Raw genomic sequence first — 72,089 nt, 5'->3', positions numbered from 1 at the left:
TCTCCAGTCCTCTGTAGGGAACAGGCTGCATGGGGTTTGCCTGTTGGCTTGATCACCTCCAGGACACCAATCACACAAGCCTGGAGTTTGTTAGGATGCCCACTGCCAGGTAAGGAAGCTCAATGTCTCTGCCAGTCTACTGGCTCTGGCCCCCACTTATTTTGCCCGTCACAAACAGGACATGGCTCTGTACTGAGCAGCAGCCTCATGCCAAGCTCATTTCTGCAAAAGCTTTGCAGAGTTGTCAGTTTTTTGACTTGTATCTAATCTCAGCCAGCTTCCCCAATGCTAGAATGGTGTTGCCTAGTGTAAGATGTAGTCAGGATTCACATGAAGTCACCAAAACCAGGGTCAGGTTAAAATTCACCATACCATTTGCATTCCAATACCACAAGGACAGCAGACTGACAGCAGCAAACGAAGAGCCAAGTTAAACATTGCAAGCAGTGAAACAGGACGACACTGTTTCAGGGCTGCTCTGCAGTGATTTCAGTATCCAAGAGTCCACCACTTCACAGCAGAGAGCTGCTCCTGCAGCCACTGCTCCAAAAAGCCTTTGTCAAACGGAGCACTGTGCAAAGGTGCCTGCTTGAAATTCGACAAAACCATTACCCTTCCTCCTAGAAAATCAACTACTAAGGAGAAGACATTTAAAAGGCTCTTAACAGCAACTCTAAAGAACAAGGAGCAAGAACAGAGAACAATAGCTCAGTTGCTTCTCCTTGATTGGGTTGTTTGAAATAATGTTGGCTTGTTACCTAGCAACATAGAGCTTATTGCCGGGCTAGTTACAACCTAATTCATATTTGTCATAATTTGTGTAATCAGAACTGATCATAAATAAAGACTGAATACAATCAACTGACTTACGCTTGCAATTAGAATCAATCTAAATCAGAGAAGGACATTAACAGCTCAGTCATTGGTTCTGGCCGACTTCTTCCCATTCTGATACTTCCATTTGGATATTTACCATATTGTCTCTTACTATACTCTCCAATTAGGGCTCTGGGCATATCCTTTAGCAAGACACAGGTCTCTAAACACAAGTGAAGGGCAGCGTTATACCCAACCTTGGCTAGACTTTCTTGGTCACCTCCATTCTCTTCCCCATTTCAGGTGTTTTTAATCACCAACTCTCCTAGGTAATTCATACCATCTAAAATGAACATTCAGTATCTTCCCCCTTCCTAGCTTGCATTTGTCAGCCCTGAGCATTAGAGCAATAGCTCTGCAACTGGTGCTAAGTGCAGAGCTCACAGAAGGGACAACACTGAATCACCTCAATACCTGCCCCAGTGTCTCTGCTATGTAGCACCTTCACTGTCACAAAAGTCATTGGTAGCATATTGGTACAACGCTTACACAGCAGCTCTTTACAGCTGAGCTCTTACATACAGGACTCATCTGGCAGCTGACAGTATCATATAGCCTGGGAAATGCAGATGAGCAGGAAACCTCAATGATCTGAAGGTGCTTAATTAAGGGATAAGATTAGGAGGAAAACAGTCTTCCAGGGTGTAAAAGGGAGCTGCGGAGAACTGGTCTGTGCTACCTGTACATGAAGTAAGAAATCTGAGATATGCAAGAAAAGATACTCAGAGCCTTGCTCAGGGGTCAGGACCACAGTACACAGGAATAGCACTTGGGGAGGCTGTGAAATGGGACAGGAATTGCCTTGGAGTCACACTTGGCTGCCTGACTCCCCATTTGCTAAGTGGGAGAAGGCCTTTGATACTTGCACACTATCCCCAGTGCACACCACCGCCTTTGAGAGTCAGCTTAATTACACTGGTAGACACATGCAGAGTGGTCGGGTATGGCACAGCCAACCAGCACAGCAAGGCATACCCACCTGCCCCACAGACTTTAGTTCCCTGACTTGCTACAGCAGCAGCCGCCTGTTCCAGGGACCAGTCTCTTTGTACCTTCCCTACTTCCCCTACATGGATCTACACAGGAGATGAGCCTGGCCCTGTTACTCTCCACCTCTAAATTTTGTCCTTGGTGGATCTTTTCATGACACAAAGGAAATTCACTTGTATAAAAATAAATCTTCAGAGCAGCCTCTCTGCAGTACAAGAGTGCTTTACAGAACAGTAGATTAATCTATGTACCCCTTCTGGTCTAAACTTCTTGCCTCGTTCTCCCAGCACAACTGTAGAAGTGCTTACCTTTGAAAGTCTCCTGCTCTTATGTCACATTCACAAGCCTACAGGCTTATTACATGCAGTGCAGGGTAACCCCTCCACTCCTTCCCCCTAGAAGAGAAACTTTTTTCTAAACAAATGCAGTGGGGGGACGATGCCATTAAATACTGCTCTGTGCAGGTACACAAGGAGGGGCCCAAACACTATACTAGTTGAGAAAATCTGCTTCCTACCAGGAGCAGGAAACCCACTTCAGGCTGTTCTATTGGGCTTGGGAGCTACAAGCAAAGCTCTCAGGCCCTGAGCGTTTTTGAAACACTGGAGACACGTGCAGCTCTCCCAAATGAGAGCAGACAGTGCTCTCCACACTGTTAGGTGTGGGATCCCTGCAAAGCCCAGTGAGACAGTAGGCTCCAGCAGCGCAGCATAAGTCATCACTGGCCTGGCTCTGGAGCAGGACAATGCCCAAGCCACTGCTTGTGCAGTTGTCCTCATTTTTCCCTTGCCATGGGGAAGACATTATCTAAACAGCCCTGTTTTTCTGGCACTGCTTGTTCCACAGTGGGGGTGTGAGGGGGAAAGAGCAAGTCTTCTCCACTCTGATCTCCTGCCCTCCCATGAGAATGGGTGGACAACTTGTTCCTGTTTCCTCTGTCAGCTTCAAGCCACACTTCCCTTCTTTAAATGCCCTGCCTGGCCAAACAGAAACCATGCCACCACAGCCCCCAAGAGCTTCCCCTATGGCATCTCACAACAGAAATGAGCTATCTGCTCTCTTTCTCCTCTTCCTTCGAAGTGGAATAACCTCAGCAGACCCTGCCAGTGGTTTTTCCATCTGTGCCTATCCAAAGTAGTATAAACAGGAGATGTCAAAATAACTTGCCTATGTAATACTCACTCCCCTTTTTGTTAACCTGGAATAATTTATCACAGGCTGAATCCATCACAAACTGCAGACATCTTAACATTGTACATCTCTCCTTCCAGCTTGTGGAAACCAGTACTAACACTGTTAAAGACAAAGAGCTCAAACATATCTCCCCCTCCTGAAAATTAACTCCACTTAACATAACTAATGACAATATTTTTTTTCTTGTGACTTCAGACATGACCCAGGAGCTAAATTCGCATGTATCACCGAGGCACAGAGGAGAGAACAGACCACACGCTGAAAGTGATAGGCATTTGTGGTATCAGCAGCACAAACAGCACTCAAGCCAGGTGTAGTGTGGAGGGAGGCTGCCCAGAATATCTTTTTCTCCTTTTGGATCCTCTCATTCAGCCCTTTGAAAGCCAGCAGCAAATAGAGCAGCATGGGTTTCTGTAAATGACTGCACATGCTGTCTCCTGCTGGGAAAAATATGAGATGCTGGGGAATGCAAGCAAAAGCTATCCTTCACTGGAGCACTTTCCAGGACCTATTCCAAAGGACACAAGGCTCCCCCCAAGGCCATGACCATCATCCTTGAGGCAGGGGAACATCAACAATCTCCAACAACATAACCTGTTTGGGGAGTGGACAGGCTTTCTTCCAGGACAGGGTGGGTTTCTGAAGTAGCCCTTTCACGGCAGGATCTTGGAGAAAGAAGCAGGAGAGGCTGTCCTGCATTATCTTACAGGCGATGCTTTCCTCAGCTACATCCTTGTGCCTTTCTGGAATAGTTTCTTTTTAACCTGCAATTCTCTTGGGAGGAGCAGGACTCTAATGGATAGTTGTACTTTTTTTAAAACAAAAATATAAGCTGTTCCTCTCTAGTTCAGCAAATATCTTGGCAAAATTAGTGTCCTGGCATCATCTCAGCAACTGCTCAACTTTCCAATTTGAGTAAGCAAAGAGAACAGAAACCTGAAGACTCGGATATGACCTGGACTAGGCTGAGAGTTGGACAGCCAACTCTTATCCTATTTCTGTCTGTGTAATCCTGAATGTGAGGTATGGGTGTTGCAAGTATTGGAGTCTTAAGCCCATTTCCCACATAGTACTTATCACAGGCTCTAATTTACCAAAGTCTGGACACTCATCTCCCCTGTCCTGTTACATTTTGGCTTTCTGTAGATGCCAAATTAAATCACATCACCAGCTTCACGATAGCTGAGCTTTTCCTTCAATACTCCACCTTACAAGTTCATACAGAATCTCAAATGCAGTCTCAGCATCTGCTCATAAAAAAGAGAACTATGCATTTCTTAGTCCTGAAGTTCAGGAGGGGCATCAAAAAGACATGGCCCTATTGAACTTTTACTGAGAAGACCAAAGATTAAGTATTATGAACGTGTTTAAAGCAATCTTCATCTCTTGGATTCTGACTCAAGAGCTCTGAACATCTGGTACAGGCAGCACTTCTGCTATGAAGGAAGTTGGCAGGTAGGTTTGTGTGTCTCTGGGGCGAGTTTGGGAGAGTTTGTAGCTACAATGATTCTTATTAACCAATAAAAGTAATCCCATAGTATTCCCCTCATTCCTGGGAATTCCAGTTATTAAATAAAAATAGAAGCTTTAAAGAACACTTAAGAAGCCTCCAGCTGATCCATATGTAGGAAGTTTGAGAAGGTGAAGATAACTGAAGACATTAACTAAGGAGAAAGTTTCTTGTCAGTCCCTGTGAAGCAGTTAGCACAGGCTACAAAGGCATTTTAATAGCTAGACAAGATGATGCATCTGACTGACAGCCACCAAAATGAATCCAGCAGACTGTCTGCAGAAGCCCTCAGCTCCACACTGGGTCTACACAGGGATCAGCTGGATCCTCAAGGTCTGACTGATTTTGGGTTTTTTTTTTTATTGCCTTTTAACAGCGAGACAATTAAAAGGTAAATCTCCTGTTAGGAGAGGACACTGTAGACATCTGTTCATAACTCATTCTCCCATCACCAATGCTGCAAAGAAAGCATCTGGGGAACTGGATAAAATGTAAATGCTTTGATAAACACTTAGTTCAATTGTTTTTGAATGGTAACAGCTGACTGAAAGCATTTGTTAAAGGCTTCTCTTGTGTCACTTCTGACAGTAGGATGGATGCACTAAAGCTGGTTAGGTAACTTCAAGAATTCACCCTGTCAGTTCACTTTGTGCCATCTAGCTGCTCTAGCTAATTTTCTTTTGGTGTGCTAATTATCATACTGTCTGTTAAAATGACATGTTCACTACCTTTCAATCCCATGAAACACCAGCAAATTGCTGCAGCAGGAGCAGTGAAAAGACGACTGTTCCCCCTTTAAAAAATTCATAGTGATCTAAAAGGACAAGGAAAAAAGTCTATCTATTATTCACTAGAGAACATATTTTGTTATCCTGAATAAATACAGCATCAGTACTCAAAGCCTGCCTGGAACAGCAGGGAAAGGGAGCTCACAGAATAACAGGTATTTATGCACTGCTTTTAAAAGTGAAGCAGATAGTGATGTGTTATGAATCTGAATAAGAAGTTTTTGTGGATTTTCTTTAGAACAATCTTAAAATTTTGGTTTGTGTTTGAATTCGGAAGTTTCATAGAATACTTGCTTGCAATTCTGCAGTCAGAATTAACATCATCACTTTGTGATGTACGAGATTAAAACAGAAGTCAGTTTTACTTTAATATACCAGCCTGTGAACTGCAGTGGTTCAGGAGTTGATTCATGAGATGCTCATGCATCACTGGGGGCAGTGGCATCTGGTGGGAAAACAAGGCAGATGGAGAAGGGTGGTAACCATTTCAAACACCTAATTTTAATCTGCTGCCACAAGCCTGCTAAGGCCTTAAATGACTTACGCCTTGCCTAACCATACAGAGATAGACAGAGGAGTCCAACCTGCTTTGTGTTAAAGCAATAAGTAACAAAATATGAGTTTATATTAGCATAGACTGGATGGGAGCAGGGGCAATCAAATACTCCAGGAAAGATGCTAAAGCAGCATATCCAAGCTCACCTGGCACAACTATATTATTGAAGAACAGTTATAAAAAGCAAAACAGAGTCACTTATGTTTGCAAAAAAATGTTTTTTCTGTGATGTTTAGTAAAGGTCTTTTTCAGACAGAGCGGAAAAAATCATGGACCTTACTTTTTTACCAGGGCGCTGACTAAGCCTTTACACATTTGAGAAGCACCATAAGCACTTTGATCCTATTGACATTTTTACCGAAGCTGATCCAAACAATGCCTGTGACTTTGGTTTGTTGCATTTTTGTTCCCCCCGCCCCACCCCACTCTTACTTAAAGTCTTCAGGGGTTTTTTTTGTTTTAAAAGGTAAGCTTTTTAATATACTTGCAGTGGTTATAATAGAAGTGTGAAATCTCAATGCAAAGCCTGTTTCTACAGTTCTGTTGTACAAGTACAACACATGTATGTCTACTGCTGCACTGACTACTGCAGGTATAGAAGAGTAGTAAGAAGTCTCAGACAGCCTTGATTATAATACATTGTCATTGCATTTGATATCTGAATATTGTCCCTAGCAGATTTGCTTCAAGTAATATGTGCACCTTGTAGTAAGCCCCATGATTTTCATCACAAGCCAGAAAATTGCTTTTTTCAAATTACTGAATTCTTATTAAATAGTCTTCTACAAGTATGAAGGAAACCTCTTTACCTTTAGGTACAGAAAATACTGTTCTATATCCAAAGAATAGAAGCAGTATATGCAAGTGCATATATACATATGCTGCTGTAGAAATTGCTACTACCACTGGAACACAAACGAAAAACAAGTGAAATTAGGCAGCTGCTTACTTACAAAAATAGCTGAAATCAGTGCATTCTTCCCGCTAAACCCATTGCATACCAAGTAAAACCAATTCCTTGCCTTCTTCACTTAGCTGTGTTGTCACTTAGATAGACAGCATTTCATTGCCCAAGTAGGAAACTTTATTCATAGACACATTTCAATCCTATCAACATATTAAATTCAGCTACTACAAGTGTCATTTTTGCAGTGTGGAGGAGAAAATTCTTTTATTCACTGAAACAGATACTGGTTTTCTCTTGCCTTTGTAAATAGTTAACAGCAATAGCACTTCACTAAACAGAAATGGGCCAAGAGTGAGCATGTCAGGCAGATGCCATTATTAGAAGCAAAACTCCAGAACTCAGTGAAACTGCTCACAGCTCTAGATTTTGTCCCACTGTTACAGCAGATAGGAAAGCCTGTAGTAGTCTCATGTAAATTTAAAACAGGGAGATTTAATAAGTGAAACATACTTAAAAATCCATCAGTATCCCAGTCTTATTTCTGATAGTCAATTCAATTTCTTCAGCAATATCTTATTTTTTGTTCCCTGCATACTGAATGCTTTTTAGTAATAGAAATGTTGAAAAATTATGCTATCATTATAGCCTAAGGATAAGGGAGATAAAACTTCTAGGGAGAAATCATACCTTTTAATAAACCAAGCAATACAGGTGAAAAAATAGACTGGTTTTCAAACATGTAAGACCTTTATCAATGATACTCCAGAGGTGCTGGCTACCCTTCCCACTGAATGTTTCCAATTGATCAGTATAATTGGGTCAATACCTACAACCATTTTTCTCAACTCAATTTAGCTTGATATTTATCTTTACCAGAAGAAATGAAGTACTTCTGCAGCCAAAGCTTTGTGCACTTTTTAGGGCTATAATCACTGGTCTAAAGACACATTCTTTTCTTAGACAATGACTCTCTGCAAAACCAATGCCACACAGTAGTACATATTTACTTGCAATTGTTGTCTGGGAGAAGCTGATTTTGACAATAGGAGAACAAGTCTCCTAGTATCCAGAGCAGCAAGAGTCTATAAGATATGCAGTGAAATGTATACTTATGATCAGTCAAACAGTAGCCTTAATGTTTAGATGCAGCTACCAACCTTGCTTTGTATTGAATAGAAAGTCTTCTCCTGGTGCTATTTCTTCTGACTGTCTCAAAAGACATCAATAGATGATACTGTGTTAATCTCTGCACTTTATTTACATTTTCACATTCCCTTTTTGGTTAAGGAAATACTTTGGTGCTTTTCCTTAAAAGAAAGCCTCAATTCAGAAACAGTTCAGCAGCAGATGAATTCTTGCCTGGTGCTATGGCTGTTAATCTCAGCCCTGTTAGATGCCCTAAATCTCCTACATAACAACCCCCAAGTCCAGCTGCTCTTGAGACGTCCTGCTGGACTGAGCAGGAAAGTCTCAGGAACCAAAACTGGACCACAAAGCAGGCCATAAAACATTGTAAGCCAAGAAACATCACCATCAGGTTCGGGCTTACTGCACATAGCTGTGCACAAGGACAGGGGGACTCAAACATATGCTTATGACCTCAAGAAATAGAGTAGGGGCAAGAGAATACTACCAACAATCAGTATTGAATAAGACTGTTCCCATCACTGTTAAATCTAAACTTGATCCAAAACTCAATTCCAAATGGAAGTCTCTCTAGGTGCAAAATTATCTGCTCCCAATCACTCCAGAAAAGGAGGCAATTATTTACATGAGGATGCTTGCAGCTAAATATGACTCCTACTTGAATGACTAATTTCATACTGGAACATCTCCTTAAGGGCTGAGGGAAAGTGATGTTAGACCTCTGGACAGGAGGAGTTATTTGGTCTTCACTCTATTTGCCTCAGTTCTTCATCTGCAAAATGAAGTTGATAGCACACTTCCAAGAAACATTGTAAAAATACAGTAAAGGTGCTGGGGAAATCCAATAGCCCTGGAGCTGCTAGGGACTTCCTAATGTGTCTAAAATAGTACAATCTCATTACACTATTACCTGCAATACAAAAGCCTTGTCTAGAGGAGTCAGTTTTTCCATGTTGATCACGTAGTAAAGGAAGTTCTTACTATTTATACAAGCCTTTGATCATTTTTATTTGTTATTGACAGTATGTGGACTGCAGTCACTGGAGTGTATACAACAAGTAAAGGAGTGGGAATAAGCCTGTATTAAGTACGTCTGCATTTTCTGAAAACTCTTAGCCCTGCTTGCTGAGTTGGTAGGAACTGGGGATGCTGCAGCAGCAGCCTGCATAGCCATGAGTGGGAATGGTCAAGCAGGGAGTTCCCCATACAGCTCTCCCCATCTGTGCTGTCCCCATGGGAGCAATGGTGCTTTCCCCAGCAGCAAGTGACAACCAGCCATCACCAGGCAAGACATGGGTCACCACAACACATTGCCCGTGTTCCAGATATGGGCACAGGGGACAAACACAAGACCTGCAGGAGACTGTCCTGTCACACCCTGTTTTTAAACCTTTAATAGCAATTTTATTATTTCATCCTTGACCACAAGCGTGAAATTAACTTAGATTCTAACACCCTAACCAGCTAGCTCTAGGATTTCAGGCAGATGTCAAAACTCTGCGACATGCACTGGCAAGGGGCTGTACTTGTACAAACATGCCTACAGACAACTGCCCATGTGAAGACAGGAGCAGGTTAGGCACAGGCAAGATTCAGCCCAGAACATGGCAAAACTGTACCAGATCCTCTGAGCCAGCTCATCTCCAGTTTACAGCCACAGGTTTAACCTTTGCATCTGTTACAAAAATGAATATTCAAATGTGTGTTTAGAATCATTTGCTACAATTTGTATCTACATACACTCTTATCACCCCATCTTAGCAAGTCTCAATTAAAAGCTGATTTGCTTTCATTAAAGGTCCTTACTTCATTCCTAGGATAATCAGTATTATCATTTGTGACCATTATTAATCACAGCCATATGGAACAGCCAGTGGAGGAAGAAAAAGCCACAGTAGCCTGGAAGTGGCTTTACAGCAAACTTTTTTCTCATATGGAGCTCCCCAGGATGCTTTTGTGATGGTCTGACAAACAGACCAAAAGCCCACCAAGTGAATTTAATTTCCTCCAGGACAAAGTTTCCTTCAACCTCCCACCTCTCCCCTCTCTCACTGTCCTCATTCCTTTTATAAAGTCCTGATTCTGCTTTCAGTTGTTTCTACTTGTTGTCTGGTCCTGCAGCATCTCAACACTAAGGCAGCTACGAACACATTCCAGCCTGGAGATCATAGCATCATAGCAAGTTTTGGGTTGGAAGGGACTCTTAGAGGTCATCTAGTCCAACACCCCCCGCAGCGAGCAGAGACACCGCTAACTAGATCAGGTTGTTCAGAGCCCTGTCCAACCTGGTCTTGAATGTTTCCAGGGATGGGGCCTCAACTACCTCTCTGGGCAACCCATTCCAGTGTTTCACAACCCTCATTGTAAAGAATTTCTTCCTTATATCTAGCCTAAACCTACCCTGTTGTAGTTTAAAACCATTACCCCTCGCCCTGTCACTGCTGTCTGGTATGTTGGTATGTTTAGTAGAAAGCTCAGCTAGTCTGGCATAGCATTTGCTACCCTCTTGGAAAGCTGATTTTGTTTGCAGTGTTTCTTTATATGCTCCACAGATGTTGCCACTTTTCTCTCAGCCCCTTTACAGGCTGTTGATAAGTAGGTTAGAGATCTCACCACTAAAATCCCCCACTGATCCTAGTATTGATCCCAGTTTCTAATCCATGGCATAACTTTGCCTCTCACCTCGTGTTTGATTCCCGAGCAGCTACAGAAGTGCTTACTGATGTAGTGCCACACCAGCCTTTATGTACCATAAACAGTTTGGCATACACAGAGATATAGCTGCCTCCACCCGAAGAGGTCTGGGATGATTTTACTCTACCAATACACTGCACTTGCCTGTAATATCCTAACTGTTTCTACACCAAAAAAGTCTGCTGCATTAAGCCTAGCCAAGAGGGCTAGGGAACTACCCTGCTCAGCTGGAGTGTTATGCCTGTGCTCAGTCATGACCTCACATACTGGTATCTGCCTGGCATTCATGCCTTATTCATGTTTCCCAAGGCCTAGCACAGACATTTTGACTTTCAACTCAAGCCCAGCTGGATAAGTGGGAAGTGTTTTCCTTGTTGTAGTCTAGGTCAAATGTAGAACAGAAGCTTCATATCCTAAAGCTGTTGAGTCACCAGAGAACGCATGAGACCTTGGCCCGGTTTTCACCAGGTTGCATGGGTCTGAAAGATGTAACACCACTGTTATATCATGAGATATTTTGAATCTGTTTCTGCAGAGCTCACAGCCATGTTTCTGAATATAGTTTTTTACTTTCCAAGTTTAGAGACATAGTCACTGTAGATAGTACAGCTATTACATGTCCAAAAGAAATGGGTAATGAAGTCTTCAGTGCAGGTCTGAAGAAAACTTACACCCTATACTGAATTCTACTCCATGAAGTAATTATTGCAGAAGGTCAGATCTGAGATGGGAGCCCTTTTCACAATATCTTGTCCTTCCCAGTATTACTTCGCACCTGCCAAATCCAGCAGAAATCCTTCCACTGATGTTAATGGGCTTTGGATAAAGTCCTCAGTTACCATACTGGATGTATTTGCTGAAGATTAATTTCCATTGTGTTTGAAAAAAATCAGCAAATATTTAATTAACAATAATCATTTGGAGTAAGAGGCAAATAGCAATGCTCCTCACAGAAACTCAAAGCATGTATGTATTATATTCATGATTTAGAACAGACACAAGGCTGGGTTCTGAATCAGCAATGCTAGCTTCACAGCTCTGCAGCATTTAATGCTAAAACATGTTTTCGTAAAACAGTTTGTCCAGGGCTGTGTTCAAACCCTGTGAAGTCAGACACAAGCTCTATTTACTATGAGGTGGGATAGCCTGCTCCTCCTTTGTCAGCTGGCACAGGGACTCCCAAGGCAACTAGCACTGACTGAAAAACAGAATAGAGAGAGAGCATTTGAAAGATGCAAAAATTGTGGGTGAAGGAAAAAAGTTTGGCTGGAAAGATGTATTACCAGTGCATGTAATCTTCAGAAACAGAGGGATACTGCATATGTCATGATCCTGCCCTGTCACTAAAGTTCCATGATCTTTTTCCCCAAGTCAGGCAAGGTGAGCTGCTCTGACATCTGTAAGGCAAAGGTTTCTGATTCAGGCTGTTTTAGCAACAGCCACTGACAAGGACAAAGTGACATTTAAGGGAATTCTTGCCTACCCCCCTCCAGGAAGTTTTAAACTGAATTTGTACTCTGAGCATTTCACAGTTAAAGGGACAGAATCTGTTCTACAGAGCCTATTAATAACCCCTCCCCCCCCTTTTTTTTCCATACAGCAATAGGGATATTTTAATAGTTCAGAGAAAGTTAAGAAGAAAGGAATAAAGGCTCTGTTCAGTGTTGTAGAGGAGGTCAGACTTCTGGTTCTGAAGTCTTTGCAAAAACAAAAGGGGAAACAAATAGTTTATCTTTTTCTCCTTCCCCAAGGTGAAAGTGCTCTGTTAGGTTATCTTTAGTCATTTTGATGAACTTTTTTCATTTTTGGATGTAATTGGAACTTAAAGAGAAAGGAAGAAATATGGAGCTGGAAGAGGCAACATTGCCAGAGGGATAAGTAATCAATCAGAAGAGAAAGAAGTTCTCCTTGCAAGCTTGCCAGAAGCAAAGTCTATTCCAGAGCTTGGTTGCACACCACTTGCTAATACAGAGGGTTAATGTGCTTTACAGTAAGCTGAACATATCTGTCTACTCAAACAGCAACAGACCCTGTTAGCTGCATATACAGCAGCCTCAGCTTTTGACACTAGAGCACTGTAAGGAAACCTTTTCTGTATATTTGTCTTTAAGCAACTCCTAAGAAAGTAGTTGTTCCTACACTTTGTTATACACAATGCTGCTCCTAGAGAAAATTGTGAATTTTTTTGATGACCAGCTGAAAAAGTTACCTGTGTTTTAGTGACTGGGAAGTGGCTTTAAGTCCTGGAAATATTTAATGCATAAACAATACTGTCCAAACAAGTTTAACTAGAGCACCCTAGGCAGTGTCTTAAGCAGCTTTCTTCTATGGCTTTGAGATTTAGAAATCTTCAGCTATAACAAAAAGCCTTTGCAGTAATGACTTTTAGAAGCAGGGTTTTCTGCCCTTCAAGAAGTTTCATTCAGAGAATGTTTTTCTTCTTACTTTCTAACTGCTAAAGGTTATTTGACTGTCTACTGCATCCTATTAATCAGAAGACTAAGACGACCCATCATCTATGTTGATCCAAGTGCCTTTTCAAAGTCTATTACTTTCAATTTGTCTGCTCAAAGAGGGAGAGAATTCCCTTTGCCCTGCACAGAGCAAACAGATCACTGAGACAACAAAATATGAAGCTCCAGAGCTCAGCTTCTCTTCCATCCTCATTAGTTTTTGAAGGGTTAGAAGGTCATCTGAGGTGAAGTCTCAGTATGGATTTTAGACCTTGATTAGAAAATATTCTAGTGTTAAAGTTAAGCAGAAGCTGAGAAATCAGAGCTGACTGCAAAACACCTTTGAATATAAATTCCTTGGAGCAGAAACCATCTTTTACTATATAATGGCACACTGCTAGCCCAATGGGACTGAACTTTGTCAACCTCTGGATATTATGGTAATATATGCACTTTTTTAAAAGAGTCTGGAAATAGTGTTGACTAAACTCTGCAGAGCAAGAAGTCTGTTGCTGTGTGTTTGAACAGCATCAGTACGTTGGGGTCCCCAGTGTCCTATCCACACAAATGATACAAGACAAAAAGGCTTCCCTAGAAACACCAAAGCAGTGTCAGGAGTCTGCCACACACCTCAGGCCATCAGAATTAAGTCAGATCAGGTTCTGCTGCCAGTGGCATAGGAGAGTCATGCATTGCATCGTTTTTAGCCTCCTTTAATTCCACAGCATGAGTAAACAGTTATTATCTGCTGCAGGGCTAAAGAGGGCTTTTGAGTACAGGCTCAAACACACTCAAGATTTGCAAGTAGAGGCTTTGACTCGTGTCACCCCACTATGCTGCTGCAAGTGATAGGATAACAGCAACTGACCTTTCATGGGAAAAAGTGCTGGAGGGCCTCTCAGATCTGTCCCAGCCCTATTATTTAAGAATCTATTAGCTAGAGAGCAAAGACTTTCATTTTCATCTAACATTGCTCTCAAGTGTTAATAACTTTAAAGATGGATGAAGATGAATAAATCCAAGTCCTAGTTTAATAATTTGGGAGTCTGCTGATGGAGTGAGGGGTACACCTTCTCAGCAGTGACAACATATTGCCAAAAGACAATACAGGTACCTTCTTTCTTCTCGTTTAATCCATTTTCAGACACTCAGAGTTCAGTTTCCCCAGCTGCTGATACTGTAAAAATGTTGCTTGGCAACATGGTAACAGGGGAAGAAAATCTTCAAAAACATTAGGAGTTTTTGTCCTTAGAAATGTACTAGTTCAGCACATCCAACCTCCTACAGATCCATTTAGAGGAAAGAGGCACAATGATTTCCCTTCTCTGAACTAGTTCAGCAGCCTTCAAAGCAAGGTATTCAAAATAGGACAGGAGAAGGGGTGCCCTTGGATGCTGAAGGGGTGGGACCGACCCCTACATGGGAATTGTAGGCAGCATGTGCCCAGCTCTGCTCCCCTGTATAACACTCAGCATTCTTCTGACATGTCAGACACCTGTAGACAAGGCATTGTCTTAATTGCCCAGTAAGAGGTTGCATCTCCAAAGAGTTTTGCCATAATGTCCTAGGGTGCAGCGATTAGGCCAAGCTCTTCTTCACTCCCAGTAATCAGACACTCACTAGTAGTCACTAGTGGGGACATGATCAATCTGCGTGCAAAGGTGGTAATAGCAAGGCAAGGAAACACGGGCAGGCTGCTGAAGGCCTGGCAAGCCCAGAAACTCTACTTTCCAAAGGAAGTCTAAGTCACACTACCTTGATGCTGGCCTACTGTGAACTGTCAGACAAGGAACCACCAGTTAATTACTGCAATGAATACCCACTGAAGTCAACATTCACAGAAAATCTTACATTGTAATGCCCATAGAGAATATTTTTAAAGTTCACTGCTTTTCTTCCCCTTTCCTCTTGCACTGGAATTTCTTTGTTATTGCACTTTGACCTCCACAGAGCCATTTCTGATTTATACTGCTGAATCATGGTTACATGTCTTTATCATCTGTAAGCCAGAACACAGCCTTACATTCAGAAAAGATGTTCTGGTTTGTTCAAGGCAAAAGTGATGCAAGTTCCTGCAATCACACAACACAAGTACCAATATTTTTAAAGCAAGATCTCAAAGGGCATCTGACCTCATTCAGGAGGTAAAAAATAGAGTTAAATATCTAGAGTTGTGATGGCAACACAGAAACTCTTCAGCATTGTATGGCACCATTTCTGTTGATATAATTGCAGATATAAGAAACCTAGATGGTGGGTCTCAGATAAGATCAGTGTCAAAAGGTCTGCCAGGTTTGAGTTGTACTTATTGAATCCCATAGTTACCAAAACAGGGGAAAATATATTAGAAAGAACAGATTTTAGAAGTGGTACATTATAGAGAAAATCCCATACAGTACCACAGGATATAAACAGGAAAAAAATACAAAGTAATGCACGCCTGTTTCTGCTTAGAAAGTTGTGAAGAACAGGTCCTCTGAAATGAAGAGCCATTGGAAGGCAGCAAAGAATCTGGCCAAATCAGTATAGACCTGGGAAGTCTTCGAGCACCATGTAGGGAAAGAAACACTTCTCCAAAAGATTGCTAGCAGCCTGCTAACTCAAACTCCTGCTGCAATGCCAATTTAATTAACATGCTTAACTGCTCAGAGATCTCCAAGATTATTCACTGGATTGGCAGCCTTTTCTCACTGCTAATTGTGTTACTTTGCAGTGAACAAGGAGATGAATGAGTACAGTAGCCCCATCTTTCCTTGCTGAAAGAGGAAAGTCACACCAAGTAATTTGACTTTGACATATTGTCCTGTTTTCAGAGGTTTATTTTATATAAATAAACATGTGTAAGCTACTGAAAGCTAATGAGCTGGATGGCAGCAAAGTGAAGTCCTCCAGTGGCTGCTCACGACACAGCAACTTGGCAGCACTTGGTGCAGCCATCCGACACAAAGCTCGGTTTACCCTCCAAAGCACCACATAGTCAGTGCCATACACGCTCCATGCCAGACAAGTTCCTTCCATATAAACTACTCCCCAGAGGCTCCAGTTAAACAGAAAATCTCCCCAACTGAACTGCTGCCACGCAAACTCATTTCTTGTTTGACCAGCACTTCGACAACAGAAGGGACAGAAATACAATGGGAATATTGCTGGTATGGGCAGAGCCTAAGGGTAAAGCAAACACATGATACTTAAGGGATGACATTCTTCCTCAAGAGCATGATACTTCCAGATTAGCTCATCTGTTTATACTGAGGCTGGAGCAGCCGAAGGGAGACTGTCAGCAGTATAAAAAGGCACTGAATGTTTTGGGTCCTTGGGGTCCTGCATGCTTTGAGAGGCCTCTAGCTATGCCGAGGGACATCGTTGCAGTTTCTTTGACTGTGGAGATGGTGAGTTTGGACTTGAGGGCAGCCTTAGGGCTTCTCTGTAAGTGCAGTCTAAATATAAACTTGCACCTATGAATTCACTGGAAGCTTCAATGCCAATATCAACCTTAAATGTCAATGCAAAATTAAATGTTAAAGTCTGTAATGAAAGCTTGTATCTCCTGAAGATACACACAGATCTAGAGGCATCCGATTCCTTCAGTTTAATTGCAGTGGAAATTAGCTTTGTACCTATGCATAAGGGGGCAAAGGAGAGCAAAAGGCAGCCACAAAGCTACCCACTTCTACAGCTCATCAGCACCCATGATGGGTACCACCACTTTTCAAGGGAAGTAGGTATGCCCTGCCTGCCTGGTGAACATGTACCTGCAACACTCCTACCGCAATATTGCCTTAGTCCCAGGGAAGTCCAATTGTTTTATTTCACTAATAAATTGAAGTACACAACTATAAAACATTTTAAGCAGAACCATCCCCAACATGCTCAGTATCTGAGCATAGTGGTATAGAAAAGTTTGGGTTTTTAACCTAGTACAAAAGACAAATTATCATTTCAGTACAAAGTCAACCAAAGTTCTAACTCAAGTGGTATCTTCAGGACTTTTCCTGCAAGCCCCAAAACACCCTTGCACAAGTGTAGTGGTGCTTTTAATTGACATTTCTAGAGGATCCTTTTCAGGTTCCTCTCCCATTCAGAAGGGAAAAATGTATCACTCTGAGGGATTTTAGGAGGTGCCCAAACCAGGATAATCCACCAGAGCCTCCCCACCATCCTCTGCGCCCAAAGGAGAAGTTGTCTTCTCCCAGGCTGAAGACTGACTCAAAGCAACCTCTGCAGCAAAGCAATGCTCCAAAAGGGAGATGGGATAGAATTCTAGAAAGTTTAAGTATTATATAGCATCCATATATTTGTAGTCTAATTCCTTTTGATCAAACCCAATGAAGCCTATGGATTCAGAGGCATTATTTGGAAACAATAGTAACATACATAGAACTGAGGTCTGACTTGATCTTTACAACATATGTTACTATTACAATATTGCATTGTGACAAACTGAGAAAGCCAAAACAGTTGAGCAGCAGTCTGTACTTGAGCTCTACCTCTCAGTAGAGAAATCACTTTCAGAAACAAAATTCAGTTCCAAAAAGCTCAAGTTTCCGGCTCTTTATTCCCTGTAGGAATTAGCTTATCAAATTGCTCAGTATTTTAAATAAGTATGTGAATAACAAATCATTCTCTTCAGTTATTAGTCCTATTGAATGACAAATAATTCCTAATGTTTCTTATTCTTTTCAGAATGTAAAGCTTGGCAGAATTAGCAGAGGAACATCATCACAAAAAGGAACAAGACACTTTGATGTTCCAGATGAGGGAAACAGCCATGCAGAGGCACAGGCTCAACATTATTCTACACATGAAGTTTGCAATTTGCATAGAGAAGAGGCAAGTCTCCCCCTCTCACCCAGCTACACCCATGCAACACCACAGATGTTGTATCATGGCTACCTGTAACAGAGCAGATTTTTCCATTAACTAGCTAACAAGAACCCAGAAAGCAGCTTGTTTGCAACAAGTTCACATTAACCCTGCAGTGATACATTCTGCCAAAGTAACATCCATATTTCACAGGCAACTATTTTTAGAGGCCAAATTTGTAGGTTCCTCCATTAAAAAGTAAAGCCTCAGTCTGGGACAAACAGTGATTTAAATCACTCTCCCTTATTACCCATTGCTCACTCCTGACAACGGATTTCCAGCATGCCAACCGCTCCAGTTGTGTCACTACTACTGAATTATCATGCTGTTGCCCAGATTAGGAATGAATCCAGAATAAGACAAACCCCCTTCTTTTTTCTTAAATGAGATTTTCCTTTTTCTCATTCACAGCACTGTTCAAGCATTTGTCACACCTGAGCTCACAGTAGGGATTCCCAGCTAAGCACTGATGTGCTAGTAGAGAACCATGCAAGTTGATACCATGCCTCGAGTGTTTTGACCAGCAAAAAAAAATAGCTCCGTATTGCCTTTAGTCCTTGTAGGTGACCAGCTCCTGCCATGGTTAAATTTCATGCTTGTTTCATATAGGGCTTAACTAGCCCAAACAGAGCAGAAGGGCTGATCAAAATAGTGAAACCCCTACCTAAAAAAATCCTGCTCTTAAGTTTCTTTCTATTTCAGTTTCATCCACAAAATCCATTCCTACAGGAGGACTAACATTCATATGTTTGGTACAAAAATCACATCCAAGAACTCTGAAATTACTTGGAGTAAGTCACTCACCCAGTGTTAGAGATGAACTTACAAACACCTTGTGTACATAGTAACATCCACCTGCTATTTTTGCTCAAAATCCTTCACTTCAGAACACTTTTTCCATTATTAGCTGCAGAATTTTCTTTATTTTGATAATATTCACATTTCAGAACCTTGCCATTCAGAAAATGCACAGGTGACAGACAAATTTAGGCCTGTATTTTGAAGTTGCAAAAGATGCTACTAGTCTGGTGTCATGGTCTGGCCCCAGAGGGCCACACAATCACTCTATCACCCATCCTCCTGCTGGGGTGGGCAGGAGAATGAGAAGAAAAAGGCAAAAGTCACAGGTCAGGAGAAGGGCAGTTTGACAGAACAGCAAAGAAAATGAACAGTAACACAATCAATACTGACAAGAAGAATATACAAAAAACCAATGCAAGACACAGAGCAACTCTCTCACTGCCTGCCACCCAGCACACTCCTGAGCTTCTATTCACCTCCCCCCCCCAGCAGCCCCCCGGCGCAGAACCGAGCATGGTATCGCATGGCACCCAGTACCCCCTTTGTCTGGCCAGTTGGGGTCAGCCAGCCCCGCTGTGTCCCCTCCTGGCTTCTAGTGAATATTTACCCTATTCTGGCAGAACCCAGGACATCTGGGCATAACACACAAATGGATCTAAAGATTTCTCTCTGGGAGGGAAAAATTACTGAGAAAGAACCAGGAATTTCTTTGAGGCTACTTTAAGTGCAGTTTCTTTTAAATCAGTCATCAACAGAATATGCCATCAATTTCAGTCCTACTAATGGATGCTACTAAACCATTTATAACAGGATACTTCCAATACAAGTAACTGCAACAACAGCAGTCTACGTTTAGAGGTTTGCATACACTGCGTAGACACAATTTGCAGAGTGGTGACTAACCTATATGCTTAATAGCACATACCATCCAATCATCAGGATACTCGTTCTTCTGGGCTCATCTGAATAAACCAAGGATATTTCTGTACTGCTATCTGCTTTGCTTATTTTGTTGTTGCTGTTCAGTCATTGCACTAAGATAGAAGACATACTCTAGGTGTAGCATAGAAGTCCTGATGCAGTTTCAGACACACCTTTCAGAATAAGGTACACAAGAAAAGTATTCCATGTTGTCTAACTACATCCAGTGAACCTTATGCTGTTCCTGCCTTCTGCCCAGAGGTAGCTGTGTTACAGAACTGATTGCAGGAGTATTTCAGCTCCTTTTCCTACTAAAATCAGCAGTTTTGCTCTTTTATTTTTGTATGCAGTTAAAGTACTAAAGTTTCAAAGTACATATTATGGTAACTTAAGGTAACTTAAAGCATAACACTGGTGATCTCCAGTGTCTTTTATTACAGTTTGAGGGGCTTGGAAATACTCTTCAGCAATCCTCTTTTTGCTGGGGCAGCATTCCAGAGCAAGCAAGATGGAAGTAGTATGGAAACAAAAGAAATCTTGGTAGAGATCAAAACTGCAAAGTCATTGTAAATAGTTCTCAGCTGATAAGTTTTGAACAGATTTCCTGCTATTTACTATCCATCATGCAACACAAGAAGTTTCCTTTGGGAAGCTCTCAGCCTTTTATTACACCTACCTACCACCACACCCTGAGTGAGACCTAGCAGAGATGAAAGCTCTCATTTCCAGAGGGGTATGCAAAGACATTTTGCCTAAATAACGTTGAGAGGTGGAAAAATGCTTCCAGGAGTTCTCAGAAAGCATTTATGCAAAGCAGGAGCTGAGAAACCCTCTGTCTGCTAATGCTCTAGTGACAGGAAACAAATTATAGCTGTAGATAAAACTCCTTTGCCAATTGCTGTTGACAGCAATCAGGGCCAAGTTCAGATAGCCAGAGGGACTCTTAAAATGAACAGTACCGTATAACTGAACCCTGGCTGAGGATCCCAGAGAATGTTAGATTATTTTCTGAGTACCCTGGATAAAGTGACATGCCCCATCTTTCAAAGTAGGGAATCAAGGTCCAAAATGAGGAATGCTCAGGAAGAAAAATCAATAAAGCATCAACTTGTGACAACACATTGAACATGCAGATATGACAAGATGCCCCAGCAATCATTCCAACTATTCGTTCCTTAAGTAAGGCATATGACTTCCTCCAGTCTCACCTACTAAAACCCCACATTTCAGGCACAGCGTGTAGCCCAGAACAGTCCTCAGGCAGTTTCTCTATACAAACTTAAAGTAACAGGTTCATCTGGAGAATCCACTACTGAATCCAGTGACATCAATTCTATCTTCATTAGTCACAGAATATTTCTACATGTCTCTTTTCTGCAAAAAGCTCTTAAGCTGTCAATTCATTGCCACCTGTCAAGGAAGCCACTCTGTGGCATCACCTGGAAAAAACTCTGCATCATAGGAGCCTCAGTGGCAAGATCCCACCCACCCAGAGCTCTGGGAGGCAATCTCTGCTCCAAGTTGGATACTCTTCTCCAGCTTCTCATTTCTGAGCTTGTCTCCACTAATGAAACAACTTTTCATCTGAGTCTTTCTGCTGATTTTTTGCCAGCTTAGTTGACATCATCTTGATGAGAGTTTTGCAGTGAGTAGAGCCATAACAGAGTGGTCAAAACTTTTGTGACAGAACTGCAAATTGAGAATGTGATTTCTTATTTTAATCAACTATAATAAAGAGCAGTGAGAGTCCTAAACTTCTTCCATAAGACACAGGTAGATTACAGCCAGGCCTAGGTTCTCTACCAGCTCAGGAGTGGGCATAGCACAAATCAAAATCATATAGCAACATCACCATGGCACCCAGATGGTACTCAGAGAGCCCTACTAACAAGAATCAGCATCACCCTAACACAACATTGTTTTGAGCTTGTTCAGCCTGTGCTCTGAGACAGCATGCACTCCCAGACTACACCAGGAGAATTTACCTATACATTACTGCAGTATGACAACACTGAAGCCTTAAGTGAAAGCATGACCCAGGCATGATGTCCCTGGAGGAACTGCAGCTAGGGCACTTCAACCCTTCTTGGCCACTCTCCTCCCCTGTTCACCAACAGCAGAGAACAATGGACTCATTTTCCAGGGCTGCAAGTTAATGTGAAAAATGTGCTTTTTAAGACGCACAAATAGCTTTAAAAACTTAGTTTCAGTTTTGAAAATTCTTCCCCAGAATGACAAAAAACAGGCTTTGAGCCAAATAACAAAGCTCGTACCATAAAACTTTAATAAAGAACAAAGAATATCTATTTCATCTCTCCAAGGTATCTACAGCATTACACAGAAAGGGATTTCAGGGGCTATTAGCTGACTAGTTACATTGTAGTTTGAGAGACTCATTACAGTGCTCTACAATTATTGCCAACTCATACTAAATTATTGGCTTCTCTAAAACTGAAAGATGTAAACAGCAGTTAGGAGACAAAGACCTGCCAGTGTCAACTAATAGAAGAGGGGTAACTTCCCAGTCTATGAAACAGCACACTCAAATGCGTGTCCACTCCCCAGCATCAGCCTTTCCAGATCACTTCACCTTTCATTCAAGCAGTAGGAGGAACCAGAGGTCTTGCATGGGTGTGGCTGAAGGCTGCGGTCTGATGATACATCATCCAAAGCAGCAATACTAAGGTAACAATTTTCTGCAGTCCTGATGCCAATGCCTGTTCACGTCCCAAAGCCTCCCCCTGCCCCTCCAGCACCAGTTGCAGTACCACAGCTCAGCCGAGGAACAAAAACCATTACAGGGAAGGGAATGGGGGAATGGGCAGCTGACCAGTGGAGCTGGTGAAGCAGAGGATGGGGGATCGCTCTTATAAGCTGACACTACTGCCATCATTGCATGAAATCACAGCTGCTTTCTGAGAAAAACTCTAACAGAGTACGTCACAGGGTTATTTCACCTCTTTGGCTGTGAGCTGCAGGCTACCTCGAGGGGAAGCCCTGTCTAGGGAGAACTAGCCTTGTCACCTGCCTTTCTTCAGGGACCTGCAGAAACCAGGTTAAAACAAGTCTCCTGCAGCTTCCCTGGTAGCTACTGAAGGAGCTTCAGTTCAGATTTTGGACAACAGGGATTCAAGGTTGGTTTGATGTAAGAGACAATTAAGCCATTTTTTTCCAGCAGTATTGGGAAAAAAACAGGATGGCTCATGCCATGCCACTGCTAGAGCTCAAGCCATATGGAATAAAACAACCAGTGCAGATGACCAAAACTGAACAGTAGAAACAAAACATTGAGAACACCCTGTGCCACCCTGGGGCAACATAATGCTTTGGTTTTGTCAAAAGCAGTATTTATAAGGTAAAAACCACTCCTTGAAAACATCTCCAGTCAGCTCCTCTGCCACATCACCCACCCTCTCCAAGAGGTCAGGTACCTTTGAGAAGTCATTTCTTACAGTAAAAGGGGAGAGAAACTCACTGCTACCAGAGCAGGAGGTCCCTGCAAACCCACCTGCCTCCCAGCACTGCTAATTACCAACACCAGGTGCAAATCACTGACACCACTCCAGCCATACAGCAGCTCAGCACCAGGTTTAAACTCTCTATCTCCTCAGATGGCCTTTACCACCCCCAGTTAACCCACCAGACACCAAAGCAGCATTGTTGCTACCTCCACATCTCAGCAGCTCCCAGGAGTCAGCCCAGCTGCCCAGTCCTTTCCACACAACCACAGAGGTGTTTCACAAACACTCCTAATTATCCCTTTACAGAGAGCTGATGAGTGGAGGGCTTGTTTAAGCTTGTACCACCTCAGGATAACACACACCATCAGTCTGACTCTCAGTAATAACCCCCTTGTGTCCTACCTTGCAGTTTTAAGCAGGGTTGACCTCATCCCTCTTGAGGTGGGGTTCAGCTTGCTGTAGGGGCTTGCAGCAGGTCAAACACTCACAGCCAAGAGGTTCAGAAGAGCTGGGGCAGACACTGCTCTACTCTCTCCTCTCCCAGAGCCTTATAAACCTTCCCCAGCATCCCCCTTACCTCCCACATTCCTTTCACCACCTGTGTTAGGTTGAAGGATAACAAGCACTTCACTTAACATTTGGTGTCCAGGCTCACTTCCTCCCCATGGCAGTGCTTTGCAGATGCTATCTGCCCACCTGGGAAATAGCCTGCCCTGCCAGGTGGGATGCAGTATCTTCTCAGCTTGCTGTCCTGCCCTGTCACATTAGGACAGGTCTCTTAATCTCTTTAATGACCCAGTGGGCAAAGTTATCTTGGGCCCAGCAAGCTGGGCAGGCCAGCAGTGCAGACAGAAAATACGACACACCTGGAAAACACAATACCCATTTTTTTAATGTGGTTACAAAGGACACCAAAGCCACGATAACTTCTGATATCTCAGCTCTGCGGACATCTTTCAGGCCAGAGCTCAGTACCCAGCACACAGCAATGCAGTGGCTCTTAATCACATTTTCCTTCTTCTGCAGCCCAGGAGGGAAGGTTAAACACCAGCAAGACCTTATCTTTCACCAAGCAGCCATTTTGGGTCTCTGTGCAGGCTGTTAGCAACATGGTGATGAATAAAGAAGTGTTTCTCCTTGGCAAGCCTCTCCATCATGTTAAATGAAGGGTTGACAGGCTTTGTGGCACGTAGCCTGCCCTGCGCGTTGACTGCAGCAAGGAGAGAGCAGCAGCTCCACTTCCAGGGTCATAGTTTCATGCTGGCAACAGCAAACACAACAACACAAGGACTTAAAGTAAAGAAAGCCGGAAGGTGCAAAGTAGGTAGGATCCTTACTGGAGAGATACACAAGTCCAACGGATGGGAAAAGTGGGTTTTTTGCATTATTAAAGAAAAAAATCAGGGTCTGATTCTCAATTTAACCGAGCTTTTCTGCTGCTAATCTGCTCCTTTCTTCTCACCATCTCACACCTTACAGGAAGAAAATCTTCTGGTGTATTTATTGTCTGAGTGTATTTGGTGCAGATAACCACCCCCATTGCCTCACTGTGTCTACTGCCCTCCAGGTTAGGGAGTAGTAACCAGGTTAGGGGATACTAACCAAGTCAGAGAGATATTTGTGCCCCTTGGAAGATACAGAGCATGCAAGAGCAGGATGGCTTCTTGAGAAAGGAATAAAGAACAAAATATGTGCCTCCAGAAAGCGCTGAGTTGCTGGACTGCGAGCCAGCTGCAGAGACCTGAGACAGCATGCTGCAGAGACCTGACCTGCTTTGTGGGAGCGTGGTGGGAGGGCGACATGGGTTAATGAACCCATTTGTTTCATTTTTGTCTTCTTTTGATTATTTTTCTATATAAATGTAAGCTAATGGTTCCAGTTTGCAGTTTAATAAATGCTTGCTCTTACTTTTAAAAGCCTGTTTAGGTTTCTTCAGCAGCTCTCAAAAAACCCCTAAAGCTATATCTGAAACTCACATTGTAACTTGTCTCTTCTCAGGCCCCTGTCGCATCTCCCCACCTTGGCTAGCACTGTTCCCCTCTCTCTTTGTTCCTCTTCCCCCTTTCACTCTTTACTGCTAGCAGCGTTAGTCAACCAGCAAATGCACACCACGTATAGCTTGCTTCAGCTTTGAGAAATAGTATTCCGGATGCTATTGTCTCATCTCTTCAATCCAAGTGTCACAGGAGTTCATATCAAACCTTGTCACCCTTGTTCCCCTGTTGCTGTTCACTTGACACCCTCTAAATACCATTTAGGAAGCCCTGACTCCCGGAAGCTAAGCTGACAGCTAAACTGGTGGTGTAATACAGTGCAACTTACCCATGAAGAATTTTGGATCATAGTTTGCTTTGCACAGAATGGTTAACAGAAGGCATCTCTAGGCCATATGCGACACAAGATTTCTGCAGCCCTTTGTAGATGTAGCTGAGGCTACCCCGTGCTGCCCTGGCTCACAGGTGATCTACTGTCAGTCAGGACAACTACTTCTCCTTCCAGTAACGTACCTTTTGTGGTCCCCGGTATGTGAAGGGTTCTGCACAAAACTGAACACACAATTTGTCCTGAATGTAGAAGTCACACCTACAGGGGAATAAACGGCTTTCTGTCAGGTAGACAGAAGCTAATTTAAGACTTCACTAATATTGTACAGAATGAAAAGGTAAAAGGTTCTTGTTAAAGCAGCTAAGCAAAGAAGAATAAGTGATGTAACTCATACTGCTCTAAGTTTGTTGTATACACTACGTTGGTCCCAGGAAAAGTTAAGAGATTAATCCGTGTCCCAGAGAAGAACACTAACATTTGTAAATTAGTATTCCCATTACTAATATGTTTGTGTGTCATCAAATTCTGTCATCATTTCTCCCTTTTAAAAATATTTTTTTATGATGTCTTAACTTTTCTATATTCTTTCACGAGGTTGGAATGGATAACCTATGAGCTATGTTATTCAGATATTCTTTTCAATATTCATGACATAAAGTGGTTGAACTAGGTAGTTGATTATTATTCTGTGGGAACAGAGACAGTTTGGACAGCTAGATTGGTACCATTAGAAACAAAACAAAAACAAAGCAAAACAAAAAGTCTGTAGCAGCAAAATAAAGACAAGCTTTTGCTAGGTCAGCTCTCGTGCATCGCCTTGGGGAGCATAGATGCCTCTGTTGACTTTGCAATTTTTATTCCTTGGTTCAGGAGGAGGCATTTGGGAGGAAATTATGGATGTTTTTACTTGGAGGAAGTCTCATTTTCAAACTGTTCTACCCACATGAGCTTTGCATAAAAGGTCTCACAGGGCTCTCTGCTGGTTCTCATGTGCTGGGGGGATATAGTTCAGCAATCAGCTCTTCAGGATGATGTGGAGGAAGATGATCAGACAAACAAAATTACTCCTCAAGTCTTAGGTTAGGAGGAGATTCCAACCCTGGATGCACTATTTCAGTTCATTGCTTGGCACTTTAATCATAAGCATGAACTGAGACTGGTGACTTTACATCCAAGATCTGCTCAGACTTAGTCAAATTCATTCATTTTTGGACTTTACATTTGTGTTATTTCTTTTTTCCAGTCATGGAATTAAAAAAAAAAAAGGGCATTCATATTTCTCGTTCCTGCTTGGTGGTCAATATGGAAGTGTCAGAAAGGTGTCTAGCGAGACATGCCTTTGAATTCTCCAGAGTATTTGACATGTTGTACCTAGGCTGACACAACAGTGCCATGTCCTATACATGAGAACTTTCCCATTGTCTCAGGAATGGAGAAATACTGACAAGGAACCTCAAAGGGTGAAGAGCACATGGGCATGTGCATGAATAGCCCACAGACCCTCAGCAACGAAAGTCTGCTCCTCCCTGGCAGTTTGCTGATCTTTGAAGCCTTCTCACCAGGTTGCCCACTGGTACACTCCACTATGTCCTGGCTGAGTTTTGCCAGGCATGGTTTTTCAAGAAGGATGCTCTATTTGCCCGAGGAATGGGGCTACAATGTCCTTACCAGCTTCTTGCACAGCATAACTCAATGCAGTCATTGTCGCTTGTATCTGATCTAGTGCTGTTAGACCAAAACTCTCAACATATTATCAATGGAGCATTTTAAAATGCTCAGCACTTCTGAGAAACCCTTTCAAAGGGGTCTTTGCTTTTACATGCTCCACAGGCTTATGGGAAAGGAGAGAGGACAGTACCTGCCAGCACCTGCTGAACCTGAGAGCAATAGAATACTGCCGTAGGAGTGGAAAACTGTTTGCATATATTCCTCCTTTTGCTCATTTGTCTTCTTTATTTACTGCTTAAATATGAATTGATGGGTTGGTTGTGTGCAGTGTTTCTTTGGGGAGGCTACCAATGCAGTAATGTAACGGCTGTCCAGCCTACCCAGCCAACAGTTAATGTTCCCTGTGTCTTCTGTCTTCATAGCCTGAGTCACAGCCTGTGAGTGTCATGGGACTTGCCTGTCCAGCATATCTGATGGTTTGTTCCTCTCTTTATGACCTGTAACACAGCTGTACCATCACTGGAGAGTCAGGTTTGCCCAGCACTGTTCTGGATAGCAGATTTCCTGCCAAGAAAAAAAGCAAACCACACAAACAACAAAAAAACCCTCCTCAAAGACCAGGTGGCTGGAAAAGGCAGAAGGGCAGGTAGACTCGAAATTTGCAGCAGAGCAGTTTGAGAGGATTTGCCAGCTGCTGTGTGTGGACCCGGCAGGACCGGCAGCACCTGCACACCACGCTGGCTTCACCAGCAAGTGCAGCGGACTTGGGGGAGGCAGAAAACACAAGCCACAGCGAAGAGCGGAAATGCCAACCAGAGAAAGGGAAAGGAGTGTGAGCAGACGGGAGAGCTGTGGCACTCCAGTGTCCCCAGCAAAGCCATCACAGTTTGCAGCCTGCCAGAGGTTCACAGTGTGCGTGCTCCAGGCTGGCCACGTGCTTACAATTAGCATGGAACTGAGCCTCAGTTATGAGCCCTCGTCACACGCAATTGGGACTAAGGATGTAGGCTAATGAGGATAATGTGGGTATCCAGCTCCTAGGTGTCTCAGAGGGTCCAGCACAACCTCTGATTAAGATTGTGAAAGACCATTTAGACCAAACTTTTATATCATGGCAGAATGATATGTTTTAGAGAAAAGCATGCAAAAAGCTATGCTTGGGTTAGATCAGCCAGTAAAGTCTCTGACTGTACCTCAGGGGACACTGGCTGTGAGGACAGATCAGCTCTTGCAACTGGCCAGGCTTTGGTAGCCCTCTTCTCTAAAGCAAAAGGCAGCAATGCCTTGTTCCTGCTTGGTTTCCTTTCTTTACACGTTTCTGCCTTTCAAATGTAACTTGGACATCACAGAAGCTGAATAGATGTTCAGTTTTACTCTCAACCACAGCCTGAAGAAAAATTGATGTTACGTCAGCATAAATCTGCAGAGTGCTACAATGAAAGGAGGGATGCAATTTTCAGGTCTAATCAAAATAAATTTTTTTGAGGAACTTTGGGTGCCATTTTTCAGTTTTTTCAGAAACGTCCAGGCAATGATTGCCTATTCTCAGTGTCGAGAGGGTTAAAAGTATTCCAGTAAAATGAGAAATCTCCTAAACATTTTACCATGCCTTGAAATGATATAAACTGTGATAAATGCTGAAGAAGTTTGATTCCTTTCCCACTGCTTTTCATTTTTATGCACTTCCCGTTTCAAGTGGCCCATGGAAGAAAGTTGTGAAGTTATCCCTCAAGGTGCTTTCAGCAAGCCTGAAATGGAAATCCTGTGGCAAAGGCTGTGCCTGAAGTGTGTCCAACTAGGAATATTTTAGCTGAACAGTGAGCTTCTTTTAAAGGACTTATACAAAATGAATTTGAAAACTTTTATGTAGTTTTAGCACATCTTTGAACCCTCCCATTACAATAACAACCATGACACAGTGCATCCCGTTGCCATTCTCCTGCTTGATTGATGATTAAAAAAAAACCTCAAAGATCTCTGACAGGTTTTGAATGCTGATTTCTGTAGGAACTTCTGGAGAAAATTCAAAGTTTGTGGGGAAAAAAACTCTTGGAAAAGGCTATTTATTAAGATGTTCCCTAAGATAAAATAGCAGTCCTTTATTCCCCAACAACGGCTGCAGTGAATACAGCATGTGCGGACTAGTGCTGTGAAGGTGGAGAATTGCTATTTCAGGTGTTCACAAAGTTACTAATCCCTGTCCTGCTGCAATCAGCAGCTCTGTTGAAGCTGATTGCCTCAAAAATTAAATTTAAGCCAAGGAACTCGAGAACGTGTGTTCCATGCCTTAGCTGGGAGAAAACGGCAAAGGGTGGGTGGACAAGGAGCAGATGTTTTGCTTTGTAATAAACAGCTAAAGGAGAGCATTTGTGGGCAATGCAGGCTGAGGGACAATGTGGTGACACAGGGCGAGTGGCTGCTAGACGTCACTGGGACCCTGGAGGGCTTCTGGGCCAGGTCTGAGCAAGCGGATGATGAAGGGGAGGAGAAGTCAGCACAGCTTAGTCCTCATCACTTTCTTATTCCCTATCTCATTTTTTGTTATTCACTTATATCATTTCTGTGTTCTTTTGTCCTCCATGCTAATTTGTTATTCTATTATCTGTGGAGGTGGCTTCACAACACAATTAAGGAAGAGAAATCAACATTCCCAACCTGCTGGGTTGTACTTGCTCTGTTAACTGTCTTTTGAAAATCTGTATTTAATTAATATGGAACATTAGGATGCCATTTTGAAAGGCTGCAAGACTGCTCTGTCTCAGATCCACTGAACTGTTTATTGATCTTTTAGGATGCCTGCATTCACAGTAATTTTTGATGTATTATGTTTTTTATTTATGTCAAAACCAAAATAATGATGAAAGGACAAAATGACAAAAAAATCCCAGATTTTCTTTTTTGTCTGAAAAGTAACAGATATTTACAAACTGCATGCTTTTTGTTTTTATCCGAATAAGAGAGAAAATTTCCTAGGCACAAATAACAGTCGATCGACCTTTGAATATTTCTTTGTCCTAGGGATTTATTTGTTTGGTTTAATTATGGGATTAGTATTCTTTACTGGGACATTGCTATCGTTTTTTTCTTTTCAGACATGTTCTACCTCCATGTTATGGAAATGACTGATTGAACTGATTCACTCTGTACCAGATAAATGCAACTCCCACGGCCCTGGCATTATTTGTACTAGAAATACTTGTCGGAAATGAGTGAAAAGCTGCACTGAAACCAGGAGCCATACTAAACTGTTTGAGACTATAAAACCAAGATCTTGAACTAATCCATGAGAATGCACTGACACAAGGGGTTTTTTTCCTTTTTTTCACAGCCAGTGAGCAGATAATCTTGCAGTAAATATAAAAATATCTACTTTTGTGTCAGGGAAGGACTTTATAGTAGTGCCTCCATTTACCAGTGTCTCTAGGATTGGTGCCAAATTGCTGCTTCTCTTGCCCCTGGGATGACTCAGGCTTCCCCATACAGACCCACAGCTGTGTCTCACAGAGGGACCCAGAAGGAAATCTTTAACGGAGACCTGACTGCAGCAGCCGGCACTGCCAGCCAGGTGATGAGCTTTGATCACTGCCACGCCAGGGTGAGGGCAAACCTGAGACCTACAAAAGTCTTCACGCTTTTGTCGATCAGTCTTGCCTTTTTCATAGCCACCCTCAAAGCACATTTCATTGGAACTCAGGGCATCAAGCCAACACTATTAAGAATGTAAATACAGTAGTGTTTCTTTTCCACTGATTTCTAATTGCCTTTGCCCTCTGAGCAGACAGCTGACGTGAAGAGGGACCCATTACTATGAAACCAGATGGGTCTAAATCTAGGCTAATAAACCTTTTCAGAGGCCCCATTTCATAACAGAGTGATGCAAGAAGAAGAGTTCATCCAAGAGTTAGGAACTTAGCTAATACTTACCCTTCCTGGAAATGATCATACTGGGTTACATTCTGCTCCCATATAGGTTTTAATTAAGAGTAACAACATCAGAGGGAAAAATCTACATATTTACTGGTATAAATCTATAGTGGGGAAAGATTCTGACCGAAAGTGCAGCTATTCAGTGATTAAATATGCAGCCGTGGAAACCAGGAGAGGTCTTCGTGGCTCTACAGCAGCGGGTTTCTTCCTTTTGCCTAGTGAGTTCTGCTGGGGTGGGACATAGGTGTCTGGACAGATGTCCTCAGGAAATCCTGCTCCCATGAACAAAGATCTGTCTAAATTGCTTGCTGAATAACAAAGCCAAGTGAGAAGATTTGTGCCTTGAACCCCAAGAAACAAACAAAGACCCTGAATCTGCAAATCATTCAGTGCAGGAACAGTAGCTACCAAAAGAAGAAGCCTCTCCAAGCTCAGGTGTTCCTCACACGCCTCTCTCTGCTCCACCAAGGGCACAGTATCAGTAGTGAAATATCCAACTTGAAGAGGAGGGAGGTTTCCAACAAACAACTTCAGGGTCGTTTATTTCTCTGTAAATTTAAGCTTTAAAAAAAATAAATCATTGTTGCAAAATACAGTTACCAGCTATAAAAATAAATAAACAACCAGGGGCATGGAGGAGCCCTGCTCTCTGACATTCTGTCACTCCTCAGTGGTACTTGCTCCTTCACCTTCAGACCTTCTTTTCCTCTTTGGCTCCTGCTTGATTTTCTCTGCAAATTGGATTTGACATTTTGCATGATGGATGTATTTTGAAAATAATATTTCATTGTCCTAAAATATTCTAGAAATCCTGTTCCAGTTCTTTTTTAATTCATATGTACATGCAGTTGTGCGGTGAGCAAAGGTTTCCCCTAGGTAGGTCTGAAGACCTTTAAAATTCATGAGCCTTTTTCTGAGGCAAGACTGAGGTTCACATCCATCTCTATGTCAATATTTTATGGTTTGCCCCCCCTATGCTATTTTGCTTCTGAGTTGCTGTTTGCTCTTGAAATCATTGAATCGTCAGCCCGATACTGCTAAATGAGCTGTTCACCTGAATCAAAATTGTTGGCCATCTGGAATCCGGTTTGAAAAAAGAACCCAGGTTGGGTGTACAAATAAATATCCCGATTCCCCACCCTGGCCTCCAATGAGGCAGAAAAAGATACACTGTCAGGGAGATGACTGAGAAGGGTTGTTATCTGCTTTAGTGATGGGCTGTGATTATCACGTCCTCTGAGCTGCCTTCCCTGTTCCGATTAGCAGATGCCTTTCTGTGTGAAAGCACCAGCCACTGTCTTCATCTCCTTGAAGACAGCTGCAGATCCCTGGGGCAGAAGGACGAGGAGAGCTGCAGCTGCTTTACCCCTCACCAGTGACTCTAGTGCTTACCGAGCAGAAGTATCATTAACAGTGTCTATATGTTTGCATTGGCTATACATTACGCTGACTGGCATGAGAATTTCATAAAACAGTTCTCACCCAAGCAAGTCCTTTCCTGAATCTTTTCTTTGCTCATGAAGCTTTTCATAACAAACACTCTGCCAAGGCCGCTCTGAATTTGCTAAAGTAAAACCTTTTCATTAGAGAGCCGGGCTGAAGATCGGAGATAATAATAATTGGAGGCTATTTACAGCAAGAGGATGAGAAGGAGTGGTGTAGTCTTGTCATCTCCGGTATGTACTTCATTGCTTCTCACCAGAACACAGCTGACGGGCAAAAAAATTTGGCATTTTCATGCAAGTTTATATTTTATGTTACAATGCAACCAGTATGTGTATTTTCCCACAGTGAAAACAATTCTCAATTTTCCCTTTAATACCGAGAAATGAAGTGGAAGGAGAACTGCTTAGGAAACTCAGCCTGAGATTTCCATTCACAAGATACTACAACAACCTTAGTCTCTTCCAGTTTGAAATTAAGGAGACCCATCCTCTGGTTTATTTTTGGCCATGTAAAAATCCATCAGAAGTGCAGACAGACAAAAAAAAAAAAAAGATAAAGGTCAAAGAATTCCCGTACTTGGTAAAGACACATTCCCAAACGATGATTTTTTCTCAGCATAAATCAATATAATATTCACACACATACTTAAACGCTTGTTACATTAAGACCTGTCGTGGCTATTTCCTCCAGCATTACCTGTTGGATATAATGAATTAAGAAAGCATTTGTGTGAATACTAGAAATGGCCATCAATCACAGTGATTATATTGTTTTGAATAAGAACTTTCAATCCAGCTCGGGAGAGCTACAGACAACAGCAAGGACAGCCCAACGCACAAAGCAAGTGCAGAAACGGCCTCTCATTTTTTCCGGCCTCTCGTTTTTTCCCCCTCTGGCTGATGCGAAATGCATCTCTCTGTGTACGACCCGATGGGGCTGCACTTAAACACACAGAGCTCTGAAGATCTGTGTGTCCAGAAAGTCCCTGGAGCCACTCCTAAAACATGTCAGAAGCATCTACTTGTTAATCTGAAATTCTGTATCCATAAAAAAGTCACTGTCTCATTCAGCTAAACTGGTCTGAGCACTTTGCTGCCTGCTCCCTTATTTATTTTTCAGGTGCCAAGGCACAGCACAAAAGCTGTTGCTTTAACAGAGTCTTCTGAGATAGGTGCTGAAACTGAGCTGAAATATTTGGATTGTATCTCTGGAGGTCTCTTTTCCTTGTTGCTGTAATTTTCTGCGCATCTCCCCCTGCCCCCCCAGTTCTCTTATTGTCTGTGCAATACACTCCAACCGAGTGCTCTCTTGGCTGAGGCTGCTGCCATAGGTTACTTGTCTGGAACAAAACTCAGTCTACAGCAGAAAAGTAATAGAAAAAGAGAGAGGCGGGAGTGAGAGACAAAGACTGTGAATGCTGCTATGAATTTTCTTCTTGTGTCTACAAAAATTCAGGGTGTAACACATCCTCCTGACTGGTCTGGTAATGAAATAAAAGAGCATAAAGCAGTCTCCCTCCCTTTGCTGGGTAAATTGTGGGGTCCGTTGTTTCACTTGTTCATGGGAAAGGACATTTGTCTGCAGAACTGCTACTTCCTCTGCCTCCAAGCTGGATGGGCAAGGAGAAAGCAAGGTATGGAGTGGATAAGGAGCAGAGTCCCCACCTATGCATGCATCACTGCAGCTAAGGCAAAGCTTAGGGAGAAGGGCAGCGCTGCAGGAAGAAGCTGACAGCTGCTCACTGCCAGCAGGGGTAGAGCAAGAACTGACTCAGGGTTATGCCTTGTCTTGTGCTTGGAGGGGTGGTCCAAGACTGGAGGGAGCAGCACCACCCAGGTCTGCTACAGCATTCCAGGTTCACTGTTCTGACGGAAATGGACCTGTTTATTTTACCTTGCAAAATTTCACAGATTAAATTCAGTTTTCTGTTGTCCCTTAGATACTACCATAAATGAGGAGGAGAACCTTGCCCTCTGTCCAAATCCTTGGAGTGACAACACCCATCCTGTTGCACGAAATACAGGGGAATTTGCAATGTTGAGGTCACCTTCTGTCTCCCTCTTCCAATTATTTCTCTGAAGGAGACAAATTTTGTTCCAAAGAAGTAACTTACAGCAGCAGTCAGTGCAAAGGACACTTGACTAAGTGTCCAGCATACTGCTCAAAAAGGCTTCAAAACGCATTAATAAAAAAAGAACTGCAGTGAGATATATTTTCCTTGGTGAAAAGAAATAATGTATGCAGTGACCTCTGGGTGGGTTTATGGCTTTGTCTGATAGGGGCACTGCTGCTGATAATGCCCTCCTGATGCTACTTAGCTGTAAGAAACCAGCATAAGACTGATCCGGACAAAAAGAAGATACAACTATACAGAAAACTGCAGCATCTCCCTTCCCTTTAGTTATCAAATAGCCCATAATGGTGAGTGGATGTCAAGGCCAAGAAGAGAAAATATTGTCAATAGGTTATGCTATTTTATCCAGGGACAGCTGGCAGTTTCCTTTAAATTTTTTGAGTGAGTAGGAAATCGTGGCTTAATTGAGAAAGGAAGAGGATCTGTTTCCACATACTGTCTCTTATCAAGCTATACACTGGAGATATGGAGAGTTTCCCTAAGTTAATTCACTTGCGCATTGCTTGTGACTATTCTGATTGGCTGATGACAATGTCATCCCAACTTTCCTTCATTAAATGTCCAAATGGATATCCTCCTAGCATGGAAATGAGCAGTGTGCATCCCTCCGGTCTTCGATCCTTGGTCCCCCTGGGGCTCTCAGGAGAGGGGGTGCTGCAGAGGTCTGCTTGCAGTTACGAATGCCAGGCGCATGCCTTTAGGCAAGCAGCCTCAGCCTCAGCTGAGGTCATGTTAGGTGTTTAGCCCTTACCTCAATGTAGTGGGCAAGATCAGTTACAGCGGTAGGTATAGTATTTGTTCACACAGCTGTACTAACAGCTTAAGTATAGGTACAGGTTGTGACTGTAACTTTGCTGTGTCAGAAAACTCTGGTCAGAAAAATGCAGCCATTACACGCTAGCAATGTGGTAACTTCATTTTTGGAAATGGTAGACAGCAACAGCAGTAGGAACCCATCAGGCTTTAAAGCTAGAATGCCACTGAGCTTGTCTCAGATACTATGAGAGCACTGGCAGCTGGAGGGCACATGGGGTCTCTCTGCTCTGGAAGGGGAAATCAAAAATTGGAGGCAGTATTCATAATTTCTTGGCCTGCATATGTCTGCCCTTTAGTGCTGTCCCCTCTGTGGCAGGGATCTGGGGAACTCTGCTGCATTGCTGTAGCGCATGCATTTTCTTTTCCCAATACCATCTGCTGTACCGATTTGTTAAAAAGGAAAATCAAATCTCTAATCCACTGCTACTGTGTGAATAGAATCCCGCTCAGGGCATTAACTCTGTCTTGTCAAGGAATACAATGTGCCATTAAATCAAAAAGATGCCTCCAGCTCTGGGACAAAGGAGCAACGAAAACTGAACGCCACCCACTTGTGTCATCTGTGCTCCAAGGGGACAGGCCCAGGGGAGTCAATGTAGCTGATGTGTCACCCTCCGGTGTGTGCCAGTCTGGGAGAGGATATAGTCATAAGGAAGTAATACTTCAAAACGTTCTTTGTTTAATTCCAAATCTTCTTTTTTTTTTTTTTTTTTAAGCAGAAGCAGTTTGGCAGTAGCTCAGTAGAATGAAATACTAACTACTTGCCCCTTACCGCAAATCTCCCATGCACCTCTTTGCAATAGGGCTGTGTGTGTTTGTGAGGACATATACGTGTCATATTTTCACAACTAATCACCCCGCAAGCTCTTCCGGTGCCTACAGCTAGGGAAAATAAAGTAAAATTGCATAAAATCAGAATTCCGAGCTGGTGTGGTATTTAAAGGTCTTCCCAAAGCCTCATCTCTTAGAGTCCAGTGAAACAATAAGGTTCCCATTGTGTTTGTTTCATGAATTTGCAGAACCAGTGACCTGAGATGTACCCATGGAAAAAATCATTTTGGGAACATTTGGGTGGGAAGACATGGGATATTTGCACTAGGAAGAAGATGAATAATAACACAGTTTCCTGCCGTGGCTTAAGGGTTTTCTCCTGTTTTCTTCTGAAGGAGCTTTGTTGGTCTTGCAGCTGCTGGATGGCAGATGTGGATTTACTGGGGCAAGGCCCCCCCTTCCACTCCTGAGTCTGTGCTAGCTGTGGTGGCTGTACAGATTTTCCTTTAAATACATGGCTGTGTATGCGTCATGGATGATGTCCACTTTCTTGCTGGCAGCCCTGGCTGCAGATGCAGTAATTAATCATCGAGTGACAGGGTGGCAGTGCCCCTCATTGACTCCAGGGTGATTAAGAAGGGTTCGCTTTCTCCCTGCCTGACAAAGAAAAGTAGTGAGCTGAGAAGGGCTGCTCGCTTTGGAAATGCTGCTTCAGAACTGCTGCAAAATCCTGCATTTCCAGTAACTCAGATTTCCTTTTCCAGGCAGAAGTATCACCAAGTAGTTTGCAAATCAGCAAGCTGGGACTCGGGGGAGTGCAAACTCCAGTCTTCTACAACTTTCCCATTTGCCACCCCCTAGAAGCCCTGCCCTGGGCAGTGGATCCAGCAAAGAGCAAGCTCAGTGTGTTGTATGGCTACCAGGCACCAAGCCATCGGAGGAGCTGTGTGGTACAGCAGAAGATTTTACTGGAGGAATAGCTTTTATTGTTCTGGGCCACATTATTTGCAGCTCCCCGAGGTATTAAAAATACAGTTGCTACTGTTGATTTTTGGTATTTCGAAGTGCTAATCTAGCGCTGGAGGCGAAGAGGAACAGGAAACCATTTTCTGTGGCATGCACTTAAAATCAGTGCCTGAATGCCTGAGTTTGGGCAGATCTCGCACCCAGCTAAATGAGAGATTTTTCTGGATAAGAATGTTGACATTTGGCTATAAGCTGCTATTAAGAAGCAGAGCGGTTTTCGCTCATGAATATGCATGTGGCTATATTGAAATGTGTATACTATCAGCATAAGACTTTGCAAATCCTTTATTGCCGTTTATGCTGGAAAAACGATGCAGCTGGTCACTATTTCACCTACCATCACCCACGCTTACCAATGATGTACAGAAGGCAGTAGCCGTGTCAGTCTACCTGTGCCAGCTGCTATTATTCCTCTTCTGTTTCATATAGGAAAGCATTCTTTCTCATCCTACTAGTCACTTTCTTTCACCTGCTTGCATGGGAAATAGCTTTTTCATTTTCCGTTCTTTTAAATATCTTGGTATAATTATATTAATATGATTATTATTACTCATATGGGTAAAAAGAAAAGCAATTAGACAGATTCCACTGAGAACAATTAAACACCGTAATAGTGAATCAGCTAAACTGCAGATTAAGTGTAACATGAAAAGCATCATTCTCTGTCTGCCCTCCCCTTAAGTATCTGTTGTGGAGGTAGGCTTTTAGAGGTCATCTACTGGGTTGAGAGCTGCGTAACAGTCCTTGTGTGTGGAGGAGGGAGAGGCTGGAATCAGGTTGTCAGGAGTCACGGAGCACTTCTGTATGTTCAGCTCTTTGTCAGGCTCACCTGTTGTTTGTTGCTAAATCAAAACTAAGTACTGCCTGAAATGAGTTTTGTACCATACGGACCAGTGGAGAGGAGAGAAATTAAAAGGCAAGTAAACTCCCATGGTGTGGCAGATGGGGCTGTACAACGGCATAAATCCTCAGCTGCCCACATCAGAAGTAGGTGTCAGCCATGTGGTCATAGCCGTGGCAATCACACATCTATTCTGTTTCAGGTAACCACATATAAAAATACAGATTCAAAGGTCTTCACCTAGTCAGTGACCATGGGAAGGATACACATTAGGATTTGTGAGTTTTAGAGGACGTGCAAACAGTTGTATTTCTTTAGTTCCTTAAGATTTATTCCCTAAGCTTGATTTTATTTGGTGTCCTTAACTCTTGACCTAGGTTGTGGGGATTTTTAAAGGTGTATTTCTTTCTTATTTTTAGCTGTGTCAATGGATTGCTCACAGCCTAAGCTCAGCCTTGACGAAGACAAAAGGCTAACTACTGATCACGCCCCAGGGTTCACCAGACATTTACAAAAGCTTCACTTTGTTGGTTTTCAGTCCTCTTCGTGTTTGAGAAGATTTCAGGATGTCCTTTATGAAAAAAAAAAGAAAGAAAAAAAGACATCAGGATGTCCACCTTGAACAGAAAACCCATTCTGTCAGCTAATCAGTACTCCCTGCTAGTTGTTATAATTATGCTTTTCCCAAACCTCGCTCAAAGTGTGTGTTACACAGACAGGTCCTTACTCTCAAAGATCAGAGAGGCCCTTTGAGGGAGAGAAGCAGTGTTTTGCAGATGGACATTTGACACAAAGCATAGGGTCCAAGCATCCACAGTTCTCACTGAAATCTGTGGAAGCTGCAATATCAACAATGAGCTCTTGAAGTCCTCTGAGACTGGTTCTAAAATACCCTCAGACTGTCCTCTGAAGTGAGGATATCAGAGAATCAAAGCAAATATTAAGTTGGGAACGATCTCTAGAGTCACTCTGGCCCAACCCCTGTTTCAAAGCTGATGTTGGAAGTACAATCTATTGGGGATGTTTTAGTCTGCCTTTAGATATTAAACCAATACCATGCACTTAGGCCATGCTCTCAGTCCTTCCAAAAGACTGTGAGAGCTTGAAAAAGACTTTTGAAGGAACAAGCTCAGATTCTTGCCTGACTGCATGTTTCAAGAAGGTGAAGTTTTATAGTATTTAGTAAACTGGGTAGGAATCACCATAAAACCCTGAGACTGGCAACTGCGGATTTGAGAACACTCGTCTGAAGAGCTCAACAGATATTTAGTTTTTATGCATTGTTGGATGAGAAAGTCGAAATTCAAAACGAAGAAAAAAATATTGGAGAAAATTTGTGATTTTTTTTTAAAAAACTTTTTCTCTTTGATAAATAAATAAACTGGGGACAAACCATGGGGTTGTTTTCCTTGATCTGAAGCAAAATGAAACATGTCATTTTCAGGTGTTGATAACTCTCCTTTCAGATGCCATGACATTACTTTTCAGTCTGAAACGTTGCTTAGGAATGAAACTTCTGCATGTTCTGCTTGAAGACAAGCAACATGCAGCACTTTGTATTTCTATGTTTTTCAAGTGAAGTTATTTGAAAATTTTGATCCAGTGCTGCTAAGACAGTCTGAAGACTGCAGATGGATTTAGAGAATATGAAATGTATCTGAAGTGGGAAGGGAACTGCTTCAGCTTTGCTCGGGACTATTGAGTCCTGCTGAGCACTGAAGCTTCAAGGTCCTTTCTCCAGATCGCACAGTCAAGCAGTGCAAGAAGGCAGGAGCTTTTCACCGAGGCTGTGAATGAGAAACAGGAGCCAGATTTCCATTTCTAGGACTATCACCCTTGGGGATGCCAGACTGCTTTATAGCAAGAAGCATCCATCTTTGAAGAGAAAGAATTGTAACAAGGTGAAAGGCCAGAAATGAACTTGAACATAGTGGAGTGAAAGGAAAAAAATAGAGCAATATTCTGTGGGAAGTTGTCATGATTATTATTAGATGAGGAAGAAGTGTGTCTAATTTATTAATAGCCTAATTATCTAAAAAATTGACAAGCTGTCTGTGCCCTCAGAATATAGAGATTTCTGTATCCAGACGTTTTATCAGGATGAGGAAGAAGTTCAAGTTGTTTTATTTAGTCAGCTCAAGAAGTCAGCTGGTTGCCAGAAAGGGAAGGCTTAGTCCGTTAAACTGATGGAATTTACAAAAATATCTTCAAGTTCAAAGAAAATCATTTGAGCAGTGGTATATATAGGTGTGTGTAGATAGATAGATCGATAGATAAATAGATGGATATATTGGTAGTTAGATGGATAGATATAGAAATATTTCTGTCAAACCTGTCACATTTCACAAATCTATTGTGTGCACACCACTTCTCGGTGCAGCTTATCCTCTCCCTCTCGCCTGCCTGGCCACTTCTTATCTTCAGGTTATGTGATGGCTTTGAGGCTACAGACAGTTTCATGAAGAAAGGCCTACCTCGTTCAGTGATGTGCTCCAGTTGTGGCCTTTAGGCACAGCTACACGGCAAGATAAAGATTAACAAATGCATTGCTTGAAAGGGAGTTTCTAGCCATGCCTATAGTGTTTCTTCAAACTGATAGCTTTTCTCCAACAGTGAATTTCAGCGTGTAGAGGGAAGGGGGTACAGAGGGGCAGAAACTGCCCGGCTGACTGCTGGGTGAAGTAGCACTTCTAGCAGACAGACAGCCTGCCCCTTGGACGGCTGAGAGGTTGGGCTGATGAAGGTGGAAGTAGACTGCCTCTCAAGAGAGTACTTGAGAATAATTGATTTTAAACCTGCTGCTTGATCATTTTATTGGGTCCCCTTAGCTCTTGTGCAATTAAAAAATAATTATTAATATCCCTTATCCACTTTGCACAGGTGTCTCTTTGTCAAGTTCAGAATTCTCAACCTGTCCTCTCCCAGAACCTGTCTCCTATTCTCATTTTCTTCATCATATCTCAGGTTTTTTTCATCACCTTGGAAATACTGTGATACAACCTGTATTTTGTATTCAAGATGTAGAATGCCATACATTTGTACAGCTGCACAGCAGTGTTTTGGTTTGCTTTCTGTTCTTAATATTCTTACCATTCAGCTTGCTATTTGATCACAGCAAGGTCCTTAGCTGTCATCATTGATGTTGGGCATCAGATGTTCCCCATCCTCATGCACTCATTGTGCTTGTTACACTGAGGTTCGCTCAAGCATGGGAGACAGCAGGGTAAGGGAAGGAATGTAAATCCACTCAACACTGTCACAACCCCAAAATTCCATGTGAAATTACTCCCCAAATAAGATTTTTCTAAAAATTATGACCACACTTAGTGTTTACAAGCAATGTTTGTTGACTTTTTGCTTGGCAGATTTTTACAATTTGTCATACCAAGTACTTCTACGTAATTATAAAATTCAGAAATTAAATAAAATGAAAAAAAACCATGAAAGCTGAGATTCTCAATAAAAAAAGGCCTGTGGAAGATGACACTAACAGAAAAGCAAACCAAAACAAAACCAAAGCACACACAGCAAAATTTTTTTTAAAGTTCATGGAAGCAACACTGCATATAATAGCTGTAATAATGGAACAGAGATCACTACACTTGCCTTTCTGCTGGGGTTCACAGGCACAGACTGGTGGAATGGCCCTGCACCATAGCAGCTGAAATGTTGATTTCAGCATCACTGCTCAAGGAATGAAAAACCATAGCAAGACTGAAGTCTGCTCCAACCAACAATCTAGCATTTCAAATAATTTCATTTTTCATCGCATGAGTCTAAAAGGTTACTTTTAATAATTGGAACAGAGATTGTTCCAGGAGGATTAAAGCAAGTGTTTAGAAGATAGGAATTCTTTCATAAAGCAAAAATAAAAAAGTATTCCTGACAAGTCGAGTGGTACTATAACATGCTACCACATTACCGCATAGGGAATAAAGACTGTAGCATGAAAGAAAAACTAAGCACTCTGTGATAGAAAAGATCTTAATCACCTCATTTTACAAGGAGGACTAAATCACTGCAGGATTTGTTAGTATCTGAGAATATTAAATGAGAACATAAAAGCTCAATAACGCTTTACAGAGATGTCTCTCTTGCTAAGGGGAATCTGGAAGTATTTAAGCAGACAATGTTGTACCTTACATTTGTGATGTCCATGGGCTGCCCTGATGCTGTGTCTTTTTCCTAGATGCAGGCTTGAGCAGAAAGGTGTCCAGTCCTGTAGTCTGGGGCCAAATATCCAAGTCTTGCTCTTGCATGAGCAGCAATGGTGGCAACTGGCATCCAGATAGGGCTTCAGAAAGCCTCTGAGTCAGAGCGCTGTCCTAAAGACAGGCCTATGTGATGCTTAGGAGTATCCATTACTTGTGTTGCACAAGTACTGATGGTGTCCTGAGGTTCCTAGAGTTACGCAGTCAGAAAGGGTTTTCCAACCCGTTCAGCTATGAATGTTCATGTATTTGGGTCTCAGTCCTATTCACAGCCATCCTTGACATCTCAACAGCCCAGGAGGAGGTGGTTTTCCCCACACCTCCTGCCCTGCAAGCTCCCAGTGTGGTTGTTTTCTTTGCACCTGCAATGCCCTACCTGCTTCCCTGAGGACAGTCCCATTGCTCTCACCTGCTCCTAGGTTCTGCCAAAGGCTTTTCTTTCCTCCATGCCTTTCTTTGATGTGGAGATCCCCTTTTCCCTGCCCTGGCATCTCTGCAGATAGAGGAGCAAGAGTTCACACCTCCGTAGAAACTGGCCATCAGTTTCTAAAGGGCTTGCTGTCCACCTCCATTTAAACTGCTTGATTAACTTAAACCTGTAGAACTGGTTTTCCAAACTGGAAAGTAAAAACACAGACTTAAAAAAAAACCAAAATCACAGAAGCAAACTGCCTTTGAAACTAGTTTCTCACAGTTCTCATAGGCATCCCATAGTGAATTCCTCGTGAGATGTTCCCCTGCTGTGAAATGCATGTTGCAGACTTGAGACAGCACTTCCCAGAAAAGGAGCAACCAGCTCCTGATCTATTAAAACAGTGTCAGGTAACTCTGATGCTGTTCGAAAAAAGGTCTTATATCCATATTCTGGTTCAGCAAGCACATACCTCAGTACCACAATGAAGGCAAAGCAGTCAGGTGGGATTAGGGAGGGAGTGGTTTGCATGTTTGCTTTCTTGATTTTTGAAAACAAAATCCATTTATTTCATATTCAAAATTCAATTAGTATCATTTCATTTGGGTAATGAAAACCAAATTTTGTAAAAATTAAGAGAGTGCATATTTTTCCTTCCTCTGCACATCTTTCGTTCTGGTAAGACAGGCTGCTCTTCTTCCAAGTCTGCTTGAGCCCACTGCATGTCAAGAAGCCTTTCTCATCTGATTACAACAGTTTTGGACTCAGCAGGTTTCTTCCCTCAGCTGGGTGTGAAGAAAACCACAAACCTTTGTACTGTCATATGTCTGCTAGTGTTCGTGGGATAGTGGGAAAATACTACGCAGTAGCTGACCCCTGGGAGGTCCTGTTCATTTGTTGCTGCATCTCTTTACGCTTTTCCTAAGGTTCTTACTTCTTCGTAGAGATTTGCTTTTCTCTTTGCTGCCCACAACACCTTCTTCCCACACCTGCCTGCTTGTGCCCTTTATCCTGCCTTTGCCCAGACGTGCCTGATCCTGCAGTGGAGGTGCCACAAAGTCCAGGTACCTGTTCCTGCAGCGGGATGTGCAACTCCTGCTGAAATGGGGATGTTTCCAAAGGGGAGTTCATGCCTTTGCCTCAGGGTAATGCTCTGCTCAGTCGCTGAAGTTCACTGTTGCTACATATCAGATGAACTTCTCACCTGGGCCTCTCCCAGTACATCTGTCACTCGGGATTGGATTTTAGAAGAGGGACTGAGAATCATGGCTCTGTCAGCCTGACACGCCTTGGCGAGCTTTTCAAGGTCCCTTTGACCTCGACCCTGTGCTTGTCTTTGCAGGAATCCAAACTTCTTATATCCAGAACATGCCTATGGCAGTGTCCTGATCCAATATCGGGGAAGTTTCGATTCGATCCCAGGAGATGAGATTAAGATGCAAATGCAGTCATATGCCGTGCAACCTTGTAAACTTTACTTTCGGTGAACTGGGAATCGGAGGTCTGGCGGGGACGGCGGGGGTGGGGGGGGCGGAGAAGACAAGACAGAAAAAAAAAGGTAAAGTCGGAAAAACCCCAGCGGGCGAGGAAAAGAAGTGCGGGGGCGGGGAGAGGATCAGTTACCACCACCATGGATTCGGCGATGTTCAGCAATGTCCAGTCGGCTCAGTCTCTGTGCAGGCGTGGAGCCCCGGTGAGAGTAGGGCCCAGCAGCCAGATGATGAGGAGGAGAACAAGAGGGCAAGAGAGCGGCGAGGACCATGTGCTGCCCTTTTATAGGGGCATTTGCGCATGCGCAGAGCATGTCTGCATTAATGCGGTTCCTGCCATGCGTGCTGCCTGCTTAGACAAGTCCGTTTTTGCCCGCCCACGGGCTACTCTGTGCGCAAGCGCTCTGCTTTCCTGCAGGTCGTTATGGCAGCTTCTTTCCAGAGGCCAGCAAGAGATGGCAATAGCGATGTCGAGACAAAACCAGTTTGTAGCAGTCTTCTACAGGCAGCTTTTTACTATCATCTCCATTGCTGTGTATTGTCTGTTGTCAATATCAGAAAAAGAGAAAACAAAACACTCTGATTACACCCAAGAATGGCACAAGTAGGGAGAACAGGACAAGAAGAGAAAGCACGCATGCCTACTCCTCACATGTGTGGTTTTGAAAGGTTTTCCCTTAGGAGCTTCCTCTTTGTCCTTAAATCTATTTACCGTAATAAACCTCTAGTCCAATTCTCAGCTGCTATATCCAGGAGCAACTAAACATGTTACCTTCTAATAGTAAAAGAAAGATTTTTCTGAATGTGGATCAAAATCCTCAATCCTTTCTTAGTTATTTTCTGGAGTAAAGTACACCATATTCAAGTTTTCTGATGATTGGCTTCTACAGACAGTAAAACTGACCTTCAATTTCATCCTTCAGAGATATCTAAAAGAGATTCGTGAAAGCATAAACTCAGGTAAATCCTTCTGCTTCAAATTCATCTTAATAATTCTTTTAGCTGATATAGATTAGATCAGTTCCTCAAGCAAAATAACAAAATCTGGTAAAAGTATACTTCCCCCTCTGGCAGTGGCATATCTCCAATAAGGTTTTTTCCTACAATTCAAATGTCATTTAAAAAAGAAAATTCCTCCCCCCACCCCCCAATTTTTTTTTAAAACAGCAAAAAATTGAAAGACTAAATCTGATCTCACAGTGCTTTAGTGTTTTGTGTCTCTAGCTCATGTGATTGCTCAGATAGTGTGTTCTCAGCAACACTCGAGAGAATGTGACCTTTGAATTTTCTGTTGTGACTTTTTTAATCAGTCAGCTGGGGAAACCTTAAAAGAGAAGTTGTCTGAGATTTTTTTTTTTAGCAGGGCCCTCCTGCGGATTGGAAGCTATCAGCATCTCCAACTGGTATGCCATAGTTTTGAAAATATTCTTTCTTAGGCAATTGCATCTGAACTTTTTGGGCTTTGCTGATGAAATGATGACTCATTTACAAGCATTTTACAGGATAGCATCAGTTCTGTTCTTAATCAGTTTTGAGCAAGGAGAGCCAGGGAAATTTTAACCACTGTGTTTTCATTATAGAGTTAGGTTTTATTCATGAGATTCTCATTGACCTTTTAAGTAAGCTGCACAGCTACCATGCCAGAATTTTCAACAAGCTGAGGAAGTTCTACTAAAACTTTCATAACTCTTTTTCCCCCAAAATCCTCTTTGGCTTCAAGTGGGTTAAGAATTAACTGTGAATGCTTTTTATTCTGGCCTCTGCTCAAACGAAGCAGTATTTAGGTGACATTTCCAATTATAATTCCTAAGATCTTCCTTCTTTTAGAGACCGGAACACAGACACATTCCTCCTTTTGACAGACAAACTGGGAAATGTGTCTGTTGTGCTCCCTCTGGGAATAACAAGAGGCCTCTCGACAGCTCAGCTGACTTTGTACTTTGTGACGTAGTATGTGTTTAGCTAATCTCTGGAGTTCTCCACCTGCACAGTGGGATCCACACAAGATGGTCTGACCCCCATTGCCCACATACTCTGTCAGTATAAATGATGTCTTAACCTGACTTCAGACATCCCGGAGGGATTCTGTAAGGATCAGCTTTTTCTGACAATTGGGAGGAAAAAATAAATTCCAGATAAAGTATCCTAGACTAATATTCTTTTTGGTCTGACCTTAATAGACTATTTTTTTTCCTTCTCTGTAGGACAATTAAAAGGATCAAGGTGGCATTAAGTATCATTGAAAGTAACAACTGGTCTCCTGATGACCAGGAGATGTCCTGCTAATACTAATTTGTGTCCTGCTAATTTTATGTGCACTGTACCAAAATCACAGACCAGACTGACAGCCACTCATTGGGAGTTTCCTGGAAATATTCCAAATATAAAGGATAGAGGGAGCATGAAAGAATACATTCCATTTAAAATAAAATTTTTACCTATACAAGCTATATGGAATAGTCCCCCTTTAAAAAGCAAAAGCAAAACTTCACCTAGTTGTTTAAGATAACACTAGTATTAGTAGAGTCAAAGGAAGTTATACTCACAAAACACAGCATTTATCCACCTAATGAATTCTATTTATCTAAAGAAAACTGGGATATGCTGTCATGGTACTTGCTTCAGGTGTGTATGCATATTGACAATTCACGCAAGATAGCAGGGAGCACCCACTCTGTTCTTCTCTGTTAAGAAATTCTGCCTCATGATCTCATTTGATGTTCCCAAGTTCCTCTCACAGAGGAAGAGAGAATGATCATTCCTTATTCACCTTTTCCTGCCAGTCACTCTTCTCTATAACACTACCTCTTCTTCCAGTCACCTCTTTTCAGAGTTGGACTTCTAGTCTATTTAATCTCTCCTAGTACAGAAACCATTCCGTGTCTTTGATTGTCTTTGTTGCCCTTCTCTATCTTCACTAGTTTTTTTTCTGTTTCATTTTGAGACACTGACCTGCAATGCATGCAGTATTCAAGACGTGGGCAAATCTTGGGCTTATTCAGTGGCACAGTGCTGCTTTCCCTGCTGCTCTTGGTTGCTTTAATACCTTACACTCTATTTACCTTTTCAGACTGCCGCAGGGCAATGAACAGATGTTTTTGTTGAGCAATCTGCAGTGACTCTAAGATCTCTTTGCAGAATGATAATAGCTAATTTAGAGCTTATCATTATATATATGTATTTAGTGTTGTTTTCCCCATGTGCATTACTTTGCATTTATCAACACTGAATTTAATCTGCCAGTTTATTGCTCCCTCAGAACTCTAAGATCAGTTTTGGTTTTTACTACCCTGAATAATTTTATACCATCAGCGAAACTCAAGATCATCCTTAGGGCTAATCTTATTTAATATATTCATTAATATCTGCAAACAGAAAAAGTTTCAGTGTGCAAATTCAATTTGCTAATAGCACAAAGTTGAGAAACCATCTTCATTGTGGAAGATGCTCAGCTTGTAACAGATTAAGAGTACATGACTTTGGGCACTGGAATAATGAAAATGAAAATAAATGCAATAGTGTAAACTGCAAAGTCATTCTATTTGTTGCGATATATTAACATTGTAAAACCATTCTGCACATTTAAGAGTATATAACAAGAGTTCCTGCTGGGGTACGAGAGATCAGCAGAGCAAAAAAGCGGCCTGAAACATTAATCAAACTGCAAGTGGACTCTAAGCCACTGGTGTTACGCAGCTATAAAAAGCCAAACCTAATCTTTGGAGATAGCAGACTATGTATATCCTACAGAGATAAAGAAGGATCAGTATTATTGTGTGAGATGCTGGATTGCTAGATGTACCTCTGCTCACTCGTGTTCAATGAAGATTCATTCAAGTTGGAGATGTGCAGGTCAGATAACTCGTGGACTAGGAAATTTGTCTACAAGCAGCATTTCGAAGGGGAAAACTGATTTCCCTTTACAAACGAACTGGGGAAAAGAACACTGCAAGCTAATGGTGCCACTGGCACAGGAGCAAAACAGCATAAATTGATCATGAATAGACTTAAGCTGGAAATTAACTGAAGCTTTTTAACTATCAAATGGGTGAGAAGCAGTTTTAAAAAGGAGATTGAGGTCTTCGTGAAGCAGTTATGTTACATGATTATCCCCTCAACAGCAGGCTGATTCTACTGGTTCAGAAGTCTCCTTCCCAGCAGGAGTGGATTCCTCTCCTTTGGCATCACATCAGTGGTATTTTATCCCCTCATCACTACTAGAGGATGATTCTTCTTGCTGCTGTAAACGCCACTGACTCTAGCAAGCAGCAGGGGAGATGCCCTACTCTCAAGAAAGTGCTGGATAATGCTGCCGTGAAGCTCCTGGCCATGATGTCAAGAGCTGGCAACTAATCAAGCTCAGATGATTTTGAAGAAGCTATTTCTCATTAACATTTTTACATATGGATGAAAAGTACTTAAACAGCAACATTGAATGCTGGAGTCCTCTTCCCATAAGACAGCCCATGCAACAAACATGAGTAGTTTCCTTACTGGCTATTAGGAGGTCGTCAAAGGTTTACAGTGTGAGACCATTTCAAGCTCCATACACATTTTTAGGTCTCATTTTTTGGCTATTCCCCCCAACAAAAGCAATCAATTTATGCCAGTCATAGAATTAAGGGCTTTGTATTGTGGATATATGAATGTCAGGAACCAAAGAAGTAAAATATTTTGTTTTCAAAGCATATATTCCTCTAAGACTTCAGTCAAAAGTTGTTGTCTTGATTCTGAGAAAGAAACTTAATATACGAAGAAAAAAATCACTGCTGCTTGATCTCACTGTTGTTTTTCTGTTGTGCTTTTTGTTGTTTTGGTTTGTTTGTTTGTTTGTTTTTGAAACATGGACCTCCTTTACTTACACTGACAGATTTCTTGCCTTTGCGTGTGGCACTTTGCAAAAGCAGAGTAAATAGAAAAAGAATACTAGTATAAGGACAAATGCCATGGAGAGCTCTGAAAAGAAAACACTCTGGGGAAAAACATGCTTGGAAGAAGAGTGGTGGCAGTACAGTGACCATAATATATTCAAAGCAGAGTGCATTGTGTATTTTTCTTCTTTTATCTTTTTCTGGAGTGAAGGGTTCAGTATGCTTTATACTTGCTGACATGAAGAGGACAAAGGCTACTTGAAATCACACTTCTACTAAAAAAATGTTTGGGTCTTCTTTTCTTAGAGGTGACCTTTACAACAATTCTGGTTCAAATAGGATAGACTGAAAAGTAAAGTAGAAAGTATTAGAGAGGGATTTCTGTTGGGTTTTTTTCTCTCTTTGTTTCTGTTTCACAGCCTGGTGAGTATAGGGTCTCCATCAGAGCCTTCCAGCCCCAGGGCTGATGAAGATAACATCATTTTCTTGTCTAGCTAGGCATGTGCACCACTCGCTGGGTTCACATGCTCTGCTGAGAGTATGGGTAATAATAAATTGGTGTTGTTTCAATGGACTTTATGTACAACCTGAGGCAGAGATTAGAGTTGGGCTTTTTTTTTCATTTTAGTGTAAACCTTATTGAGAAACTTGCTGTCACACCTCATACTCTATTTTCCTAGTGGTTCATAAAATATTACTAAGTGAATAATAAGTGTTTCAATTAAACACACAGATTGTTATCTAGGTCAATAAATTGCTTTCAAACTTTGGTTATGTCTGCTGGTGATATAACAAATCTGGAACAAACTTCATATATGCTTTTGATACATATTACTGTTTGTCAACTCTCTGTCAACGATTTTCAGATAAATCACTGCTAATGTAAAATGTGGTAAGAATTCATTCAATTGAGAGTGCCTGATACTGGTAACATAATTTTGCACTACTGAATTCTGCAAGTAAATCAGAAAGAAAGTAGCCATGGAGTATCTCAGACAAGTAGGAGAGAAATAGACATTTATATTAATCTAACAAATTTTTATGGAGTTAAGGTGGGGTATAGAGCTTGTTCCATTATCGGTCAAGAGGATAAGCATGAGCAGAGAACAATTCATCACACGTATCTTAACCACAGGATTAATTTTCTTCTGTACTGAATATAAATTGCCTGAAAAAAATAATTTCGACAGAACTGGATATAAGCACCATATCTGGCTAGAAAATTGGCTGACTGATGGTAAACAACGGGTAACGATAGATTTTTGAAGCATCAAATTGTCATATGTAGCTAAAAAAGATAGCAGAGGAATCTGTCTTAAGATTGTGCTTGTTTAACATCACCTTTAGTGATCAGGAAGAAGGCATGAGAAGCACATTAGTTAAATAGGCAGATGGTGCTGCCTTGGAAGCCAATCAAACTTTAGAGATGACAGAAATGTTGCAAAAGATCTGTAGAAGTCGGAAAAATGGATAAGGGACAAAACCAGAAGCATTTTGAATTAGTGGAGATTAAAGTATCGAGGAGAAATTGTCCCAAAGCACTGACAACGTAGTGGACAAGCTGATGGAGAAGCAGCAGTGACAGCAAGAAGAGATAGCTTCAAAACAGTACAGCTCTTTGGAGATAATGATGTTGAGGTATCTGTGATCATGAAAAATGTAAGTAATATCCTCTGTTATGTACATTTTTCCTACAAAATGTCATTGCCATCGTCTTCTTCTAAGCGCATTTTGTACTTCTCTCAGTCCTAGATGAAGAGCTAAGTCTGTCTGTTGTGTTTGCTGCCAAAATGCCCAGTCAGGGCCAGCCTGAAGCCCCACTAACTAGCACTGCTAATTATAGGATAGATTGGCACACTTCCAGCTCTACCCTTGCTTGATGAAAACAATGAGTTACTTTTGGGTCAGATGTTTGTGCCCGCCAAAGTGGGCTGCATCAGTCCTTGCGCTGGAGTGACCACACAGCTCACCAGAGATGGTGGATAAACAAAGCACCCAACAATTATGCTTTCTTTAAGTGCAGAGATCTAAAATCCCAGTAGCCAAAAGGAATGCTAATTAATTCACTCAACAACTTGCAGCTACAGCCATGGAAGTAGCTGATGGACATCCTGACAATCTCTGCTCCTATCATTCTTCTAATAGTATCAGTCTATTTAAGTATACGAGCCACACATACTCTGACAGCATATGTGCTTTCTTCTTGGCTAGTCTGGATTAGGGTCTTTATGAGGCACCACTGTGATGCAGTCTTGCTCCTGCAGTCTCCAAATCTAGAGCAGTTTCCTGCCTGTGCTGCCCTTGGCACTGCAGCACTCCTGAGGGCCAGGTCAGGCTGCAGCTTCCACGGTGGTCCACACTGCTAGGGTGCCCTCGACAGCTCCATTTTCCCCACAAAATGTGAAGATAAAGGGAATCAACAAAAGTATTAAACATTAGCTTTCTACGATGGCATGACTGGCTGGGTAGATGAGAGGAGAGCAGTGGATGTTGTCTACCTCGACTTCAGCAAGGCTTTTGACACTGTCTCCTGTAACATCCTCCTAGGGAAGCTCAGGAAGTGTGGGCTGGATGAGTGGGCAGTGAGGTGGATTGAGAACTGGCTGAATGGCAGAGCTCAGAGGGTTGTCATTGGCGGCACGGAGTCTAGTTGGAGGCCTGTAACTAGTGGTGTCCCCCAGGGGTCAGTACTTGGCCCAGTCTCATTCAGCTTATTCGTTAATGACCTGGATGAAGAGTTAGAGTGTACCCTCAGCAAGTTTGCTGATGACAGAAAACTGGGAGGAGTGGTGGGTACACTGGCAGGCTGTGCTGCCATTCAGGGTGACCTGGACAGGCTGGAGAGCTGGGCAGAGAGGAAGCTGATGAAATTCAACAAGGGCAAGTGCAGGGTCCTGCACCTGGGGAGGAACAACCCCATGCATCAGTACAGGCTTGGGGCTGACCTGCTGGAAAGCAGCTCTGTGGAGAGGGACCTGGGTGTCCTGGTGGATGACAAGTTGACCATGAGCCAGCAGTGTGCCCTGGCTACCAAGAAGGCCAATGCCATTCTGGGGTGCATCAAGAGGAGTGTGGCCAGCAGGTCGAGGGAGGTTCTCCTCCTCCTCTACTCTGCCCTAGTGAGGCCCCATCTGCAGTACTGTGTCCAGTTCTGGGCTCCCCAGTTCAAGAAAGATGAGGAGCTACTGGAGAGAGTCCAGCGGAAGGTGGTGAGGATGATGACAAAACTAGAGCATCTCTCTTACGAGGAAAGGCTGAGGGAACTGGGCTTGTTTAGCCTGAAGAAGAGAAGGCTGAGAGGGGACCTTATAAATGCTTACAAATATCTCAAGGGTGGGTGTCAGGAGGACGGGGTCAGACTCTTTTCAGTGGTGCCCAGTGACAGGACAAGGGGCAATGGGCACAAACTGAAGCACGGGAAAAGTTCCAGCTGAACATGAGGAAGAACTTCTTCCCTCTGAGGGTGACGGAGCACTGGAACAGGCTGCCCAGGGAGGCTGTGGAGTCTTATTCTCTGGAGATATTCAAGACCTGCGTGGACGAGGTCCTGTGCAGCCTGCTGTAGGGGAACCTGCTTCGGCAGGGGGGTTGGACTAGGTGACCCACAGAGGTCCCTTCCAACCCCTAACATTCTGTGATTCTGTGATTTTGAAACTGTTATGGTGAAATTTATGGAGCTACTAGCATTGCTGACCTGAATGCTAAGGCATTTAGGATAAACATGGAAATGCAACAAGGGCAGAGTAAAGGGACTGACCACCTTGGATGCCCATTCCACAGCAGACCATGTACAAGCAAATGCACAGCATCCTTGTGGTGTCCTGGTTGAGGAAATCTTAAAGTGCACAGACTCAAGGAGTGGGAAGCTGAAACAGAAATCAGATACCTGTTCAGGTGTTTTTGTGGGTTTGTGACACAAAGGCTACATTGACCAGTTAACCATTTACTCAGGCTTACTCTTTTGCAGATTAAAAAGTTTGGCAATGACGAAGAGACATTTTAGCTCAGCCTCATGATCTTTGCATTTAATAAGGAAGAAGCTTAGCTAGCAAAGCAATTGCAAGGACTATACAAGGAACGAGTAATAGATGGATGTAAGTGGTACAACATTGTGAATGGAAAAATACCAAATATTTCAGAAGTGCTGGAAATCTTCCTGTGTGTTCTTTAAACACATGTACTGCCTGGATCCAAGATCTTTTTGTGCCTGAGATGCAGTGATTTTTATATGAGGCAGCACTAAAAATCACACTCCAATTCCCAATCAAAAAATGAAAGGTTCTAATATTTCCCAGTAGTGGCATCTACCCAAGACAATAATGAAAGAGGGTTTGTTCATGTGAAACCTCCCCATGGAGTGTCAATTGCATTTAGTTATGGAAAAGCTAAACAAAACACATATCAAATATAAATAAATACAAATCAAATTCTTAATCAGGGAGTTGGTACCGCAGTTTCCATCCCCTGCAATCAGCTCTGTAATTGCCTCACCTGGCGCTGAAATGTCATCTCTCCAGAGAGGAGGAGGACTGTTGACTTCTCAAAAGATAATAAGGCATTTGATAGAATATGATTCAGAAAGGCATGGTGGCTTTTTGAGTTTTCTTGCATGGCATATTAGAGAAATTTTAGTGAGATAAGTGAATCCCTTACAACTGTCCTTGAATGCAGAAAAAAAGTGAGACATGAATTGAGAGCCAACTACAAATGTTCTTTGTTATCACGACAAGAGCAATGTCCTGTTCTGCTGGAACATGACTAGACTAGCACCTGTCACCCTAACCCTGACGTCAGAGAGTAAATTGAGTATTGCTATAGAAGATCTGTGGTTCTACCTGCTATGAGAGAAGGAGCCCCTCCGGTGAGACATTCAGTCACGGCCTCTGTGGCAAGAATGTCATCTGTCTTATGGTATCTCCCAGAGGGGAATCCAGTCCTCCTTATCTTGTGTGATAATAACCATAAGAGGAAGCAAGGGTCTCCTAAGCCTTTTTCTTCTGTCATCATCTATTATGATTTTAATTTCATACAGTATCTTCTAGGACTGGGACTGTTACTTGTAAACAGAGGTTTTCATCATCCCTGCACATCTTGCATGTTGCCTGCTTTGAGAGTGTAAAGTGGTCACTTAAATTGTCAAAATATCTTCCTGGAGGAGATGTACTTCCACTCCCCCAACAATCTACAAATCCCTACTATTCATCAAGTGTATTTATTGATGTATGCTGTTAGGATATGGCATACATGTCTTTGTGAATGGAAGTTCTAGAATACTTTCCATTATATGTGATACACACTTTCAAGGTCTGAGTGAAATACCTGAATGTGTATTTATTTTAGTTTGACTGCTGTGATCAGTGTCCTACATGTGACTCCTGTCACTTTGATCAGGATGGACAGAGTTCTTAAAGCAAGGTGTGCAGAGATCTTCCCTAGTGACTCTGGCAAGAAAGCAATGAAGCACAGCAAGAGGAGAAGCTCTAGCATAAGACAGGAACTCAAATATTGTCCGAATTGCACTGCCCAGAGGAAATACCAAGACCCCATGCACAGGGACATCAGTAATGTTATCTTGGCAGAGTAAATAAACAGTGTACCAGGACTCTGCTTCTGACAGCTCCTTAGTGCAGATAAAACCAATAATTGCTCTGATAACAGATTCACTAAAATGGAAAAGTGTGTGCGGGGTAAAGCCGTGCACATTTTTGAGACATGCTGCCAATTTAGTAACTTTCAAATTGTTTGAATAAATGTAAATCAAGCATTAAAAATCAAGTTAAATAAGCGGTAAGACCCTCCACAGGGCAAGCTTTTTCTTGTAGCTTAATATTTAGTGGAAAACTTAACATTCTTAATTTTTACCTGGTGCCTCTTCCAAAACCAATGTACAAATTATCTACTGGCAGGTTATACAGACACTTGTACTCACTCCTAATTTCATATATAAGGAGTGTGTCTGTGCCTCTAGAAGGACACATATGTAAATTCACATGCATGTCTACACATGTGCAAAGGTGTAAATTCAAATGTTAAAAAACAAAATGGCAAATTCAAACCAAAAAAATCCCATTTCCCCAATGAGTCAACCTGCTTTTAGTGTAAGTCTGTGCATACTATACACGGGTAAAATAGAGAATATGTAATTATGAGCTTTAGATGGGCCTAGCTACTTGCAGGATTATGGGTAGCAAAGAAATTGAATATTTAAGTCATTATTTAGCAATACCCCAAAATAGTCTGTCTAAAGGTCTTTGGGGTGATAGAAATAAGCAATCTGGATATGCACTCTGTTTTCTAATGAGAAATTCAGTGGGGCCATTATATTTTGTTACAGAAGACTCGGGAAAAATGAGGTAGGAAATAGTGCCGTTCGACCTGCTCCTTATGAGCCCGGGGTAGTGGCAGTGACGAGAGCCACTTCCACAACCCCAAGCACGCAGGACTTGCACAGGAGTCGGCTACCGTAGCCCTTGCTCACAGTCTGTGTAGCATGTACCAGTGGCTGCATGAAGCTCCCAGAATTGATCTATTTTCCTTCTTCCTGCCCTTTGTGACCTTTCATTTTAAGCTCGCTTTTTTGTTCACAGTTTTCTATAAGATCATCCTGAGTCAGCAAAGGCAATATTTCTTTATTCAACGGTGAATTATAAGAGCTACATAACCTAAGTGAAGAAATGCAGGAAGCCTGGTTTGTTATGGATATGTGTCTTCTAGATTCTCTGATGTCTAACAAGATGTAAATGCCAAATTAAACTTTTTTTATGTTATTGTTTTTTTGTAGATTGCTTGATCTGTGGTAGGAGTTGAAACGGCAGCTTCTTTCTGCTAATAGCATCTCTTTACAGTCTCTGACAACCTGCTTTCAAAAGACTCGTAAAAGCTTGATATATTTAAGAATTTTCCCAGCTGTCAAATTTGCTTTAAGTTGGACAGCAAGATGAAAAGTCATTAAGAGAGGACAGGCAAAGAAATGAACAGGCATATGCATACAAATACAAACCACTATACAGGATAAAATTGATGGAGCCTCTGTTGAAAGAAAAATACTTTGGCATGTTTCAGATGACTGTAGGCTTATCAGTCTGAAAGAGGAATAAGGAACAGGAACAGATGAATACTACATAAATAAAAATCCCATTCTCCTACATTTATGAAGATCAAAGAAGGAAAAAAAAGAATAAAGTGATATAATTGTCATCACAGATTTTAATGATCACAGAATTGTCTCTGAAGGTAACAAGAAAATATAGGCAGATAAGACACTAATCTGAATCTAAATCCTTCTCACACTGTCAGATATCAGTCAAAGCTTGCAAAAGACTCCACCTTCTCTGTCAATCATTTTGTTTACAGAATGGCTACAGTTAATTTTGCTAGTAATATCTTATGAGGAGGGGTTATTGGCTGATAGACAAATCACCAAAATGGATGAGAGAAATGTATTTTTTTCTGATTTCCTCTAAATTTGAGGGTCTTACCAGTCATCAGATTATCCAGCAGCATAAAGGTGAAGAACATTGCCACACGCGTGGTTTTCCATTGTATTATGAAGCATCAATGAGAAAAAGAAGGCACAGAAAAAGAAGACACCCTTCCTCTAATTGGCCACTATGTTTTACTCCTACATTGCATATGATTTTACAAGGTGGAAACAGCTACTGTCTGGAAGTAGGAACATGATCTAGACCTTTATTTGCCTATGCAGAGGAGGCTATTGTTGATAATTGTTAATTGCAGCTCAGTAAACCTAATGGATAGTCAATCATTCTGCTGCAAGATGGAAAACTGTATTGTGCATTAATAAAGTAACTTAATTTCATCATTCTGCATTTGCCACACTGCTTGCTTTGATCTCCGCTAAATTGGATCATTACCTTGTTAAACTGAAACCAACTAATTTTCCCAATTGTCCTTTATGAACAGAAAGAAATCATCCTGCTGCCATGGAGAACTACAAACATGATAAACATGAAAAATTAAAATCCATCTTTTCTTAATGCCCTTGTGCCCTGCTGTTTGCAGATGTGTACTGTAATGACTGATTAACGACATGCCAAAGACTGACGACCAGAACAATCAACCTGACAAATGCCTTTCAAGGGGTCAAACTGCGGAGAATTGGGAATATGCTTTTCTCATCAGACCCTCGCTTTTCTGGAAGGAGTGTGTAACATGGCATTCTCACGGGACGTGGGTATGCAAGAATAGTTTAATGCCATTATTTGACCAGGGGATGACGTGTGCTAAAACCCCATCAGAATATCTTGCTTCCAGCAGACTTCTTCATAGCAGGGACCCGAAGGAGATCTGATACCTTTCTGAATATAACCTTGTCCTGTAGCCTTGGAGGTCTGTTACTTCCATGACCTGAGTTTTAAACAGAAGCTACATGGGAGAAGGAGCTTTTGTCCCAGGAAAATAAATGAGATCTAGCAGGACTTTGAGTCAGAGAAGTTCCTAGCGGACATTAAAAACCAAGACACAAATGATGTGAGAGTAGATCAGGCAGAGGCCATCTTCTCTAACTTAAACAGTGAAAAGGCAATCAATTTCCTTGCCTCTGCCCATAGGGCCTGCGCTCCCACCTCTTAAGAGCTTGGCTGAGTATTCACTCTGGGGGGAAGCAGAACTTGTTATACTGTATTTACTCACACCCATGTTGAGCCAACTGTTTAGCAACACCATGCCTCATTGCCCTGATGTGTCCTTCCTTGTGAATAATAAGCCTCTGTTGGAAAAAGATAGGCTTGTGTGATTTATTTCAGATTACTGCTGCGTGTTGGACAGCAACTTGCTGACTAGCGTTCCCCAGAGTTTGAGGCGTCTCGGAATTTCTGTCTCCAATGCCTTACCGGCTGGCCGGGAAACATTAGATGCTCCACCAAGTATGACAGCAGCTCTCTGCTGAGCTGCTGGGGAGAGGCTGGGCAGTCGACAGCAGAACTGCTCTGCCCGCTGCGCTGCCTTCAGAGGCTTTGCAAACAGCAGGGGAGAGCAACCCATATCTTCTGCTCACTGTCTGAAACAGATTAATTCACAAAATTTCTCCAGGCTTGCACTTCACCTACATAGTCACTGCTGTGAACCTAAAATTGTCAGGATGATGTTCAGAATGTAGGAGTATTCCTTGCGGGTAGTGGGAACCCCAGAGATCGAACACTGTGGAGGGTGCTTGGGTTTGGCTCCTTGAGTCAGAGCGGGTACATTCCAGTTGCCTGATTTTAGACACTTCTTTTACTCAGAGAACCAAGGTGTTGGTGTACTAGGTCATGTGCTACTCTAGAGACTTCAGGAGGACCCTTTTACCTCTGTAACCCTGACAGGTCTTTAATGAGCATGAAGACATCCCTTCATGAGGGTATCCTATCTTTCTGTAACCATCCACACCTTGCAGCCATTATCTCAGGGTGAGGAAATGTGTGTAGCAATGGGATTGGGGCATGGTGTCCAGTAACACTATGCCAGGGCACAGCTGGGGCAGAGATTCTGCCTGAAATACATGGACAGAAATTTGCTGGGGCAAATAAATCTGGACAGCTGAGCATTCTAGTCCTAGCTCAAAAACACAAATGAAGGCAGGATATCTACTATAGACTTAATATGCAGGCCCATAGAAGCTTGAGAAAGGACTGGATGCACTGCTTGACTCCCATGTCCCCACAGTCTGGTGCCACATTTCTGTCTGAAGGGTTGACAGTTCTTGATTTTGTGTGTTTGCCTGCAAGGAATCAAATTTTGGTTAAAGCTGGAGCCAGACTTGCAGGGATGCCAGGAGCTATGGCCTCTAACTAATATGGTTCTCTCTGAGGGAAAAAAAATCCGCTCCAAGTGGCTGTTTCCATCCCATGAGGGTAAGCAACGAGTCAAGGCTACTCAGGAGGAAAACTGAGCTCTCAGCAAGTTTTACGTCCAGGAATGCCCTGTGCCTTTTGCCTTTTCCAATCCCTTCCTACACTGAGATGCATAGTGACATCTCCACTTTGCTGTTCATTGGCCACAGGCCACCTGTATGTCTGTCAAATTTGACCAAGACAAATTGAGGATAAATCAGTGGACCCAAGGAAGTATATGGCCTTCCAGATTCCTCCACTGTCTCCCTCCTATGAGGCTGCTGGTGCTGGGGCTCACTGGTCCTTGCTGCTGGGACTTCTCCAACCATTTCCCAAGAGCTATGGGACATCCATTTTTGTTTACTCCTTGCAATCACTGTGGTAGGAGGAAGCCAGAATCCCCAACATTGTCTTTGGTAACCCTGCTTTACAGGAGTCATCTGAGAATGAGTAGCAAAGGCAAAGACTTTTTCTCTGTTGAGCCATGCTTGTGCAAGTCACTGTGCACTCAAAGGTGGTAGTACAGATTATTCAAAACACAGAGCCAGTTGCTTAATTTTGTACAGGTATTTGTTCTGTCATTGGGCAGAGAGTTTCACTGCCTCTCTTTTTGTTCGGTGCATTCAAAGCATATCCTTCCAAGAGGACTCTAAGTGGATCCTGTGTATTTACTTCAGATTTAATAAAGTAACTTAAGCTACTATCTCCATTGCATTGTGATATACAAGGTAATAAACAGCTGAAACAATTGATTAAATGCCATAGCAAAGCCATTTATAGAATGCATACCACAAAGCAGCAGAGACACATCCTAATACCAAACAGGATCTACAAGTGGCTTCTTTTCAAAGCTTTCTCCAAACACAAGAGGACAGTCAGGTGAGAGAAATGCCCCTCTCTGCTCAGAGGAAAGGCTTTGGAAGCTGGCTCTGCTGGAAAGCAATCAGAGGGACACCCCAGGGCTTTTGTAAGAGCAAAAGAGAAAGGAGCTTCCTCCTGGGAGGCTTTTGAGCTTTGTAAAGCTACTTCTGAATCTCATCACAGTGGGAGCCTGGCCTAAACGTCCCAGAAAAGACTTCAGGACATGGGGGACGAGCACAGATCTGCCAGTTGGATTGTGACTTTGTATACTCTTCTTTCAGGTCAAATCCACAAGCACCTGAAAAAATGACAGTTCTCCTGTTTTGTTCTTAACCTTTTTTTCCTGCTATGCCACTGAAGTCCCATGAAAAGTTCAGAGGACAAAACCATGCAGCAAAGGGTGACTTCAGCCAATACAGGGCTCCAAGAGCAGTTTGCAGATAAGACCTTAAACGAGCCGTTAAAAAAAGTTAATTTTCCTTTTCCAATTTCAAAGACCTCATCCAGCTCCCATGTCCTAACCTACCCCACCTTCTTGTCATATTAACCCTGTCCAGAGACACTTTAACTATTCCAACTTGGATTCGTATTTGTAGAAAAAATCAGAGTTTCTATGGGCAATAGCAACAAGGATGCACAGCTCCATGGCTGTTATCACCTCCCTGTTTTAAGAGCCCAAGCCCCATGCTGGTAGCACACAAGGAGACAACTACAGCCCCCTCAGACTCCCTAATATCCATCTTCTCATCCTGCCTGAGCTCAGGCAATGTGTTCTCCTTCCCTGTTTTAGCAATTCAGCATTGCATAATAATTCACTTTGCCCATCTCTGTGGGTACGAAGAAGTGTTCCAGGTTCAGGAGAATGGAGAGCCTATTGCCTGCACAGAGACACGGCAATGAGAGAAAGATATTGAGTTCTGTTTTTATTAGCAATGGAGTGGGTGAGCTTGTGGGTGGATAAGAGATTGGATAGAAATGACGGAGAAAGCTGAAAACAAACTGGTTTTGACTGCTTCTCAGAGTTTCCTGATCTGAAAGGTCAAAGGCTGAAAATTGCTTTGTGGGAGGTTAAAACCACCAAGATTGTTTTCCTCTGTCAATAGTTTCTTCTATTTATTAAAATTATTTTTCATCTACTGAGTGGCCTGCCCAGAAACAACATGCATTCTTTAGCTGCAGTAGTATTTGCCTGGCAGACAAAACAGAGCCAAAAAGATTCATTGTAATTTAGGGAAAAGAGATTTATAATAATAATTTTGGGTTTTAATTTGCAAAATTTTATTTTGGATAGAAGGAAGTATCAAAATAGCAAACTAAAAGAAACCCTGGTTTTGGTATTTCCTGCTTTCAGCCCCTCTTCTTTAGATAAGTGAAAAAAAAAGAAGGGATGGAGACAGAAGGTGGAAAACAGGGAGAATCTCACACCTCCAGATGTCCATAAAAACACTAATAAAAGCGTTAGGCTAATGAAAGCACATTCCTTTCTTTAACACCGTGAAACAAAAAAAAACAAACCCTGAGTTGCTTTTTTTGGAGGGAGGGTGGAATTTTGCTCTTTTCAGGTCCAGCCTTGGCAAAATAATTAATTAGCTAATAAAAAAAGAAGTTAAATACATCTGGTTCTTAAATGCTCTTTCTTGAGGTATCGTCAGTCCCTTCGTAGCTCAGGCCAAAAGGATCTGCTGCATCAATTTATATGTACCCATCCCAGTATTTCTCCAATATTGAACAGCATTGTGAAAGGCTAAAAATACAGTTCCACCTTGTTTTGGTTTAGGAGCAATTAAAATCTTAATTCTGCATGCTGCCATCTGATTTCCTACTGCGAGCACCCCTTCTGGAAATCAATAGCTGTTTTGTAGGTTGATTTGTCCGTTCTTAGCTGCTTGAATCCTATCTTGAGCAAAACTCTCAGATGGTATAAATTTATAGCAGAGCATACTAGACACAGATTGGTCTCACACATAGGAGCTATGAACTTCAAGTCCATGTGTCCTTCTGGAAAGTGGCAGGGACTTTCTTGCTAGTGAATGAAACAGGGCATCCTCATGGCTGCATTTGCATAATCTGTCTTCCAGGTGAAAAGGGGAGATGGAAATGGTTGAAATTTTTGGTATGGTGGAAGGTCTTTTCTTATTTGGAGCAGTTTTCTTTTCCTCGATAAAAAAATGATTGAAATCAATAGTGGTTTGGCTCAAACACAAACACTTGACAATTCTAAATTTCCTTGCCTCAGAGAGATGTCTTTCTGAGAGAACCAGTGAAAGGCATCTTTTTTTTTTTTCCTAGTAAAGAACATCCTTGTGAATTTTCAGCTGTTACTTTAGCTAACATTGTTGCTCCCTCCACCCTCCCGATTTTGTGGGTTGCTAATGGTAGCAAATATTCTTCAGCAGTGCTTTGGTTAAGGTGCTAAAGCTTAGAGTATTAGGCAACTTACTGTATAAGATCCAAAGAGCAGACATATGACTCCCCCTTGTGAGTTATGGTCTGGAAATAAGATTTCTTAGTAGTCCAGTATTTGTGTACATCAGACCCTTCCCTTCAAGACAAGCACTAAAGGATGCAAGCAAAGCTTTGTTTGCATATTGTGATCTTATCAGAATCCTCTCCATTATCAGATAAAAGCCCTATTCAGTAATGTATTTATTGGTTTATTTTGAAATAAAAAGAACAGAATGAATCACCTCATCAACTTAAAGTCCAAAAGGCAGAGAAATGTCACTTTCTGAATTAGGACCAGAAGCACAAAGACGAGAAAGTGAGGTTAGCCCTGGGGGACGATTCCTCCCCCTAGGCTGGCTCTGCAGGCAGGCAGCGATGGCGAGCGCAGTGTCGTTCTGGGAACACCATGTGCCAGTCACATTTTGTCACTGGCAGGTTCAATGCTACTGTCCCTCCAGTGGTTTAAGGCACCTAGGTTCCACTTTAGTTCAAAAGAGTACACGCTCAGCTGTCCCCATGAGGCACCGTAGTCCAAGGTCACTTCACTGTGATCTTAAAATACTCAGATGTGTTAAATTGTCTTTAGTCTCTCTGGTCCAATGAATCCTGAATTCTCCTTTACACAGTAGCTCCACTTCGCCAGCAAAGAGACCGAGTGCCTGCTTGCCTGCCTGCACGTCCATCTGCTTTCCTATTTCCCCAGCCTGGAACAAGTCTGGGACACTTTCCGGGGCATTGGAAAGCACCAGATATGAGGAAACAGGCAATTCAACCCAGATTTCCTGCTTCCTGAATGAATACACTTGACTCAGGTTACAATTTTCGCAGAACAGTCGCATCTCCTACACTGTGAAAAGCAGGTCACAACCCAGGACACTTCAGCTCCAGAGACTGTCAGGATTCAATGTCTCTCCTCTCGGCCACCTCCACACAATGCCCTGCTCAGCTCTACTAGCTCTTTAAGGTCATCACTCTCTCCAGACCCTATATCAAGAGTATGGTCTCGCACTAGGAGTGAGACATTTTCCATGGAGGCAACTGAAATCCCTCTAGACCTTGGGGACCTCGGTGCCAACTGCTCAGGTGGGCTGTGGGAGGATGTCTATGGCCCGAGACAGATAGACATAGGTAATCTGTAAGAGCATTTGGAAGTGTTTCGTCAGGTGCAGCCCAATGGTGAATTGAACAGGAGGGATTTGGTTGAACATAATGAGATGCTTGACAGGTAATTTTTGTTCTGTGTTGTGCTATTTCTGCAGTGGCAACTGTCACTGTGAAAACTACTAAGTTTGTTACCATGACATTTGTAATAATTACATCCCACTCTCTGCAGTGAAATGGGGCAGAAATACTGATTGAAATTCTCAGCTTTCATGGGGCTTGGGACAGTGACACCTCATTTTTAATTTTCAGAGCCTTGGAAGGGAAAAATGCATAAATACCTCAAGTCTCCTTTGTCTCAGCCTCAACTGAGATCCAGAAAAAGACCTGGCACAGGCAGAGCAAAGAAGGATTAGGCCTAATTTAACTAGGTAGAGAACAACTCATTTGTTAACAGCTGCAACATTATAGCTCACCAGTAGGCAAACGTGTAGCCCCACTGATTTTCCAGCTCCATGTGGAACAAGCTTCCACAATAAGAAAGGTGGAAACACAAAGGTGTCATGCCAAGCTTCAGCATTCATTAACCGTCATTAAAATCTGAGATTTTCTCTTCACAACTGCACAATTTCTGGTTCCCTCCCTCCCCAAGGTCGCATTAGCATCTGCGATAACGTAATTGCTCTGCAGACATTCCTCAGCAATGGGTAGGCAATTCTAAAGGAGTTACAAATACAGTACAGATATGCCCTTAATAAAATGAGTTCAGATAATGGGATCTGAGGTCTCCTCTATGCCTCTTTATTTCTAGTGCAGTTCTCTTCATTTCCAAGATTGCCCATTTGCCTCTCTGTCCGTACAGCCTTAAGTAGAACTAATTGCATGGGTGAGAAGAGGAGGATTTGTACCTAAATATTTGAGAGACATAGGCTCGTACTATGCCTTTAATTAGGGAAGTCATTAACACTGCACAGATGTAGCCCAGAAGAGAATTTGGCCCTGTTGGTCCTTTTAATACCATTAATCTATACTCCCAAAGCATTCACAGCACATTTCAATTTCGGTACAAAAGCATTGATACTAGAAATATTAAGGAATTATTCTGGCTTTATAAATACACAGACAACTCAGGTTATTTGAAGTACTTTTAAAGTACTGCCTTGTACTGTTAGTACATATTCCCACAGCTGAACCCAGTTTATTCCACACTTTGTTATTTTTCACTGCGCTGTTCCTGGGCTGGTTATCTCACTGCATTGCAAATTTCTGGTGGATGCAGATACCTCGGCTCTCCACGGCCAACAGACATGGTCATTCTTGTGGATTTAGGGGTGATTGTGTGTCTGACTTGTAGCATTCAGAAAAGCAGAGAAGTGGCAGGACCACGGTGCTGGGGGGTGGGGTGCAGGCACTGGGGCGAGGGCTGGAGGAAAGCAACGGTTTGAGGCCAACCGCTGCAGAGACGGGTGTAGAACAAGTGTAAACCTTAGAAACCACACATGCATACATGTGTGCCAGGATTGTATAAGCGTGTACTATACTGGCAACTCAAAGTGACAAGCAATCTTACATAAGTTTCTTGCTGTCATGCTATAGTTAGGTTTTGAATATGGTTAACAGCTTCTGTTAATACCAGATGTCCTACTATTGTCAGGCTCCAATAAAACTGTGGTGATGTTTCCTGTTGACTATGAACAGCAAAACTGCTGAGATAAGAAGGCTTCCTTGCTGTAGGACAGGTGGAAAGGAAATCCTGCCAATATGCCACTGGGGAAAAAAATACAGAACTTTTTTTCCTTTTCAAACAGCTTGTCAATAAATTCCATAATTCTAGATACTTAAAATAGCCTGGAGACAAAATCAAGTTTTTCCCTAATTCACAAGGAGAAGGTGTCCTAAGATAGGAGCCTACAAGACGCAAAAAAAAAAGTTGTTGACACTGAAAGGGAAAAAATAGTGAAGAGGTAAACAGCGCAAAATACCACATGGCACTTCATCAGTCAGGACCGCCTTACGCTGTTATAAACAGATGTAACAGAATGATGAGTTTTTTTACAGCTGAATAAAACTGGGGTGTTGCTGCCAGTGAATAGCTATTTAAATGATATACTTCGAAGTGACTTCCAGACTTGTTCTAGGAGGGAGAAAGCCGTCTGTTCACATTCGCTTTGTGACACTTGATAGACCTGCTTAGATGACAAGATATTACAAATCTCTGTCCTGTAAACACACTGCTGAAGTCAATCATTACTTGGAAATATCTTCTTTTTAGAAAACTTGCTGGAATGAGTCAGCAGGGCAGTGGAGGAGATAAGAAGAGGGCAGAGGTGGCTGGCCAGGGCCAGGGCATCTTCTCTTGTGGTGTTTTTGGAGGAGGGATGACCTGGCTGTGGATGGAGCTGCCAAGGAGGCATCAAAGGCAGCCAGGGAGGAGAGTTGCCTCTCTTTTACTCATAGACAAGCTGTTGATTTTCAGAGCAACTCCCATCAGGGAATACACACACTTTGAAAAAATCAGGTCAAATTGTCTTCATATTTATTACAAATTAAAATAAAAAAGACTTGCTTTATTTCGAAGGACTTTGGGTCACTACAGCTATTTTGGCCTAGAAACCTAGAGATGAAAGGTTTTGCATGCCATTACTGACTCCCAGGAGCCTTCCCATCCCCGCCCTTCACCCTCTTTTCCTAACAGTGGAGTTTTGTTAAATCCTGATTCATGGCAACGACTCCACCCAGAAACTGGGGTGGGAGTGGAGAGGGCTGTAGTGAACAGGAGGATGTACAACTAGGGGATGGAGGAAGACCGAAGCCGACAGCTTTGCAGGCTGCATGGCCTTTCTTAAAGACAAATTCAGTTTTGAGGATTATATTTAGTGCCTGCCTCTTGATGAAGTTAACAGCACTGGAACAGAAAGGTCTTGTGCAAGAAAACAACAGGCAGGAATCCTGCTCAATTACATTTTCTACAGGCCAGTAAATGCCTATGAAAGTGCCTGATGTGTAAAGAATTACTTCGTTTTAGCAATATACGCTGAATTGTTACAAACTGTACTCACAGTTGTAGACCAGTAAAAATGGTGCTCCCTAATTGGCCCTGGACAGTGCCCAGAGCATTCAAAATCCCTTTTCTTGTATTTTTGTTTGTATCTTGCATTTTATAGTGGCGGGAAGGCACTGCACCGGGCACTGCAAAATCATTATCACCTCTCTCAGGCAGTTAAAAGAACATGGTGCTGAGTCTTGTAACAACCCCTGAGGGACTCACCCACAGACGTACAGCCTGTCACGTCCTATTGCATATGCATTGTATTTGGTAGGGTTCTGCCAAGTAGGAGGTGCTGTCAGAGTTTGAGCCGAGATACAAATCACTGCTGCTAGGACCTTTCAGTAAGAACTGTCACTCTTAAAATGGGGTGCATGGTGATAGCTTGTTTCAAAAATTGCAGGTTACTGCAGTGTGGAGTCCTGATGTCTCCCCCCCTTCCCGATTCCAGGAAGGAAAGTCTCCGTTTCTTTCTGCTTTGTTTCTCTAGCCCCGCTTCTGCTTGGAGACTGAGCAGGTGGCAAAGAAAGTGTACATGACTGCCTCTGAGTCTGCTCCACTTCAGGAATTATGACTGTTTAGAAACAAGAATCAAAGCCGACAGCAGCCTGTTCAAAGCCAAGGCTGAAGTGGTTCTCACCTCTGAAGTCACATAAAGATCCAATACATTTTTCTTGTGTATGAGTTATGAAAAAAAGGAGGAAAAAAACCCCTATGTCTTCCCCTCCACCTGCTGAAAATCTGGCATGCAGCATCTAGGTGATTCCCACAAGCATCTCATGGATTTTTTTCTCTGCTCTGTTAACAAAGCAGATCACAGAATAAGCAATGGCAATAGGCTGCCATCCTCTGTGTATGCCAGCACTGTAGGGTGATGACACAACTTTCTAGATATCTTAGATTTTACTCACAGCAGAAACTGCAGCCTTTGCGCTGCGGGTGCTGGAGGTCAGAGTGATTTTATTCTGCTCTGTATGTCCAGGACACAATGCAACTGAAACGTGGAAAACACTGTTCAACCCCTCTGCATCTGGAGACTGGGGACCCTCTTTACTCTCCTAGTAACGGCACTTCATGTATTAAATCAAGCACTTTCCCAGGTCTTGACCCATGTTGGATCAGGCATTCAGCACCAGTGATGGTGATGAATGATGCAGAGTGTATCCCCATTCCTTTGGTTGGCTGCTTTGGGCAGCGGTGTTTCACATTGTTGACAGCTCCATCTGCACAGACACCAGTTCATGGAAAAGCCTGTGATGGTGGTCCAAGCCCGAGGGTACAGCCCTGAAGGGACCGCAGCCATGGGTGACCTCTGCTGAGGCAGGGACACCCAAGAGACCATGGCTATGGACAACCCATGCCAACACTGCAGCCATGGATGAACCATGACAGAGCAGTGACAGTAAGAAGCACCCTTACACACAACCTCAACTCACCACCTATTGCCTCACCAAAGGTTTGGGAGAGACTGAGTGTAACTGGGAGTGAAAACTAAAAAATTCAGATTGGGAAGCAGCGACAATAGGCATTTGACTTAATCTGAGGCTGGGGGAGGAAAGGTTTCTAGTTAAGTGCTTTTTCAATTGTTTGTGCTTACTTTTTCTCAATACACAAATCACTGATTAGAAATCTGTGTTGATTTGCAATAAAAATGTTTAAGTAAAAATTCCCCAGATCAAGGCTGTTTTGCCCATGACACTCTGGGCAAAGGGAATGATTTCTTGAGTCTTCATCAACTTCAAAGAATATGGCTGGCATGCTGGAACAGACCCTTCAGCAAATTTAGTTGCCAGAGTCCAGCAGTTCTGTTGATAGATTTTTTTACCCCCAAACTTAAGAACATTTTCTTATGTTCCTGTTTTGTCTTGTTGGGGTTTTTTTTAGGAATAATGGCAGGGAGATGACTCCTCCCTCTTACCTTCTCCTTGGTACGTGTCAAGTCCTTGCTTTTGAATTTGGAAGCAAATTAACATTTTTTTAACAATGTACTTTTATCTCATCCTCAGACTGAGTTTTACAGCAATTTAACAGATGCTTTTCTAGAAACACCAAATTCTTTCAAAAAGCCTGCAATTCGAAATCTCAAAACTTCCACAAGTTGTAAATAGCTGAAAGCAGATCTTATAATAGGAAGTTCTGAGCTGCTCTAAGCAGGGACAGTGGCTCCAGCTATAATTATTAAATTAAAATTCAAATTCCTCTGTAGACATTAAAGCTTCCCTGAATCCTAAAGCTTGAGTAGTTCAGCTCTGGAGATGTTTACAAATATTGAAAATTGTCTGAAGCCTTTGCCTCTGGCTCCCATTTTTTGCTAGTAACAGAAATGAGGCCAATGTTTAACTTTTTCAGAACTTGGTCCTCAACAGCAGCAGTCAAACCCCATGATAGTTAATTCATTTTCAAATGTAATTCAGAGGCTTATTCACAGGCAGGACAAAACCAGCAATTCAGTTCAGGGTGCATGTACTTGAGTTGTCTGGGGAAACAGCTGCTGAAAAAACATATTTGCCATTAAACCTAGGGTTCACCAGGAGTCATCCTGCAGCTAATAGAGAGCAGACTTCCAGTAATACAGCCTATCCACACTGCCATTACCTGCCCCTATTTATCACAGCTTTACAGGCTGAAAATTCCTGAGTGTGCAGAGCCATTACAGCCTAAGGGACAAATAGATTCAGACAGGGGTTGGGAGCTTATCTGGCCATGGAAAATTAATTAGCAGTATGGTTTATCTCTATTGTTGTCTTTGGTCAGCAGAAGACCTTTTCTATAATGAGCTTCACAGTGCACAATTTCTTCAGTGAACAGCAGAAAGGAACTTTCTTCAGCTGCAAGAAAGATTCCACTTGCAATGGGTTGGGGGAAGAGCTTGCTCCAGAACCGGATGGGCTGATTAACCCGAGAATCTAGTGTGCCCCATTGAGCTGGAACCTGGAGATGTCTCTGGGCTGCAAAGTCCAGTTGATGATCTTTGTACGGGGATCTGCTAAGGAGTCAGAGATGTTCTTATTTCCACAGCTTTCAGCTGGTCTGACTGCTTCATCCTGCTATGCCCTTCACATCCCACTCTTCCTGGCTTTTCCGCTTAACCACTCAGAACAACTTTGGTGTCCATTTTACAGGAAAAGGAGAACACATGGCAAAAGGGAAAAGCTCAGTGCATCCACATCTCTGCTGACAAATAGCCTGTCAAATTGCTTCTGCAAAGGGATAAAATCTCTGCATAGTTCCTACAGCACTTTATGAACAGTCCTTCACAGCTCCGAGCATGAAAAGAAAGAAAAGAAATGGATCTTTGGTAGCTGTGGAAAACATTGGTCCTTTTTCACTTTATTGCCACCCAGAGTATTGTCATCAACGTGGCTGAAGACAACCCACTCTACCAGAGGATCATCCTTACCTAGCAAGGTCTAGGTCTGAGCAGAAATCTGAAATATCTCCAGGAAAGTATGTCCTTTCATGATAGCAAGCTGTCTCCTAGAGCACTGAATTCTGGAGTACAGAGACCTTTTTCTGCACTCCATTCAGAGTAAATTCACTGAAATTCAGGGAAAATAAGTGTTTGGCAAAAGAGAAAATGAACAACATGTTATAGAAGGGCCATCACAGCATCTCCCACATTTTGTAGGATTAATTACAAGCTTATTAAAAGAAATTATTAAGAAATATATATTAAGAAATAAAAAGTCAGAGCCAGGATTCTACAGAATTCTGAAGCTACAAAAGCAGAATTGCACATTGCTTATTTAGACAGTCAGTATTGCTGAAATCTTGTTCTTATACTTTTCACCCAAATACCCTTCTCTGCCTCTTGCTGCAGCCTAAGGGAGAGATGCAAGATCTACTGACCTGACAGTACTACACATTTTCAAGACATCTCAACAGTTTTTTACTTACAACTACCCTTTTCTTTTTGCTAAATGCCTGATTTTAGCCCACCTGTCACGTCTGAAATACTGCTGTTTGACTGACCCAGCTTGGAATACACTTCTTTTTTCCCTACTTGGCTGCACATGTATCTTACTGTGCTGCCAAGAAATATTATTGCTAATATGAGGACGGGTTAACTGGTAAAGGAACAGCAAAGAGCAGTCACAATCCCCCCCAGCTTCTTCTGTTCTCGGGTAAAGGATGGCTCCTTTGCATGAGCTGGCAGCTGCAAAACAGCTGCACTATCCTGATACCGCATACTGCTGAAGGTGACTGCAAAAAGGCATTTCTGCCTCAGCAAGAGAAAGAAATCTTGCAGTTGGCATTTTGTTTTGTTCCACTTTGGGACAAAAGAGTTCTGTGAAAAGAGCTAGAGGCAGGGAAACTGGGAAAGGAATTAGGTGTGGAAACATCAAAAACCTTTTCTTTTAATTATTTCAGCACATATCAAGTTAAAATTGATAATGAAACCAGGTAGGTTGATATTTTTTTGCAAATGTATTCTGTCCTCATAAAATCAAAATGTTTAATTGTTTTTGACAGAACTTGGGTGTCCGCTCTGTCAATTATGACCCTTAACTCAGGATTTGGGGTTAGGAAATGGATGAGATGGTGCCAAGAACATTGTATCTTCTTCCAGACCCAGAAAATTAAATGCAATTTAAATATTGGTAATGTTCATTCTGTGACTACAACACCAATGAAAATCTTGCTGTTCTACAGTACTTGGATTTACAGGGAAAGGGGGACAGAAGGTAACAGCTCTTTACACTTTCCCTCCCCTGATACCAATCTCAGCACTGCAGTGCAATTTGTTCCGTGGTTACACCTCCATAGGCAGATACATACTCTGTGTCTTTTAATCTGTACTGTGGTGACTGCTGTTCTGATTTAGCCTTACTTCTCCTCATTTCAACAAGCTTAAACTGTCAAAGATGGCCAGTATGGTCTATCAGTGTGGAAGCAGATGTGCTGGTAAACACTGGGGTTTCACTGTGAAACTGGTGTTCACATACCAGCCTGCAGGTTGGCAGGAGCTGGAAGAGTTCCCGTTATATGTCTATCTTATAGGTCACATAACAGTCACAACTTTTTCTTGGTGGTACAATTTCTCACTGTATAAAAGCCATATAAACACAAGACATCTCACCAGCATCCCAAGGAGACAGGTTAAACAAGATAGCTGAAAAATGAAGTGCTTTGCATTATCTTACCGGGTTTGCCCTAGTCTGCCTGTGGCCAGATACCAAAGCAAGGTGTGAACAGAAAAGGAACACAATGAAAACCACACAGTGCCTTGAACGACTTCCAGGCTTGATATTCCATACTGAATTCCAGCCCACATTCTGCCTTCATTTGAGCTGGAGCAGTGTGGCTGTTATCCTTGTCTTCCATCTATCTGCTACCTGGGTACCAAGTTGCTACTTTCCCTCCTCCCAAGTAGGAAACCTGAATGAAATGGGATGCAAAAATTAGTGCAATTTGTATCTGCAGCCTGAAGGGTTGTCCATTCCAGCGCTCCCCTCTGCCACTACAAACAGAAGCCACGGGCTAACTAGATGCAGCAGGAGAAATCAGCAAGCCATTTACTGCTTCCAAACAGCCTCTCGCAACAAAAACCAGCAGAGTAATGTAACTGCTTCATTATGCTCCTGACTACCCACCTAATGTGTTCTGTCTGAGAAAAGTAGATTTCCTGAGAGCTAGAGAGATGGGGCATCAGTGACTTCCACCAGCTTCAGATGAGATTCATAGAAAGAAATTACAGTCATTTCTAG

Source organism: Opisthocomus hoazin, chromosome 22, assembly GCF_030867145.1.
Source record: "Opisthocomus hoazin isolate bOpiHoa1 chromosome 22, bOpiHoa1.hap1, whole genome shotgun sequence".
In the NCBI taxonomy this organism is placed as follows: domain Eukaryota; kingdom Metazoa; phylum Chordata; class Aves; order Opisthocomiformes; family Opisthocomidae; genus Opisthocomus; species Opisthocomus hoazin.
Note: the sequence above shows the minus strand (reverse complement) of the source record.